This window comes from Medicago truncatula, chromosome 1 (assembly GCF_003473485.1).
Source record: "Medicago truncatula cultivar Jemalong A17 chromosome 1, MtrunA17r5.0-ANR, whole genome shotgun sequence".
Taxonomy (NCBI): Eukaryota; Viridiplantae; Streptophyta; class Magnoliopsida; order Fabales; family Fabaceae; genus Medicago; species Medicago truncatula.
The window spans coordinates 14,174,192-14,246,280 of NC_053042.1; the positions used below are offsets into that span (position 1 = coordinate 14,174,192).

The 72,089-nt window shown below is 32.0% G+C and overlaps 6 protein-coding genes, 1 non-coding gene and 1 pseudogene across 9 annotated transcripts; 5 read left to right on the top strand and 3 right to left on the bottom strand.

The window, feature by feature from the left end:
- Positions 1 to 7,111: 7,111 nt before the first annotated feature.
- LOC25482826 (F-box/kelch-repeat protein At3g06240) lies at positions 7,112 to 8,317 on the bottom strand. Its single transcript, XM_013611424.1, has one exon. It carries the CDS (start codon positions 8,315 to 8,317, stop codon positions 7,112 to 7,114), a length of 1,206 nt encoding a protein of 401 aa, XP_013466878.1.
- A 7,882-nt stretch (positions 8,318 to 16,199) lies between these two features.
- LOC25482827 (cytochrome P450 86B1) lies at positions 16,200 to 18,977 on the top strand. The gene is made up of 2 exons (XM_013611425.3): positions 16,200 to 17,668; positions 18,407 to 18,977. The coding sequence occupies exons 1-2, from the start codon at positions 16,394 to 16,396 to the stop codon at positions 18,809 to 18,811; spliced, it is 1,680 nt and encodes a 559-aa protein (XP_013466879.1). The 5' UTR covers positions 16,200 to 16,393; the 3' UTR covers positions 18,812 to 18,977.
- A 6,388-nt stretch (positions 18,978 to 25,365) lies between these two features.
- Positions 25,366 to 28,596, bottom strand: LOC25482828 (cytochrome P450 86B1). Its single transcript, XM_013611426.3, has 2 exons — positions 27,096 to 28,596; positions 25,366 to 25,844 (listed from the first exon to the last, which is right to left on the bottom strand). Exons 1-2 carry the CDS (start codon positions 28,356 to 28,358, stop codon positions 25,440 to 25,442), a joined length of 1,668 nt encoding a protein of 555 aa, XP_013466880.1. The 5' UTR covers positions 28,359 to 28,596; the 3' UTR covers positions 25,366 to 25,439.
- Positions 28,597 to 35,093: 6,497 nt separating this feature from the next.
- On the top strand, positions 35,094 to 38,196 carry LOC25482829 (uncharacterized; annotated as a pseudogene).
- Positions 38,197 to 38,783: 587 nt separating this feature from the next.
- Positions 38,784 to 45,754, top strand: LOC25482830 (abscisic acid 8'-hydroxylase 2). Its single transcript, XM_013611429.3, has 8 exons — positions 38,784 to 39,287; positions 39,567 to 39,885; positions 39,997 to 40,146; positions 40,586 to 40,837; positions 40,947 to 41,036; positions 41,325 to 41,510; positions 41,947 to 42,065; positions 45,395 to 45,754. Exons 1-8 carry the CDS (start codon positions 39,064 to 39,066, stop codon positions 45,489 to 45,491), a joined length of 1,437 nt encoding a protein of 478 aa, XP_013466883.1. The 5' UTR covers positions 38,784 to 39,063; the 3' UTR covers positions 45,492 to 45,754.
- A 4,426-nt stretch (positions 45,755 to 50,180) lies between these two features.
- LOC25482831 (pentatricopeptide repeat-containing protein At2g35030, mitochondrial) lies at positions 50,181 to 54,612 on the bottom strand. 3 transcript variants are annotated; one of them, XM_024778320.2, is made up of 3 exons: positions 52,397 to 54,612; positions 51,616 to 51,890; positions 50,181 to 50,466 (listed from the first exon to the last, which is right to left on the bottom strand). In XM_024778320.2, exon 1 carries the CDS (start codon positions 54,322 to 54,324, stop codon positions 52,465 to 52,467), a length of 1,860 nt encoding a protein of 619 aa, XP_024634088.2. In that variant the 5' UTR covers positions 54,325 to 54,612; the 3' UTR covers positions 50,181 to 50,466; positions 51,616 to 51,890; positions 52,397 to 52,464. The 3 variants fall into 3 exon arrangements, with proteins under 3 accessions (XP_024634088.2, XP_039690194.1, XP_024634094.2); XM_039834260.1 differs by having other exon boundaries at positions 52,378 to 54,612; XM_024778326.2 differs by having other exon boundaries at positions 52,626 to 54,609.
- Positions 54,613 to 62,208: 7,596 nt separating this feature from the next.
- LOC120575801 (putative disease resistance RPP13-like protein 1) lies at positions 62,209 to 66,291 on the top strand. The gene has a single exon (XM_039830147.1). The coding sequence runs from the start codon at positions 62,209 to 62,211 to the stop codon at positions 66,289 to 66,291; it is 4,083 nt and encodes a 1,360-aa protein (XP_039686081.1).
- A 104-nt stretch (positions 66,292 to 66,395) lies between these two features.
- LOC25482833 (uncharacterized) lies at positions 66,396 to 68,033 on the top strand. The gene is made up of 3 exons (XR_005645605.1): positions 66,396 to 66,590; positions 66,877 to 67,004; positions 67,444 to 68,033. It is a non-coding gene; the product is annotated as an uncharacterized protein (transcript).
- The last annotated feature ends 4,056 nt before the right edge of the window (positions 68,034 to 72,089 follow it).

Consider the following 72,089-nt stretch of genomic DNA (forward strand, 5'->3'; position numbering starts at 1 on the left):
ATCTTTAAACAAGATTGTTTAGTCTTAATAGATGAAGAAGTAAAAAAATTGAAAAAACCAAACTAATCTATCAAAATTGACATTAAGGAGAAGATTTTGAGAAGAAAATCCTGCAAAGTATCAAATCAACAATATCATACATACTAATCAAACGAGTTACGAAATAAAAAATTAAAAGACACTAAATGAATAAAGTTTGAACGATAAAGTATAATTATCCTCACATAATGAAGTATTTTCAAATACTCATAGTATTTGGTCAAAAGACTTTTAAGACCAAAAAATGCATCCCTTGTTGCCTTGTCCTGTGGCTGTGGCCCGGGTCAGAAGGCAAGATATACTGAAACTTCTTAATTTTAGTTAGTTAAATTAAATTATTATTCTAATTGCATCCAAAAAAAAACTATTAATCTAATTAAGAACATTTTTTTTTAATTTTATTTTGTTGCGATCTTATTTTCAAACTTGGAAAGCAATCAATCTAGGTTTTGCTTCCATGAAATTTAATATGATGATATCAGAGAATCGACAGAAAGAAAAAAGTATTATTTTCTTTTTTTTAACAAAATAAAAGATGAATAAAAACAAAATGAAGATTCCTTCAAAACAAATGAAGATATTTTTTTAAAATATGATTGTTGCTGATGTGTTCAAATATGTAATACCGTACCCAATCCGTTTGATTTGGCTTTATGTAAATGTAAATCTCTCTATTTTACAAAACGATTAGAACAGAAGACCCCACCTGCTTCCACCAAAAAGTCTGTACAAAGTTGACAATTGCATCGCATGAGATCAATTTGAATGGATTATTATTTTTCTTACTAATTCTCCCATCATTAAGGGGTAAGCAAGAATTCCATTTCGATCGTAAGTAAATAAAGTTTGATCAATGATTGTTTTTAGAGTTGGATAATTTGTATTCTAAGAGTTTAAATTATAAGAACAAAATAAAATTAAAATATAAGTTTTATATTGAAAATCATCTCAACAAATATTTGTATTGAAAATATAAATTTTAAGATTTTTTAGGTAAAATAACGAGTAGACTAAATTAAAAAGAGAGAAACAAATGACGAAGGATATAGATCTAACCCAATCAAAAGTCAAAAGTAAATTGCACATAAAGTGTTAGGAGAATCAACCCTAATTGGTATTGAAAACAATTAAATTTCAATCTCGTGTCTCTGATAATTACTATAAGAAAGAACCACATCAAAAAACAACTATCTGTAAAAGAAAACTACCCTGAGATCAATTTGAAGGTGAGAGCGGCGAAATCAAGCCTTCTTCAACCCAAAGAAGGGGTGATGTTCGTCAAAACCCTTTAGGGAGTACCTACATGTGGATATAAAACCCATCAACGTTCTCCGATCTCAGAACAATTGAATAGATCCGAACCAAAGAGAGATATGTTGAACTTGAGCTCCAATCTCAGTTCTGGTGAAGCACCGAAAAAACTCATACCCTATAAAATATTTGAAATTGACGGAAATCATGGACACCACCACCACAAACATGAAGTGAAGGGAAACCCTAACGGGTTGAATGTGACACAATTCATCATTTCAAACTCCAATTGGACCAGATCAAAAACATGAAGCACCGCCACAAAACGAAAAACAAAGTTAGACTCATGTAAGTCGACCATGGTGATAGCGACGACTACTTCAACTACCCTGTCTAGGGTTCACTGGTGGTGCAATAGAGAACGTGTGCACCACCGACAGCATGAGGCTACATCTTGAGGGAAAGAAAGGAGAAGAGGGGTCCTCTCTATTTTCATTTGGGATTATAAAAAAATAAAAAATAACACTTCAAATTAAAATGTAAGAGAAATCAATTTTTAAGATAATGAATAAACATTTTCTAAGAAAATACTTCTATATTTAGATTCTTAACTTATGTCTCAAGGACACAAGTTAATATTTTACTTTGTTTTAATCACGATTTAAATTTGTGCTCTTTCAAACAATTCATATTTATTTGAAATTTATTGACCATTTGAATTCAACTACTTATAATAATTTTTAGAAACAATTACTTATATAGTATTTGGTCTAATAGTAAATCTTGCATATTCAACTCCCTCCATATCATATTATGTATTGTATTAAAAAAATCATATATTATAAAATGTATCATTTTATATTTAAATAAATATGTTTAGTCCATGTAAACAGGGCTTACTTGAATTTGATCCATATACTTACTAATCCTTCCAATATTAGTTTGCAATTACTAATCAATTATGTTTTTGTCCTAATTATATTGTATTACTTATGTGGCACATGATTACTGATGTTGCACAATTTGACTGGGATAAAACCTTGACGACTCAACATTTTCCACCCAAAATAACCACTTCACCCTTAATGAATCCAACCACGCGAGAAAGACCAAAACATTCATTGAGGGTTGATGGAATGGATAGTTGAGAATGTATTTTAGGGGTTGAGGTGGCGGTAGGAGGCGAGATCTTGGAGGGAAGATGATATTTGAAGGGTGATTTTGCTGCCGGAGATTTTGCCGAAAACCATTTTTGGTGCGTGTGTGTGTGAGAGAGAGAGAGAGAGAGAGAGAGAGAGAGAGAGAGAGAGAGAGAGATTGTGATTGTGATTTGTGGTTATGTTGCATTTTGTTGCATTGTGATTGGTGTGAATTAAGGTTATGAAATGTGGAGATTGGAGGTGAATTGATTTGAGTTGATGTTGTTGATGGTGATTGTGTAATTTATGAGATATGGTGGGTGTGAAAACATAAACAAAGAAGAAGAACTGAATTTTTTTTTTCTGTAAAGAGAAGAAGAGAGGGGATAAGGAAAAAAGAAGTCAGGGGTATTATCATCTTTTCTCACATGTCTTGGTTCATTAAGGGAAAAATAGTCATTTTGGTTGGAAAATGCTAAGTCATCAAGGTTCTATCCCAGCTAGATTGTGCCACGTCAGTAATCACATGCCGCATAAGTAATTAGATGTAATTAGGATCAAAATTCGGATGATTATATTGCAGGGCAATTTTGGAAGGATTAGTAAGTATAGGAACAAAAATTCAAGTAAATCATATTTGCAGGGACTAAATACATATTTAAGCCTTTAATATAATATAGAATATTGAGTAAAAAAATATAATACAAATTAATATTTAGGTCTAATTTATGTATGCATATGATGCTAACATTTAAATATACTAACCGAATGACATGAATTAATTCTACGATATATCATCTTTTCTAATGTGACTAATTGTATATTGGTAGATACATTTTGATATATTCTACCGTAGTTAAATTGTACAAAGTATGTCTAAGTTCTCACCTCCACTTTTCGCATTTCAAAACAACTTTTCATTCTTTTGGGGTGAGGACTTCAGTACTTGTTTTCCTTTCTTTGTTGGTGATGTTGTTACCCTTTGTACTTGGTGCTACGTTTAGGTGATGCTTGTTTATATTTACTCTATCTCTATTTATAATACCATCTGAAAAAGAAAAAAAAATTTGTCCTAAATATAGGAAAATTTATAAATTTCTAGATGCATTCATTAATCTTTTTTCTAATTATACTCCTTATTGATTCTCCTTCCGAACTTGAATATAAGAAAATATTCATTTTTAAGCTTCATTCAATAAATGATGTATCTGATTATAATATAAATCAGATACATAATTTATTAAATGAACCTAATAAATGAATCTTTTTTTATGGTCAAAACTATAGGGAGTACTATCAATTGTCTTGAAATATGAAAAATCAACGTTAATGTATTTATACATAATGAGCAATCTAGTAATAGTAACACACTTTTCAAACAAATTTATTAATCCAACAACATTTTTTAATATCCGTAATTTTTGTAAAATACTATTTTTTTTATTTTTTTTGGTAGATAGACGAAATGACAAAATCATTATAAAACTCACACATACAAATGGAGGTACCGGAGTTCGCACACCGATCATATCATCCGACCTAACAATTTCAGCATTTTTATTAGTTGAGCTAGGAATTATGGATTGTAAAATAATACTACTACTATTCTACTAAAGGACGGATGGAGTATATAGTTCTTCTCTTTACCATTAAGACAACATAAATTTATTAAGAAAAAAGGCTCATTGTCGAATTATTACATTCATTGTAACGAAAAAAAAGAATTATTACATTCATTATTTGATAAGGAAAGGCGGCTGCTATTGGAGAAAGTGAAGCTCCTTTTGGTTAGTTATGACTAAACATTAAATTATCATAATTAAATTATTATAATTTTCAGTGTCAAATTTGGACAATGTTTAAACCAGGGACATCCTCCTTAATTAAGTCTTGATTACGATAGATAGAGACAGAAAAATTAAATGATTATTATAAAAATGGAAATGATATGGCAAGTTTCCTCATACCAAATACCAAATCCGAAACCAAAAAAATGTTTTAGTTGAGGGTCGAGAGAATTCACAATAGAGCTATTTATTTATTGTGTTTAAATGGATTTCGAATTTACACGTTATTTAATTTATAAAAGTTCTACTCAACAACGCTTAGATGTGATGACACATGTTTGTTATAACTTAATCAAGATTCTGAGTTCGAATTCAGTTTTGGACATAACAATGTTAAAAGTTGAAACTCTCAACGAAATTTTGCCGTCCATTTAGGTCGCACAACTCGAGGGATCAATCTGTTGTTACACACACGGATGATATCCGGTTTAAAAAAAAATATAGTAGTACTTAATAACCACTTATTTTCTCAAACCTAACACCCTAAACAAATTTATTAAATAGATTCGACAAATAATTTTATATTATTGTATTTCAACAAAAAGTTCATTTTGTCATGATTTACTAAAGACTTAATTATATAAATGGTCCCTCAACTTATTTGTTGTTTTCGATTTGATCCCTTAACTTTAAAATTTTCCAATTTGATCCCTCATGTACATCCCGTTAGTTAATTTGGTTCACTCCGTTAACTTTTTAATGCCTAATATCTTAGATATGATTTCAACCATTAGATGCAGGACTATTATATGTAACGGTAAACCACCAACACCAAATTTTTTTGTTTTTCTTCATCATCTTCATAAAAAACAACAACAATCCTTCAATCCATAAATTCATCAACAACAATAGCAACAACAAATCCAAAATTTAGAAGGGTTAATCTATCATGCTCGTCTTCCCCTTCTTCATCTTCATTCTATCATGCTCATTTTCACATTCAAAGCCATAAAAAATAAAACCCCTCAAAATAAAATAATCAAACCCAGTAACATAAACCCCTCAAAATAAAAGAATCAAAGTTTTAAAAAAATCCCAAAATCAAACTGAAATCAACAAGTTCACAACCACCGCCATAGCCACAATCGCCTCCACCATCTTGAGCGGTAAATAATCCAGTTTTTTACTCACACAATTTTCCCCCAATTCATTATACACCGAAGAAGAAAAACAAAATATTTCCCAAATTGATTAAACACAAACAAAATATATCCCAAATTTACCATTTATGGAATCAAGCTTTACGGAACGGCAACAACAAATGAAAAGAAGATTCAACACATCACATGCTTCAATTGAAGTTTGTAAAGAGGTAACGTAGATACAATGGTCCTTAAACTCATTGACAAAAATCAACACAACTCAAATTCGATAAAATCAGCACACTGTTCCCTCCTCCTTCGAGAATCAAATTAGCAATGAAATTCGAATTCGAGAAAAAAAAATCGACTCCCTCATCCTGTTTTTTTAAATTCCAATATGAGAAAAAAGTTTCAGTTTTTGAGACCCAAATTCAAAAAAAGCAATTGAAGTTGTTCTTGTTGTGTTGGATTTACAGTGAAGACTGGAAACGGGACAAAGATGATTGAGAAGCAGAGAGTAACGGCGGATCTGAGTGATTTTACGATTACCGACAGCGGCAAAAGTGGCGGAACGGAGAGCAGCGCAATTGGATCCGGTAAGAGAAACCATTATCGTTATGAAAGAGAAAATGGAAGAAGCCAGAGGAAATGAAATGAAGAGAATGGTTTTCAGTTTTTAAAATGTGGTGTTGGTTAGTGCTTTGGAAGCTCCAGATTGTGAGAAATTTTTATTGAGTGGGCGGTACGTGTGTGAGTGCTTTGGAATCATTTTAAATTTTGTTTGTTGATTTTTCTGGGTTTATTTGATGGAGGTGTATGAAGATAATGATGAAGAAAGGAGGGTAGAAGATGAAGAAAAGGAGAAAAAATTATGTGATGATGATTCATTGTAACATATGATATACTTATATGATTTAGCCGTCCCTTTTTGAAAAGAAAAGGTCAAAGGGCTGAAATTAAAAATTATGTGATGATGATTCTACCGTGCAGTTAGAATGACTTTTTTACAAAAGTTATTTTGTTTAGCGAACGGTATAACTGTCGATGTCATGTCAGCTAGTGTCATGCTGGTGGACCACTCTAAAACTAAACTTTACCTTATTACAAATCGGTACTCATACAAAATATTAAGGGGAATTTCAATATTAGTGCACAAATGGGAATCTATGTTTAATTTTGATTTAATCAAGGATACAATTGCAATAACTAAAAATATAATGACACACTTTATGGGCAAATGTGTAATACACCATATGATATGACGTGGCATTGATTAAATACACAAATACTCAATGATTGATCATTTAACTTCACCATAAAAGTCATTTTCATAACTTCACCATAGAATTTTCCTACTGAAATTCATACTATAAACTTCTGATCACTAAAGTAAAAATTAACATTTTAAATTTATTCATTAAATGATGTATATGATATATAATAAAGATCATATACATTATAGATTGAATAAATCTAAAATGTAAAATTTTACTTATAAGAGTGACCGGAGGGTGTATAAATCATCATAATGCCAATTGTCTAATTTAACTAAAAATCAATGTTTCACAAAAAATACTGGCTTAACGCAAAATGGAAATGGAAATGGATCCTCTTATTTTTTTCTCTCATGTCTATGAATTGTTATCTATCTCACTATTGAACGTAAATAACTTTAACTTTAACGATGAGATTGGTAACAATTAAGATATATGAGAGTTATTTGGCTTGATCCAGCATTACTCATAAAACAAAACTATGGTGACAAGGGAGCTATGCTTTTTACATACTCATGAACCAAGAAAGCGTCAAGTATACCATGTAGAACAATTTGAAACTGTTGAAGTGAGTTGCCATGATGGTCGTATAATGTCAGCAGTTGTCCTGGCTTTCCTCCGAGGAATTGAACACCATTCTTCTTCCCCTTGCAAATAGCATGTTTATGAATATAAGTCGAATCAAGCGAAACAAAATTGTATAATTTGGTCCATCCATTTAATTTATCCATGACCCAAATTCTCATTCTGATCATAGGATGGTAACACTGCACAACATAAGCAAGGGAACCGTTGATCTCAGTCACATTTTCTGCACCAATCTCCGAAGCAAAACGCGTGGTAGGACCCGTTAGTGTGTGAAACTTGTTGTTGCTGAAATCAAAGCAGAGAATGATGGAAAAACCTTTCACATTGTAGCCTGTAATCCAATGATAAATGCCATTAACAAGAATGTTGTATTTGTTAGGTCGTTTGGAATAATATCGCATGGTGGCTCGCATGGTGGCTTGATCCGGAGGAAGAGTAGGGTTATGGATAATTGTCCACGATTTATCTCTAAGATTGTAAATTTCCAGTGATGAAAGAGAAAAGACAAAGCGTTTTTCACGGTTGACATTGAGTTTGACAACTTTGAAATCGTTGGTGTTGTGTTTGGCACCGAAACCAATCAAGTATTCTGGATGAATATAGGAGGCTGGATGTGGGGGTACAAAATGGACCTCTCTAGTGGTAGGGTTCCAAAGAATTAAGCTTAGGGTATAATCATAATCATATTCCAAACATAAAATACCATTACAATGACCGTATATTTTGATTATTCGTATGGGGATGTTTTTCGGAAAGAGGGATTTGATGAGGTTGGGTGTTGGTGTTGGGTGTTGAGGTAAAGAGAGAAGCATTAGGTGGGTTTCTAGGCAAGTTGATTCAATGGGCTTGTCAAAGATCCTGTCATTGTGGTTATGGGTTTTAGGGCATGTTTCTTTTGTATACTGTTTAATGATAACGAAACGATGGTGGTCATCATCATCATTAGACATATGGATATGCATGTTCCTAATAACAAATTTAGGGTTCTTGAAAAGAATGTTCCAAGATCTTTGAACACATTTAAAACGCATAAGTGACTTTGCAGGCAATCTAACTAATATCTCTGCCTCCAAATCTCCCCCTAGAATTCCACTCATTATCTTTCTTCTTCTGCACAGAGAAACATTATTTCAGAAACAAATTAATCCTCCTCTCTCGGTGTTGATCTTTTCAAAGGGATCGTTTTTCCCTTATCTCTCGGTACCGACCTTTCAGACTTTCAGGAATTGTAGTTTTAAATAAGCAATATATTCACAACAATTTAACAGTTCCAGAGCATGCGGTCAACAAAAAATATTTAAAGAAGAACATAAATACTCAACATTGAATAAAGTTACCAGAAATTAGGTATCGACTCGATAAATTTGTTACGCCCATCATCATATTGTAATTTCAATAACTCATTGGCTCTTCTTCCCGAATTTACGGCTACACTCCTCAGTTAGCTAAAATCATAAAATCATATTAAATACTCCCTCGAGTCTTTTATACAAGAAACAAAAACATAAAACATCGAAAACCAAGGAAATACATAATAGTCATCTTCATTTAATACACTACTTCTACATTTAAAAAAAAAAATTCATGAATACCTTAAATTAATTACTCTTTCTTCCACCAACTTATTTACTATTAATATTCTATCTCATAATAAATAAGGGCACAAATGAAATTTAGCTTTAAACTTGATCAATCTTCTTGTAAAAAGGACCAAAAAAAATTTCACTTTTGTTTCTAATAAAAAGGATCGGAGGGAGTAAAATAAAAATAATACTAGCATATGATTTCAAGGTTTTAAATAACGGTCGCGGTCAAGATCGCATATTTCACAATTAAGGTTTGTGATACAGATTGCGGTTGTCGCGGTGTGAAAAGTAAGTATGTAAACTAGCAAAGTCAAATAATCTATAAAATTATTTGACTTTACTGAATTATTTTATGGATTAATCTAAAGGCAATATATCTTCAGCAACGTATGTAACGTCGGTGCTGATGATGACATTGAACCCTCTATTACTCAACTCCTTTATGCTTTCTATGTGATCTTTGTTTCCCATTCAAGTTTTTTTGTAGTTAGTTTAGTCAGCAATGGTTGTCCTTTTCACATGCAAGTTGTGACGCCCCACCATTGATAAGGATCTCCAATATTTTCAAATGGCCTTCCCTCACTGCTGCTGTTGTAGCATAGCCCCAGAACAATCTCACATTTACATTAGCTCCCACATTCTATTTAATCTTAACACTTAAATTTGTTTTGGCGACATGTCACACATATATGGTTTGAAATTGGTTAAATAGAGCACACCTAAAGGGAGCAATGATGAATGTCGCTATTTGGACAAATATCACAGTCATACATTGATTAAAAAATATTAAAAATTCATGCCTTCTTTTGTTAAGAATTAAATATACGCATGGTACTTTTACTAAATTTTTCATTATTACCCCTTTAAAAAAAAATCTCTTTCATTATTAATTATTAATCTTTTAATTTTGACGGTTCTTATTAGGAAAATGCGAAATAGCAAAAGTCAACTATCGAGGGAGGATCGCCAGAAAGTAAGGACAATATATGAAAGGAAAAGAAAACACATAATGGACAATGAGCAAACACAACAACGACTACTTCAAAGACGAGAAAATTATAAACGACGGAAAGAAAATGAAAAAGGAAATAAGGTTGAAATATCATGCAAAGTGTAACGCCCTCTTCGAATTATTTGATTTATTTGATTGTTTTAATAGGTTTAGAGTATATTTATATGATTTATGTGATTAAAATGATTATGTGGTCTGTGGTTATTTATTAAGTGACGTTATTTTATTTTAATATTTAATAGGATAAGATTTGAAGATAAAATAATATTGAGATGAGGGACTGTTTTGGAATTTAGAAGAGTTTAGTGGAATAAGTGGAAATAAGATAAAGAGTGTTGAGGAAATAAATAGGAGAAACATAGGTCAGAAAAACATTTCACGTGAAAACAAGCCTTTGGGGGAGAAAAAGGGAGAAGAGCCAAGTGAAGAACCGGAGAGATCGTAGAGCTTCGTTCGTCAGAATTAAGGTAAGGGTGGGACTAACATTCAATCTTCTTAAGCCTGTGATTCTGATAATTAGATTTAACATGTTGGAGGTTTAGTTTGAGAATTGGGAATTAGGTTTTTCATTGTTGAGTTTGATTAGAAAAGTGTAGAAACCAAGGTAATTGTGTTAAGAATTGATGTTCAGGTATAAAAATCATAAGTTAAGTTTCCTAACAAATTTGAGAGTTTGTGTTTGAGTCTAGTGAATTAAGAGTGATTCTTAAGTGAAAAACGCATTGTTAAACTGATCTTTGAACTGCTGTGAGGCTCAAAACCGGCCACCGAGTTTCCAAAATCGGCCACCGATTTCTGAGCTGATTTTCTAGCTTTATTTCGACGAAAATCGTCCACCGATTTGTCAAAATCGGCCACCGATTTTCTGGCAGGCAAATCTGGAAAATATTCGTAATTTTCACCCTTTTCTGTTTTGAATTTGCTTTCGGTGTAAACATGAAAGTTGTAGATAATTGAGTTAGCTTTCCAGTGGCTTTGGTTTGACTTGAAAATGATTTTTAGTTTTTGAGATATGATGGAAATAGTCCAAGGAGGTCTTAGTGAAATCTTAGGAAAATTCAGTATAACCTTTTATAAGTTAATCCAAAACTTATGGAATAATTCCAACCCTCAAAACTAGAAGTATTATGAGTTCAATTAAGGTGTTTAAGAGTATTTAACCCATGTTGTGAGTTGATCCTTGGGGTAGGAATGGATGTTGAATATAACATTACTGATGATCTGTGAAGCTGTTATAATATGATTTAATGTTGATAGTAATGTAATATATTTGTATATCCATTATGTGAATTATATAAGATGTTTAAGTTGATGTTGATTATCATTTGATGTTGTTATATCTCAAGATGTTTACGTGATGCCTATGTTGCTGTTGTTGGTTATGTGAAATATTTATATGCCTTATGTGTAAAATGTATGATGTTTAAGTTGTTGGTGTTTTTCATTAATATTGTTATGTTGTGAAAGAGCGAATGAACCAAAGTAGTTAAAGAACTTAAGATGAGTGTTAGACAGTAACATTTAAGGTGTAAAAAAATGAATAAAGAATATGATTGTAAACGATGAGAAGATCGTTAAGACGAAATGTAAGAGAAGGTAAGGAGTTGTATATTAAGAACTGAAAACATAACAGGAATGATGATAACGATGAATAAGAAGAGGATCGATTAGCAGGGAGCAAGATGCATAGGAAAGAGGATAAGAGGTAGAAGTTGTAATGAGTGACGAATATAATAACGACCGGTATCAAGAGAATGAAACCTCGAATTATAATGAAGTATTAGGTTAGATAATAACATTAAAATTAAAATGAAGTTAAGATTAGGGGACAGACGATGTATAAATGAAGACGAACGTGAGAACAAGTAATAAGATATAAAGTTGTTTTATTGAGGAGAATAAGTAGGAAAGAGTTAATAACAATTGTGAGGAAAAACCTAGATATATAGAGCGGAGACTTTGCATGTAATGATAGCGAATAAGAAAACAACTAGAGACCAAGAATGAGGAATAGGGTATGATATTAGGAATAAAGTTTATAGAGTCTAGAATAGATGAGAGAATAATGTATGTTCGTAAAATGAATACTAAAATAAAATATAGGGAAGTTGACGTAGAATTGAATTACGCGTAAGGGTTGGATTAGTGAAGAGACACAATGGTGATATAAACGGTTGATAGAGATGAATAATGATGAATCCATATTGTGACGAAGAGTGATGACGAAGATATTATATATATGTAATTAAATAAAGACGATGAGAAATGATAATGTTTATATGTTAGTGATGATGAGGATGACGATAACTATATCAGTATGATGATGAGAGTAATGATGTTTATCTATGATGATGAGGGTGGTGTGTAAATATATATATATATATATATATATATATATATATATATATATATATATATATAGACAATGAGAATGACGACGTATAATTATGATGATGACTTGAATGATGGTGTCTAATATACATTGATGATGAGAATGACGATGTTGACTTATGATGATGATGTGAATGATGATGATGTGTTTGTCTGAATGTTGTGCATAATAGAAAGAGTCCGAATTTATGATTCTGATTTGTTGATGATGTTATGATCTTTTAATACTTGAAGAGTCTGTCTCATGCATGCATATAGAGTCGTGTCTAGGAATCATGATGATGAAATGACGATGAAAGTCCAATAACATATCTCTAGAAAATTATGACGATGAAAGTCCAGTAACATACCTCTGGCAAATTATGACGATAGGTGTGGTACCACAATCATATAGGTCATTAGGAGAGTCCATATGCATATATATGATGATGTTGTATTGGGTGTTTGAGTGTGAATATGATGTGCTGCTGTGACTTGTAAAATGAAGAGATTATACATAGTAAATGTTGAGGCTGATGAGATAGTGGAGACTATATTCTTTTGATATTTATTTAATGTGCATGTTTTTCCCTATTATTTTTATTATGGTAGGATTTCTCACCCTGATTATGTTGTGTTGTTTATGTGATTATGAGGAGATGAGTATGTTGTGTTGTTTATATTATTATGAGAAGATGTTTATGATATGATGAATTATGATGTTATATGATGATTATGTTGTGTTGTTTATGTGATTATGAGGAGATGATTATGTTGTTGTTTATATTATTATGAGATAATGATTATGTTGTTGTTTATATTATTATAAGATGATGAATATGTTGTTGCTTATGTTATTATAAGATGATGATTATGTTGTGTTGTATATGATTATTATTATTATTAAGTGATGATTATATTGTGTTGTTTATGTTATTGTGAGATGATGATTATGTTGTGTGTTAAAAGATGATATTTAGGAAGTAATGATTTATGTTGGTTATGATTTGGTTATTATGTGTTATATGATGATGTTTATAATGTGATGAATATGAAGTTAATAATGATTAGAAGTTGGTTGAGTTATTAAGAAGTATTACATTAAGAATTAATTATTACTAATAGATGAAGTTTAAGTTGTTAAATGCATTTGATGAATTATATGCTTAATATTATTTTCTGTGAAATCTCACCCCTTCTGCTTGGAAATGTTGCTCTTCGTATGAGTAACTTGCAGGTGATCGAGTTTAAGTTGCTGTTAGATTGCTGTCATGAGTGGATTATCTCTCACGTGTGTCTTTAGGTGCTCTGATACGTAACAGGATTGGGAACTTTGTTATTGATTTTCTATTCCTTACGTATTACTTAATAAAGATTATGACTATGTTTTTAGATTGGACTTTTATGAGATGTTTTAAGTGAGACCTTCGTGGCAAAGACTATTTTTAGATGTTTGAATAAATTCCGCTGCGAAGTATTAAATATTATGTTATTGAATTTTGAAAGATAATTAGTTAATTAGTCCATTTATGATTTTAAGAAAAGAAGTGTGACATTCCGTTTGTGATGATTACTCGGATTATTTAAATGAAATTTTTATGTTGGGAAAACGGGATGTTACACAAAGAGGGGTGAAAATGATTCCAGTCCAGCATGCAACAAAGAATAAAAGAGAATTAGAACATGGGAAGATTATGTGTACTACTTGCTTGGAGCAAGAACATGTCTAAGGTTGAAAATAGGTCAGGCTGGCCTACAGGTGCCTATGGTCTGGTCTGTTTAAGTTTGGCTTGGTCTGACCTATTTATTAAAAAGGCTAGGCTTAGGCTTTTTAAAAAGTCTATTTAAGTAAATAGGTCAGGCTTAGGCTATTAAAAAAGCCTATGAAGCCTAATAGGCCGGCCTGTTTATGCATCTTAATAAATTTTATTTTTTATTTATAATAAAATATAATTTATATTCAACATAAAAATAAAGAAACAACTCAAATAGGGAACTTTTTAAATAGGCTTTAAAGCTTTATAGTGAAATAGGCTTTTAAGGCCTTATAGTAGTAATAGACAACTCTTACACTGAAATAGACTTTGAGACCTATTAAGCCAATTTAAAAGTAGATAAAATGGAATGTTCAGTGACTTTAATAATAAGTAGCATGTAAATAGGTCAGGCCAAGCCAAATAAATAGGCCTATGAAAGGTCATAAGCCAGGCTCAGACCTGCAAAAAAATTTCGTAGGCCAGGCTCAGACTTATCAAAGTCTGGCCTGACCTGATCTATTCCCAACCCTAAACATGTCAAATGAATGCTCTGTTTCTTTGTTGAATTAATAAATTGAACGACGTTGAATGAAACAAATGGTAGGGGAGGTCTGTGCTTGATAAGAAAATAGAGCCGGTGTATGTTACATTTAAGTAGATCTTAGGAGAGGTTAATGTATTTTTCCCTTTGGTTTATTAAATCCGAAATATTAAATTTGTATTCAACTTCTATTTGTTGAACTCTAATGACACATTATTATAGATTGGAATGACAAATACGCATTATTTTGGGTTGCGACCCTTTTCCGATTATATATAATCCAAAATATTATTTCCCTCAAAAATAAAATCCAAAATATTAATAAAATACTTTAGACTATATAATCCAAATAGGACAAGATTAGGAATGTGAAGGGCGCATGAGAAGAAAATATAGACGAAAAATAAATTCTCTTACTCAAATTCCATTGAAAGTGAAAAGTATAAAATTTGATTTTAAACGAAATGTTTAGAAAAAAGTTTGTTTTTCACTTTTAACTTATTTCTTTGGATCACTTCATCCTCGCCCTATAAATTTAAAATAACAATGATGCATAATATAGAAAATAAATTTTCAGCATAAAAAAGTTAATTCTTAATAGATTTTTTGGGAATAACAAATGTGTTGTATAATCAAATATATTAATATTACACAACACAAACACACTATTGTTTGATTGACATTGCAAATGCATAACCACATTTCTTGCCACATTTCCACATTTCTTGCCTTTAACGATCATTCATCTTGCTTTCTTTCCTTTCACTTTTTTTCTAATCCAATTAAAACATTAAACTCATCTTAACTTCCCCAATTTAATCTCTTTCTTTTTGTTCTCATCTACCAAATCAAAAGCATGGATTGAACTTTAATGTGATATGAGATTATCTTTTTGTGTCTCATGTGCCAATTATGTACCTTAGGTTAACTTCTGGGACTTATTAAGCGGCTTCTCTTACTTACCATGTGCACAAGAAGTGACACAAGTTAAGAAAGCATACTTTTTAGTATTATTTGAAGTTGAGAAAACTTTCCTTAAAATGAAGTAGTTCACAAAACTTCTTTGAATATATCCTCATGATAAATTTAGAGACTTTAACAAAGAGTTGTGAATGTGTGGAAGTCGTATTATTTTAATTTTTTTTTTTTACCTTTTTTGTTTGTTGGTAGTCAATTCAATCAACATAGTAAAAAACTGCTCTTACACACAATATTTTTATTATTATTATTATTATTTCTATTTTCGACAAATTTAGGTTTACGAGTTCAAATAGTTTATGAGTTGAACAAAATAAAAATTATTTAGGAAAAGTTGAGTTCAATTTCAGACTTTACTTATCTTTCGCAAACTTCAAATTACTAGTATTACCCATTTTTCTTGAAAATTGGAAAGTTAACACTCAAAAAAGGTAGGGATATCCTATTTAACATTCAATATATAATATATGAACAGAAGCCTAAACTAATTAGAAAATAGTGATGAACACAATCACATGAAAACTTAACTAATTAGGACATTAAAACTGTACAAATCATTGCTATTTAGGTAATCAACCTCACCCACCTCATATGCTCCTCTCTTAATCCCTATTCATCAATATGCCACAAATTATATGTAATCCCATTTATATAATCTTATTTCACACTCAAAAAAATATTCTCCCAACAACTCTATTCTTAAATCTCAACAAACCAAACATTCTCAAAGTCCCCAAAAACCATAATTCAAGGGAAAGAAATTACAATCACTTAGTCATTTCAAAAGTTAACCAATTTTCCACAAACATAAATTTTTCAGCTCATCAAATCAAACCAAAAGGTAGACGCAAAAAACACTTCAATATAACACAACATATTCAATTCATGCATTTCAGCATTCCCTATGATCAATTGATCATTCCATTGTCATGACCAAAACTAACACTTCCAATTTCAACCTCACATTTTCATGCTACACCTCCAACATGGTTGCAGCCACAGAAAACTTGTTTTCTCACATTCTCTTCCTCTTTCAACAAATCCAAATCATAGAAATTATTATTGCATCCATTGTCTTCATAATCATTCATGCCTTGCACTCCAAGAAACATCATGGCCTAACAAATTGGCCTATTCTTGGAATGCTACCTTCCTTAATGATAGGACTCAAAACCAACATGTATGAAGGCATAACCGAAACACTTAAACATCAAAATGGAACCTTTAGATTCAAAGGGCCATGGTTCACAAGTTTCAATTGCATCATAACCTCAGAACCTCAAAATTTAGAACATCTTCTCAAAACAAAGTTCAATATTTTCCCTAAAGGAAACTTCTTCAAAGACACAGTTTCTGATTTACTTGGAGACGGTATTTTCGCTGTAGATAACGAAACATGGCAGAAACAAAGGAAAACAGCGAGTATCGAGTTTCATTCAACAAAGTTTAGGAAATTAACAACTGATTCATTGTTTGAGCTTGTGAACAATAGGCTCATACCTGTCTTAGATTCATCGTTGAAGAAATCGGTTTCCATCGATCTTCAAGATATTTTGTTGAGACTAACTTTTGATAATGTTTGTATGATAGCTTTTGATGTTGATCCTTCTTGTTTGCAACTTCATTTACCTGAAATACCTTTTGCAAGAGCTTTTGAAGATGCAACCGAAGCAACTTTGCTTCGATTTGTCGCGCCAGTTTGTGTATGGAAGGCTATGAGGTTTCTTAACTTAGGTATGGAGAGAAAGTTGAAGGAATCAATACAAAAAGTTGATGAATTTGCTGAGAATGTTATAAGGGCAAGAAAGAAAGAACTTTCTTTGGAACATGATATGGAAGATGATAAGCGAAAATCAGATTTGTTAACTGTGTTTATGAAGCTTAAAGATGAGAATGGAAAGGCTTATTCAGATAAGTTCTTGAGGGATATATGTGTAAGTTTTATATTAGCTGGGAGAGACACTTCTTCAGTTGCTTTAAGCTGGTTTTTCTGGTTACTTAATCAGAATCATGAAGTGGAGGAGAAAATATTAGAAGAGATTTGCAGGGTTGTGAGTCAAAGGGAGGATATTAATATTAATAAGGAAGTGTTTAATGATTCTTTAAGATTCAAACCTGAGGAGATTAAGAAGATGGGTTATTTGCATGCTGCTCTTTCAGAAACTCTTAGATTGTATCCTTCTGTTCCTATGGATCATAAAGAGGTAATAAAAGTTTAATTTTAGCTATTTGGTTACTTTTTTATTCATTGATATTGATATATCTTTCATATTTGTCTTCATTTAATAAGTGATTAGGTGCAGCCAAAAAAAAATATTAATGCAAAGTAAACAGTTATTTTGGTTCTTAAACGTGTGAGGTGTCATTACAATAGTATCAAAATCACAAAACGTGTCTAAATGCAACTATTGTTAATCAATTTGATTGTTGAATGTGTTTTGTTAGTTAGTTCGGTTCACGAATGTCTTCTTTTAGTCATTTTTATTGATACACTTGAAGGTGTTTTTGTCATGTCAATACATTTAAAGATTGTAGTAATAACACCTCCTATATTTATGGACCAAAATGATTGTTTACTCGATTAATGTGCTTCGAGTGAGATTGTTTTTTTATTTTTAGGGAGAGTGGAATTGTTTTTTTAGAATTCAAGTTTAATCAATGACAACAATCTTCTCAATAAAATTATCTCTTTGGAATAAATTTCTTATATTAGGAGTTATATTAAAAAAAAATTACAAAATTCAAGGAAGTAAACTGCCAACCCCTACAATTTTAGGGGAGAATAGGTAATGTACTCATGATATTATTGTTAGAGAAGAGTGATTAACAGTTTGCAAGTATTCTATAAAAAAAAAAAAAGTTAGACAAGTCAATATTTCACACATGACAATGTGATCAGATAGATGAAGTTCATAGTGGAATTTTTTTTTTTTCTCCTTCAGGTGGTGGAAGATGACACATTTCCAGATGGAACAAAACTAAAAAAAGGAACAAAAATTATATATGCAATATATTCAATGGGAAGAATGGAAAGCATATGGGGAAAAGATTGCTTGGAGTTCAAGCCAGAAAGATGGTTAACTAAAGATGGTCATTTCATCGGTGAATCTGCGTACAAATTCACTGCTTTCAATGGAGGACCGAGGTTGTGTTTAGGCAAAGATTTTGCATACTATCAAATGAAATATGTCGCAGCTAGCATCATATTTCGTTACCATGTTAAGGTTGTTGAGAATCACCTTATTGTTCCTAAGCTTTCTTTGACACTTTACATGAAACATGGATTAAAAGTTAATCTTCATAGGCGTTGTGATGAAGAAATTCATAAATACTTGAAGATTAGTTAGAAGTGAATTGATATTAAATGTTGGTGTGATTAAGGATGATGATATATAGTTTGTTTAAAAATTAATTATCATTGTTCATTGTTAGGTTAATGATGTTCAATGCTCATTATATTTGAGATGTGTGTAAATGTAAAGAATGATAAAGAAATATATGGAGTTTAGGTTAATTGTGTTGAATATATTGGATCTTCTTTCATAAATGATAATAGTATCTAAGAGTTTCTCGCGCGTTTTCAAAAATACGTTGAAATATTAGAGAGAGTGTTCAAAAGAGAGTGTTGCTAGCATTCCTCTAAAATTAATTTTGTCACTATTACATGATATATAGGCTGCCCACTCGGTCTAATTTGCTCGATCGCGGTGTTGTTACAAATGGCGCGGTGGGTTGTCTCATGGGATGTGACCATCTTCAGACTTCTCAACATTTATTTTTATCTTGTGGTTTTTATGGCTCTTTATGGCAGGCGGTGCGGTCTTGGCTTGGGGTTTCGGGACCGGATTCTGACAGCATTTTAGATCACTTTTATCAGTTCAATCATTCGGCTGGAGGTTTACGCGCAAGGCGCTCATTTTTGCAACTAGTTTGGCTTTTTTGTGCTTGGACTATTTGGAATGATCGCAATAATAGATTGTTTAATAATGTAGAAAATTACATACATAAAGTAAATTTTTTTACAGTTTTAGTTCGTGGTGGTTAAGCCCCTTGCTTTGTTTGGGCATTGGCTAAGTGCTATTGTACTTGTGACGAATAGTAATTATTAGGAGTCCCCTTGCTACACCTTGTGCTTGGGAAATGTCCTAAATTGTTGATATATTCCATTTTTTATTGTTGACAAAAATTTGTCGCTAGACGCAAAAAAAAAAATTATTTCACGCCTAATTGTATTGCAAATACTTATCTTCATTTTAAATTTCTTTCTTGTAATGCAAAAGAAAAAACGTATCTTGTAATGCAAGAAATTTCTTTCTTGTAAAATAAAAAATTGATAGACCAGTCATGACTTTGCCACAAACAAGTCTAGAACTGTATTAAGTAATATTAGTATTACATTTTAAATTTGTAAAACTATACATTTTAGAACAAAAAAAGAACGAGTTCATTGTGAATTCCCATTAAAAAAAAAGTCCATTGTGAATTATTTATTGCAATTAAAAAGAACATATACACAAACAAACAGAGAAAAATGAACTACAGTGTTACATAAAAGAAACTATAGACCAATATATTACTACAACACAATGAACCAAAACCCTATTATTTATTTACCATTCTTTACGTATAAACACATCTCAAATGGTGAGCATTGAACATCATTCCGCTAACAATGAACAATAATAATTCATTTTAAAACAAACTATATATATATATATATATATATATATATATATATATATATATATATATATATATATATATTCATCATCCATAATCATCACAATATTTATTCTCAATTAACATCTAACTTAACTTCAAATATTTATGAGTTTCTTCATCACAACGCCTATGAAGGTTAACTTTTAATCCATACTTTATGTAAAATGTCAAAGTAAGCTTAGGAACAACAAGGTGATTTTCAACAACCTTAACATGATAGCCAAATAGGATGCTAGTTGCAATATTTCATTTGATAGTATGCAAAATCTTTGCCTAAGCACAACCTTTGTCTTCCATTAAAAGCAGTGAAATTGTAGACAGGCTCGCTCATGAAATACTCATCTTTAGTTAAACATCTGTTGTTTTTTAAATTAATACTGCCAAAAGAAAATACCGGGTTGAGTCACGACCAGGTCGCTCTCTTTAAGACGTTTTGCGGCACTACCCAAGTTGTGCAAGGTAGACTAACAACCACACCGTCTCCAGGATAAAACAGCCCAGATCACTGTTACGATTATATACTGCACAATACACAATCGCTCGTAGATATACACCTCAAATATAGTTTAATCGTTTGATTAAAACTATTCAATACGGTACGTAGCCGTTCTGTTCGAAACCGAAAGGGACAGAAGAGGAGGAAGAAAAGAATGACTCGTTAACACAAGTCGAAGGGAGAAGAGAGGAATCGCACAGGAATCATCAACTGCGTAATTCAATGTGAAGAATGAGGGGAGCGAGCTCTCCTTTTATAGGAGGAGTTCGTAACAAAAAACGAGTTACTTAGGGATTAAGTCTGCTTAATCCTTAAGCAAACGCGTTTTTGTTTCTTAATTAGATATATCGGGTCGGATCGTAACAACCTTACTTGTTACGCGTTCGGATAATGATATCATTTTCAAGTGACAAAAAAATATATTTCATTTTCCACCACGACCCGGTTCAGTCGGACAAACGGCAGCGTTGTCGCGTGCGTGATATATATGTTTTTGTAAGCATTCACCCGTTCACAAAAGTGGGTACCTCAAGGGCACATCCTTGGAGGTCACTCTTCCCTTATATAAACACTTTCTAGTTGGTGTGGCTCACCAATGTGGGACATTTTTAAGTCACACACTTACACTAGTTCTTATATTGTGTTTTTCTTATCCAATTTTCTCACTAGATTTAACTAGTGTTCCAACAACATCTTTCTGGCTTAAACTCCAAGCAATCTTTTCCACATATACATTCCATTCCTCCCACGGAATAAATTGCATATATCACTTTCGTTCCTTTCTTTAGTTTATTACATTCGGGAATGTGTAACTGCTTTCAATGGAGGACCAAGGTCGTGTTTAGGCAAAGGTTTTGCATACTATCAAATGAAATATGTTGCAGCTACCATCATATTTCGTTACCATGTTAAGGTTGTTGAGAAGCACCCTGTTGTTCCTAAGCTTTCTTTGACACTTTACATGAAACATGGATTGAAAGTTAATCTTCATCGACGTTGTGATGAAAAAATTCATAAATACTTAAACATTAGTTAGAAGTGAATTGATAATAAATATTGGTATGATTAAGGGGTATGATACATAGTTTGTTTAAAAATTAATTAATATTCTTCATTATATTTGAGATGTGTTTGAATGTAAAGAACGATAAAGAAATACATGGAGTTTAGGTTCATTATGTTTGACCATTGGATCTTATTTCATAATGGCATTGCCTATAGTTTCTTTTAAATCAGGTTTCTCATTCTTTTGAATGCTTTACTCCAAGAACCAATGTGGTTGGGTGGAAGCAAGACGGTTAAAAAAAAATTACTTTCTATCCCTTAATTTGTACTTTTAGCCACACAAATTACTCAAATTCTCAAGTTTGGGAGTTTTGGAATTTGGAGGCAATAAAATGAGTCGAATTAACTTTTAAAATTATGAAATTAATTTTTTCACTCATATTTTAGAATTGTCAAAATGTTATGCTAGTCGCCAAAATTTTGATTACAACACCTAATTGTATTGTAAGACTTATCTTTCTTTTTTTTTTTTTTGTTTAAGAATGTATCTTGTAATGCAAACAATTTCTTTCTTGTAAAATTAAAAATTGATAGATCGGTTTATGATTTTGCCACAAACAAGCTTGGAACTTTATTTGGTATAAAAATAGTATTACATTTTAAATTTTTAAAACTATACAATTTTGAACGAAAAAAAAAAAAAAAAAAGAACAAGTTCAATGTGAACTCTTCAACAACAAAAAAAGAGAGTTCATTGTGAATTCTTTATTCCAATTAAAAAAACAGATACACAAACAAACAGAGAAAAATGAACTAAAATTTGACATAAAAGAACTATAGACAATACAATTATGAAAGATCCAATTTATTAGTACAACCTTAACATCATAACAAAATAATATGATGCTAGCTGCAACATATTTCGTTTGATAGTATGCAAAATCTTTACCTAAACACAACCTCGATCCTCCATTAAAAATAGTGAATTTGTAGTAAGCTTCGCTCATGAAATAGATATCTTTAGTTAACCTTCGTTCTGGCTTGAACTCCGAGCAATCTTTTCTCCGTATACTTTCCATTCTTCCCATGGAAAAAATTGCATATATCACTTTTGTTTCTTTTATTAGTTTTATTCCATTGGGGAATGTGTCATCTTCCATCAAATTGCAAATATCATTTTTTCTGGTTTTGTTTCATCTGGTGGAAGATGACTCATTCTAAGATGGAACAAAACAAAAAAGGAACAAAAGTGATACATGCAATTTATTTAATGGGAAGAATGGAAAATATATGGGGAAAAAGATTGCTTGCAGTTCAGGCAAAAATGGTGGTTAACAAAAAATTGCCATTTCACGAGTAAATCTTCCTACAAATTTGCTGCTTTCAATCGAGGATCAAGGTTGTGTTTAGCCAAAGATTTTGCATACATTCAAATGAAATATGTTGCAACTAGCATCATATTTCGTTACCGTGTTAAGATTGTTGAGAATCACCCTGTTGGTTCTAAGCTTTCTTTGACACTTTACATGAAGCATAGATTGAAATCGTTACCATAATCACCCTGTTGGTTCTAAACTTTCTTTGACACTTTTCGTGAAGCATAGATTGAAAGTTAACCTTCATAGATGTTGTGAAGAAGAAATTCATGAATGTTTTAAGTTTAGTTAGAAGTGAATTGATAATAAATGTTGATATGATTAGGATGATGATATATAGTTTGTTTAAAAGTATAATATTTGTTGTTTTTCGAGTTTAGAAAAGTACCTTTAAATAAAATCGAAATCATCACAGCAAATATTACCGGGTTGAATCATGACCACCGTTCGATTAGGTGCTGCACTGTAAATAATCGTTCGAGAAATAACACCCTCAAATATGGTTTAATTGTTTGATTAAACCACTCTATATGTACGAAGACCACACAAGACCGAAGGGGGACAGAAGGAGTAGAAGAAAGGAAGAAGGACTCGTCAACACAAGTCAAAGGAGGGGAAAGAGAGGAAAAACACAGGAAGCATCAACTGTGATTTTCAGTGTGTAGAATGCATTGTGTGAACTCTCTATTTATAGAGAAAATTCACAACTAATAAGTGAGAAACTTTGGGAACAAGTAATTCACATATTAGATCTAGTACAAAAACATCTCAGTTAGTACCAAAATATATTATATTGAGTACAAAAATATATTATATTATGTACCAAAATATATTTCAGATCAAGCACTAAAATATAATAGATTGCCTACCAAAATATTTCAAATTGTGTTTCCAAAATATTTTAGATTGCGTTCCAAAATATTTTAGCAAAACTTGGGGACTAAAAAACATTTTCTAACAAAATATATATATTTTTTCTAGTGCTTACTTCGTTCACATAATTATGTACCCCGATTAATTAGAGATACGCCCCTACTATATAAACACTATTAATGTGTAGGATCCATCCGATGTGGAACTTTCACTTTTTTCATTTCACTCTACCCTAGTTTCTATCCATTATTGGAATTTATGTTCAGACAATTACTCAATTTCCATGCATGTTCCAACAATATTATTGTTCACCGTTAGGTAAATGATGTTCAATGCTCATTATTTGAGATGTGTTTAAATGTAAAGAATGATAAGGAAATATATGATGTTTAGGTTCATTTTGTTGTATATATTGGATCTTTTATAATGGTATTGCCTATAGTTTTTTTAGGCTTGTAATCAAATTCTTGATGACTAGCATAACATTTCCACACTTAATAAAATATATGAGTGAAAAATCAACGTTTCGGTCCCACTAGTTTTACTCTGTTAGTCAAAAAGGTCCTTGTTAACTTTAACCTCGCATATCTATGGTGACCAACCTAAAGAGTTGTCTACCATAGATCCTGTTAATTATTTTAATTTAAACCGTTTGATCTTTTTTTTAAATGAAAAACCATTGAATTACGCATGTGTATTTTATCTTACCGTGAATCAACAACAACAAATTAATTTTCCATTTCTTCATCTTCGAGTTGGATTTCCTGGTTTTTATTGCAGGGGTGGTGCATTCCTATCTGAATTTGGACCGGGAAGATGATTGGAGCAATTTTTTACTCGATGCCACCAATTATGGAGCAATTTTCAGCAGCGCATCAGGGTGATCGTTTATGGATTTTTTTTGTTATGAATGTTGGTGAAAATGAATTAAAAAGATGATGAATAAGATTTGAGGAAGAAGATTCCCTAAAAAAAGGATTGAGAAAGAAGATGAAGAAATGGAAAATTAATTTGTTGTTGTTGATTCACGTAACTAATTTTTTTCTTTTTATCTTATAGTTAGGATGACTTTTAACTTTACAGCCGAACTAACTCACACCGCAAACATCTTGGATAAAATTTTATCGGAAATTAACCTTGTCAACAAAGTAATATTCTCTTGGTGCCGGGTCTCGAACCGAGTTCCTCTAGATTGTAGAGGAACATTATGAATTATTACTTGCAATTAAAAAGAACAGATACATTAATAAACAGAAAAAAATGAACCACAATTTTACCTAAAAGAAACTATATGCAATACCATTATGAAAGATCATATATTAGTACCACTCAATATGAACCAAAATAAACTCCATTATTTCTTACCATTCTTTACATTCAAACACATCTCAAATAATGAGTATTGAACATCAATGGCCTAACAATGAACAATAATAATTCATTTTAAAACAAACTACATATTCATCATCCATAATCATAGCAACATTCATTCTCAATTCACATCTAACTTACCTTCAAATATTTATGAATTTCTTCATCACAACGCCTATGAAGGTTAACTTTTAATCCATGCTTCATGTAAAGTGTCAAAGCAAGCTTAGGAACAACAAGGTGATTTTCAACAACCTTAATATGGTAGCGAAATATGATGTTAGCTGCAACATATTTCATTTGATAGTATGCAAAATCTTTGCCTAAACACAACCTTGGTCCTCCATTAAAAGCTGTGAATTTGTAGGCAGATTCGCTCATGAAATGACCATCTTCGGTTAACCATCTTTCTGGCTTGAACTCCAAGCAATCTTTTCCCCATATGTTTTCCATTCTTCCCATTGAATATATTGCATATATAACTTTTGTTCCTTTCTTTAGTTTTATTCCATTTGGGAATGTGTCATCTTCCACCACCTAAAGAAAAATCATAATGCATTATGAAGTTCAATCAACAATTGATAGTGAATTCAATTATTCTTTATCTATTTGATCATATTAAGTGTTCTTTTTATAATATTGACTTATCTTGTCTCAAATTATTTATCTTTTTAGAATACTTAAAAAGTATCAATTTATCTTTTCCAATATATTTCTTTTTTTAGAAATGCTAATGTGACTCTTTAAAAATCTTAAATAGTAAATTTTTATGATAATTTATGTTACCAACGCATTGGAAATAAGTATTTGACTTTAAAAAAAATATACTCCTTTCGTCCCAAATTGTATGACGTTTTGGACATTTCACACATATTAAGAAATGCAATTAATATTGTGTGAAAAAGAGATATTATAAGTTGTTTTACAAAATTGTCCTTAATAAATAATATGAGAAAAATAAATGAAAGAATTGAAAGAAGAAAGAGTAATAACTAGTTAAGGTTATAATAGGAAAAATAACATTAATGTTGCAATGGTATTGTAAAACGACATATAATTTAGGACAAATATTTTTTCCTAAGGCGACATAAAATTTGGGACGCAGGGAGTATATTTTAATGCAAAGAGTGCGTTAGAGAACATTTAGCAAGACTTTTTTATTTTGTCTTAAGCTTCTAGTTTTCATGGGGAAGGAAGCATGCTTATCTAAAGCTTAAGTTTCACTTTATCAAATGAAATTATGATTAAGATGAATATGTTTAAGTCTTAACCTTAAGATTTCTAGAAAAAGTGTCCGGACTAATTTTGAGATGAAAACATGACAAAAAATTGTTTCAATCTTATGATAAAACATTTTTTTTCAATCAGAGAGATTAAACTTGAATACTACCAAAACATTGTGACCTTAATTGAAGCGCATTATTTAAGTAAACAATCATTTTAGTCTTGAAATGAAGTGTAGTCGCCGGAGTTCCTAAATGTATTGAAATTATAAAATTGATGTATTTTTTTGTCATACTAACAAATGAAAGACTCATTCGAGAATTAAACTGACTAACGAAAGTCATATCTAGATGTGTTTTTTTATAATTTTGATACATTCACCGACTATTGTGACTCTGCCTCAAACGCGTTTAAGAATCAAAATGATTGTTTACTCTGCATCAATCACTTGCGCCCGGCAGCGCCTAATCACTTGGCAAATCAAAATCAATAATACAATACAAAATACATGAATAATGTCAATGAATGCAAAAATAGAAATATCTAAAATTGAACAGTTATTACCTCCTTACAATCCACAGGAACAGAAGGATATAATCTAAGAGCTTCTGAAAGAGCTGCATGCAAATAATCCATCTTCTTAATCTCCTCAGGCTTGAATCTCAAAGAATCATTAAACACTTCCTTATTAATATCCTCCCTTTGACACACAACCCTGCAAATCTCTTCTAATATTTTCTCCTCAACTTCATGATTCTGATCAACCAACCAGAAAAACCAGCTTAAAGCAACTGAAGAAGTGTCTCTCCCAGCTAATATGAAATTTACACAAATATCCCTCAAAAACTTATCTGAATAAGACTTTCCATTCTCATCCTTAAGCCTCATGAACACAGTTAACAAATCCGATTTTTCCTTATTGTCTTCATTTTGCAAAGAAAGTTCTTTCTTTCTTGCCCTTATAACATTCTCAGCAAATTCATCAACTTTTTGTATTGATTTCTTGAGCTTTCTTTCCATACCTAAGTTAAGAAACCTCATAGCCTTCCATACACAAACCGGCATGACAAATCGAAACAAAGTAGCTTCTGTTGCATCCTCAAAAGCTGCAGCAAAGGGAATTTCAGGCAAATGAGGTTGTAAACAACCAGGATCAACACCAAAAGCTATCATACAAACATTATCAAAAGTTAGTCTCAACAAAATATCTTGAAGATCTATTGCAACATTTTTCTTCAATGATGATTCTAAGACAGGTATGAGCCTATTGTTCACAAGCTCAAAAATTGACTTAATTGTTAACTTCCTAAAATTTGTCGAATGAAACTCGATACTCGCTATTTTCCTTTGTTTCTGCCATGTTTCATTGTCAGCAGCGAAAGTACCGTCTCCGAGTAATTCAGATACTATGTCTCTGAAGTAGTTTCCTTTAGGGAAATTACTAAACTTTGTTTTGAGAAGATGTTCTAAATTTTGAGGTTCCGAGGTTACAACATAGTTGAGGCTAGTGAACCATGGCCCTCTGAATCTACATGTTCCATTATGATGTTTAAGAATGTCAGTGATCCATTCATACAGGTTGGTTTTGAGTCCTTTGATTAAATAAGGCAGCATTCCGAAAATAGGCCAATTGGGTAGGCCACGATGTTTTTTCGATCTTAAAGAACGAATGAATATGAAAACAATGGCTGCAATAATAATCTCAGTGATTTGGATATTTTTCAAGAGGAAGATGATGTGAGAAAACAAGATTTCTGTGGCTGCAGCCATGTTTGAAGTGTAGCATGAAGATGTGAGGTTGAAGTTGAAAGTGTTAGTTTTGGTCATGATTAAAGTACCTTGTAATTGAACTGTGGTTTTAGTTTTGTTTTTTGGGGACTTTGAGAATGTTTTGATTGTTGGGATTTGAGAATAGAATTCTTGGTACAATATTGGTTTCAGTGTGAAATAGGAAATATAAACGTGATGACATAATTTGTGGTATGATGATGAATAGGAGAGGAGGATGTGATTGTGACTTGACTAAGAAGCAACAAATTTGTACAATTTTTTGTATGATGATAAATAGGAGAGCAACAAATTTGTACAACTTTTTGTATGATGATGAATAGAAATTTGGACAATTTTTTTTCGACGTGGTATAGTGGCTAGATTTATGGAGATTCAAACTTTGATCATGCAGATGTTTATTTTACGATTTTAATAAACATTAATTATTATTTTTTACAAGAAACCACATAAGTCATTCAAAATGACAATAGTCACCGAACTTCGATCATGTTATTCAACCCAACGTATTCAGCATTTTTGTCAACTGAACTAGGATTTACGAACTTAATGTTTTTTTTTCTATCAATTATTTATTACCCTCTTCTTCCAATTCTATTAATTTTTTTCATTGATTAATGAAAAATAATTTTATAAAGTAACTCATAATTTCTCATTCTCTTTCCAATTTCCTTAAATTGACTCTAAACATTGACACCAATTTTGTTTGTGAACCATCTAAATTTGTCCATGAGAATATATACAGCAAAATTTTCTTAACTTGGTGTCACTTCTAGTGCACATTTAAGTCACAAGAGTGCTTAATAGCATGAGAAGTTATGAATGTGAGAGACATAATTTTCACCTTTACTTCTACGACAGTAAAATACATAAGTTGACCCCTACTTGAGGTTAATAGAAAGGATTTGAATTTTACGGCATGATGAATCAAGATTTAAATTTCTGTTGAAATTTGGGATCTAAATCGACTCTTAAGGTGAGAAGTTTTTTTTAAAAAAACTTTTATTAAGAGTTATATCTATCCGATGTGGGATATGTGTTTTTTCAATAATTTCAATTGGGAGAAGTATATATATTTGACGTCAAACGCAACTTAAATAAGATCATTGAAGTTGTTTGAAGTTTGTTTGGAATCTCATATTAATTGGGTTCACATATTGATGTATAAATATGTGTTTGGACACCCCCACTCTTTGAGCTAACTTTTATAATGAGTTTTAAACTTATTTAAAATGATATTATAGTCAAGTTAAGGATTGCAACGTGGGAGATGAACTTAGACTCAAGCTAGACGTGAGAGTGAATATTGAAGTCGTTTGTAGTTTGTTTGAAGTCTCACATTGCTCAGGTTTTTGGGTTGTTGGATGTATAAATGTTTTTGGCACTCTTATCATTTGAGCTATCTTTTAGGATAAGATTCAATCTCATTTAACATGATATCAAAGTCGAGATAACGATTACAATGTGAGAATTGGACTAAGCTACGCACGAGGCTGAGTAATGACTATTTTAAAAACCTACCTACCATTTTGTATAAGCATTTTAAAAATGGGGTACACTTCGGTACTCTGAAGTTTTTTTGGTTCAAGTGCTTAGTAATCACCTCTTAAGTTGAATAAATTAGAATTTTAGGGTTTGAACCCCAATCTATGCATAGTACGTTGTCTCTGTCAACTGAGTTATGATCACGATGACAATACAAATCTATTTATGTCGGATGTGTAATGGGACATGTAATATGATAATCATTATCCAATCATTCAATATTATGTCATATGCAGGGTCGGATATTGGGTTGTGCAAACCACTCAATGGAACTTAACCTCCCCAAGCCTTTGGATTCATAGGAACGGCCCTGGTCATATATTTATATTAAAATATTTGAAAATAAATTTTGCATATAGAGTACTAGATCAAACTTGAAGATATTCAAGAATTTACCTTTAAAAACATACCTACCATTGATTGTTTACCGTTGGTCCCCCATATGTGGTCACCATATTTCAGATCTAATAGTACTTTGATTTCAGTAAACAGAGAAAGGAACTCAATCATGTGTTGAAGTGGAGTTTTGAGTTTGTTATGGTGTGCCTAATTAGTCTAATTTTGGCCCTATTGTAATAGTCAAATTCATTTTAGTGATGGATTGTATTGTAATTAGGGTGTTTGGCTTTTGTCTTATGTATTTTGACCTGATTTGTAATCTTGGCTAGTACCTATCATCCAATTGAAAATACAACCAATGTAAAAATATAAATGTAAATGGTACCATAACCCACCATATATAGCATATCATTCTAATGAAGAAAAAAAACGTGCATCCCACACAAATAATTTGGCTCCATCTGTTCAGTGTGGCTTGTTGTATCACATGAAGAAAAAATTTATAACCCCCTACCCCACAATTATACCCCTAATTCAACAAAATCCAATTTTGCCTCTAGTGTATTTTTATTTTTATTTTTTAAAAAAAAGATAAAACTTCTCATACTCCAATTGATTTCAAATGTATTTTAGTAAACTTAATCTAATTTAACTGGAAAAAAAATGTGTTCTGATAAACTCAGCTTGAATTTTTCAGAACCCAAAATTATTACGAAAAACCTTAATTTTAAGTTTTTGAAGACACATTCATTCAGAGTTTTTTTTTTTTTTTTTTTTTAAGTTTAGCGGTACATTTTTTTAAAAAATTTAACTACCGAAAAACTTGTGATAAATGAATTTGCCAGTTTAAAATCTTTTCTGATTTTAACATTTTAAAAAATATTCAAATGGTGGTTTATGTAAAATGAGGAGATGAAGGTACAATTGTGGGGTCGGAATATTATAAAAAACAATAAAAAATGGTTTATTCTTTAAGAAAATTAAAAGTAAGAAAATAGAAGATGGCTTATTACCCGCCATGAAAAGTTCCCTTCTAAAACAAAATGACAAAAATTTGCTCTTAATGTGTGTACGATACTTTTGTCTTTTTGGGTCTTTTCTCTTTGTTTTACATATAAAAATATAATTTTTATGTCTAAATATGTAGATTATTTATTTTCTAATTTTTCTACTAACAAAAGGTTCCATAGAGCCTTCAAAAAAAAATCTAGAGATCACCGCCAAAAGAAGAGTCCTACATAGAGGTAAAGGACAAGTAAAGCTGAACAATGAAATTTGGGTTTGAAATTCCTAAAGTTTTACCGTCAATTATGATATTTTCTTTTTCACATTTTATGATTTGAATCATGTCAAAACTCAAAACACATATTATAATTGATAATTTGATATGAAAGTCTTTGTAGTCATTGTACTATCCCAATAAAAACCATACATATAGTTTTCGAGATGGTATGAATGATGAGTTGTGACCAATGATTTCATAATCAAATCCAAAAGATAAGTAAGAGAGAAAAGAGAAGAAGGAGTGAAGAGGGGAATTCAATGAAAATGGATATATATGCAGCCACAACACCATCCTAAATTGTAACTACAATTAAAAGTAACATTTTAAATGACCTAACATTTAAAAAAATGGTTAATAGGTCTTTACCACCTGTAATATAGGGCAGTTTTGGTTTTGCCCCCTGTAAGAAAAAATTGGATTCGATCCTTGTAAAAAAAAATGTTTTGGAAAACCCCCTAGACCAGCTGACTGTGCATCTTTGTTGATGTGGCATGCTGTGTCACAATTTTTGAATGACGTGGCGCGCTGATTCTATAATTATTTTAATTTTTTATGGGGTACACGTGCATTTATGATTTTTTTAAATTAAAAAAAAACTTTAAAAAAATGAAAAAATATTATAAAAAATGAAATAAATTTTGGAAAAATAAAAATATTAATAAAAATGATTAAAAAAACGAAAATAATTATGGAAAAATTGATAAAAATCTGGTAAATGAAAAATAATGAAAAAATCTAGAAAATTTAGTAAAAACAAATCTGGAAAATTAAAAAAATCTAGAAAATTTAATAAAATAAAATCTGGAAAAATTTAAAAAAATGAAAAAATTAATATATTTCAAAAAATTCATATTTTTTTTCGAAAGTAAGAAGTTTTATTTTATAAAAAATGAAAAATTTAGCAACTTAAAATATTTCGAAATTTATGAATATAATAAGAATTGAATTAAAAATGAAAGTTCAGATTTTTCTTTCGAAATTAAAAAGTTTGTTTTTTTTTTATTTTTTATACAGAAAATCAAAATATTGGAAAGTATATTCATAATTAAAAAAACCTAACATTAGATCATGAAGAATGGAATTAAGGGCTTGTTATTCAACAGTATAACATGACTTATATACCGGTGTCAATCAATATCCATTGTATCATGTTATTCATCTAGATTATATTTTCGAATAAAATAAAATTCTAGGGATTAATTTTCAAAATCGAAATAATTATATAATAAAATATTTTCGATTTTTTTATAATTTTAATTTTATTCAGATTTTTTTTATAATTTTTTTGAAAATTTCGATATATATTAATTTTTTTATTTTTTCCAGATTTTTTTATTAAAATTTCTAGATTTTACCAGAATTTTTAAATTTTTCCAGATTTTTTCCATTTTTATTTATTTTTCCATAATTATTTTTGTTTTTTAATCATTTTTATTAATATTTTATTTTCCAGAATTTAATTCATTTTTTCATAATATTTTTTCGTTTTTTTAAATTTAAAAAAAAAATTCATAAATGCCACATGTACCCCATAAAAAAATAAAAATTATTATACAGTCAACGCGCCACGTCATCCGAAAAAGGTGACGCAACATGCCACATCAGCAAAAATGCACAGTCAGCTGGCCTGGGGGGTTTTCCAAAAAAAAAATTATAGGAGGCAAAACCAAAAGTGACCTATATTACAGGGGGTAAAGATCTATTAACCCTTTAAAAAATGAATTAAATACATCATTAAGTATTCAAACATTGCTTGTATCGCAACCGTCCACATTCTAAAATGCTACATATTTGCTACATATTTTAGAATATAAAATCATGTCAGATTGATTTGGATGATATCGTTTGAAACGTCCCTAGAATGTATTAAAATTTGTCATTTTTAGCGTTTGACACATTTCATATTATATAATTGAATTGTGTCTATGACACAGAAAATAAAAAAATCCGCCATTAAATCAAAATCTACAACAACAACAAAAATTGAACTTAACAATGTCAACAACATAATTTAACAATGTAAAATAACATAAGTAAACACAAACAAGATCATGGATCAACAAACTAAATCCTTGATCAGGTATATCCATGCAAGCCCTGGGTTCTTTGTAGGTCCTCAGATGAATCAAACTTTCTCTAATATCATGAAAAGATATGACCAGGGAAGCGCCTAACTCGATCATCCTTTCTCACATCATCGTCATTTCATAAATTTATATAGGTGAACCGGATGTTTCCATCTAAGTCGATCGACGGACGACGATATTCAACACTGCCCACCCTTCTTGCATCTATGAGGTTGAGAAGACCGTTAATTTGGTCTAACCGATCCTTTAAAATAGACAATGTGACCTCAACATGAACCTTAAAAAGATTAGGCTTCCCCTCGTTGTACTAAACTACAACTAACTTAGTGTTCATATCTATTAGATAAGTGTTCATGGTTATGTGGTGTGGTGTGCTTTGCAAATGAACGAAAAAGTTTTTTCCCGAAAAAATAAAAAAGTTTTCGTACGTTATGGATCACAAAAAATTTCGATGCAATGTAGACCACAAAAAATCCTATATTTGATCGGATCATATTATATAATCTAGAACGTGTAAAACTCTCCAAAGCACACATTTTTACACGGTCTAAATACATTTCATATTATAGTATCCGAATCAATCTAGGAATGATTTTGGATTATATAATTTAAAATGTTCCAAACTGTGGACGGTTGCTTGATGAACAAGGTTGGTTGGTTCAAGCATGTGTTGGGTGCTTGGCCACATTCTTTTGATAGTTTGACTGAGGTTGAAGGATCATTCCTATAAATTTACACTAATTCTTTACAATTTCTCATTCCAACTCACATTCGCTTCTTTTCTTTCTTATTTGGGTTAATTGTTTAAATTGACCCTGTAATATACGTGAAATCAGGTTAATAACTCTGTAAAAATAAAGACACAAATTATAACCCTGTAATTTGAGATTGACTATCAACATAAATTTTCATATTGACAATGCTTCAAAATGATTTTCTTATCCATAACAACTACTTTTTTTTATCAAGTTTATAAAAGTTACTTTGAGAATATCTAAGATTTCATATATTAACCTAAAAAAAAAAGAATTTTTTTAAGAAAATATGGAGTAGAAGGAAACCCTTTGCAAGACACTCAATATATTTAAAAATAATAAAATAGAATACAAAATACTGAGGTTGATATGCTAAAACTGAGTTAAACCACAATAACAATCCAATTGGGTATACATACATTCGAACAACCCAACGAATCCGCTTCCAGACTCAAAACCAGATAGCAAAAAGAAAGTGTTGTGTGAGCCTTCGCAACTCAATGCGACGAATGAATCGAATCGGCTGCCAACACGACCAAATTTATGTTCCAACAACCCTCTGTAATCAATCACATCAGGCATCCGCGCTCTTTCAAACAAAGAAACTCACACACATAAGTGGAGACTCCGAGGTTCGAACCCCGGTCATAGCATTCGGCTTATAAGAAAATAAGTAGAATAATTTACCAAAAAGAAAGGAGAATAATGAATATCTTAAAATCAAAACCAAACCAGTGGTGTGTGTATAAGAAAATAAGTATGGTGCAAAAAGTAACAAAGCAAGAGCCCAAAAACCCCACAGACCGCTCTTGAGTGGGAATCAGCCGCTCTCTCCTCTCATAGTCTTCACCATCATCGAAATCACATTTTCATTCTTCAACTTCCATGGCATCTTTCTTCAGAAAATGTCGAGAGGTAATAATTTCTTTATTTCATTACTTAATCCTCTTATCCACATTTCGTTGCATTGTTTTTTTTTCAGTTCTGCGATAATAAAATTTGATTTTGAATGAATTGATATTGTAAAACTGATTTTAGTTGAATGCGAGTTGAATGTGAATTGGTTTATGTTTGGATAAAGTAGAAGTGAGTTGAACAATAAATTCGAATATAAAAATTGTGTTTAGTGGAAAGCTATAAATCTCAGTGTCACCTTAGAATCGATTCTACACCTCCAGAATCAATTTTGGTTCCATCAACATACACTATAGCTTATATGAAAACAATTTATAGCTTATATGAAAAAATATTACTTTATTTATCATTCATTTGTTATAGAAATAGATTGTACATAAACACTTATGCAATTAGCGTAAGCCTTTAATTAAGTTTTTTTTTTTATCAAAACACGGCCTTGGTGTTTCTTTATGAAACAAAACCAAAGATGGAGAAGACCAATTAGAAATTTTATTTGCTATATCAGTCAATGTAGTTTGTATGTTAGCTTCCAGCACATAGGGGTATGCTTCTCAATGGATAGAGCATAATGTTCATTCCATTGTTTCATATGGATTTTGGGAATATTAATGTTCTCAAATGAGGGACTCTATGTCTGATGGATTTTGTGATACACACTTCTAGGGATCTTAGAATGTTGTGCTGTGCTAAAATGAGTCACAAGTTGCTATGGATTTGTTTTGTAGGCTGTGCAAACCCTTGGAAGGCGCCCTTCTTTGACGAAGGATCCGAGACAACTGCAATTTGAAGCTGACGTTAACCGTTTGTTCCTTTATTCGAGGTTAGTGGTTTTCTGTTGTTTTGCGTTAACATTTACACAGGTGGAATTTGTTAAGTAAAATTTCCAAGTTTAATATGCTAGATCTTTAGTGTGAAGATTACATTGACGAGTTGTTGTTTGTTAATTTGATGCTTTTTTGGGTTCATGCTGTTTGGTTGCCAATTGTTTAAAATTTGTTGTGTATGTGGTGTTTTTGCTTTGTAACATCTCCAATTATTTTGCTCATGCCAAGACTTAAATATTCAGTTATAATCGATTGGGAAAGAGTGCGGATGAATCGGACGTTGAAAAGATTATTGAAGAAGCCAGTAAAACCTCTTTTACTGATCAAGTGACGCAAGTGCAAGAAAATGTTCATTCACAAATCAAGACGTTTAGTGCATCCATGGATGAAATTCTTCTACCGAATGACAAAATGGTGAATGATCCTCTTGGATTATCTCAACAAGAAAGCACTTTGCCTCGCCGAAGTGGGCTTAGTTTGGCTGTTGGTAGGACCGGTTCATCTCCTAATAATTCTGGTGAGTTTTCAGCCTTTTCTTTTCATAATCAAAATATCCTCATCGTTGGTGTGATTCATGTTAAGTACCATTCATATCCATGGTAGAGCCAACAAATGTGCTCTCTTTTTATTTAGATTAGACACTGTCTTCTAGATTCTAGGATCAAAAGTCCATATATAATTTCAACTTTATAAATGAGCATATGCAATTATTATGGTTCTTCACTTTCCAGATAAAATAGTCATGAATTTGACATATCAGCTTGTTTTTATCACAGTCTATCATTTATTAGCAGCTTAACTATGAAGCACTGACATAACCACAAACACCAAATACGACACTCATAGTGACACGTAGACACCAGTCGTAATTTGAGAAAATATAAGTGGTTGAACATAACCACATATGTCAATGTTGTGTCGGTGCTCCATGACAGCTTAGACATTTTTATAACATTTAACTTATTTATCCATTTAAAGTTTCATATTATTGGGAAATTTCCTCCTTATTTCCTGTTCACTGTAGCCTTTGTCATTGATATGCTTTTGGAGCAGCTGGCCCTCAGACAAGACCGTTAAGCCAAGCTGAAGTTTCTCAGAAATTAAAAGATCAACTTGGCTTCACACTTGATGTTAAACCTTCTCAAATATCTCACAAGGATGCCGGACGGGGTCTTTTCTTAGATGGTGTTGCGGATGTTGGTTCTGTGGTGGCATTTTATCCTGGTGTGGTCTACTCTCCAGCTTATTATCGTTATATTCCAGGGTATCCAAAGGTTGCAGCTCAGAACCCTTATTTGATTACAAGATATGATGCAAATGTAATCAATGCTCAACCTTGGGGATCTGGAGGCGACAAGAGAGAACTGTGGAACGGTAGATATATTGAAGAAGTCAAGCCAGATATGAAAGGAGCCGAAAAAGGTTCAGATAGGATCTGGAAAGCGTTGAGCAAGCCTTTGGAAGGAAAACAAGGAGACAGTGGTGAAGTGATCGAGCGAAGAAATCCATTAGCATTAGCTCATTTTGCGAATCACCCTTCAAAAGGGGTGCTACCAAATGTCATGATTTGCCCTTATGACTTCCCATTGACTGAAAACAACATTAGAGTTTATGTCCCAAATATAATGTTTGGAGATGCAGAAGTGAAAATGAGGAGATTTGGAAGCTTTTGGTTCAAATCTGGAGTGTCAAAGAATAACATGTCGGATGTTCCAACACTGAAATCTCTTGTTTTAGTAGCTACTAGGGCGATTCAAGACGAGGAACTTCTTCTGAACTACAGGCTGAGCAACACTAAGCGGAGGCCAGAATGGTATGCTCCAGTTGATGAAGAAGAGGATAGGAGAAGATGGAGCTAGCCAATCCACCACTGACTATAGAATTCCTTTGTTGTTTTCTTTCAGAGAAAGCTGATTTGCAATCCTTATTTGGAATTATTTCTTTTACTTAGATTTGGTTCCTTTTTAGACTTCAAAATCCAAGTCTAGATAATGTGCCTAAATCCAAATTTCAATTAAATTGAATAATGATTCATAACAATGAAAGGTATGTGTGAGAATATGTTAACATGCAAGGATTTGTTTGATTCAATAGTGGAAAACAACTTCCCTTTCCCATGCTAAACCTCACCTCAATGGCATTCTATTTATCTCTTTTTCCAATATTGGCTTTCATCCATCGTAAAATGAGCACAATGAAAAGAACTGTAAAGATGATACAATGGTGCTCAATCCCTGCATATATTAACTTGAGCAGTTCAACATTTCTAACCAACACGTTAATGGGTTCGTATGTGGGTGGTTAATTTCAAATCAATTATGAATGAATTAAATATTAGATATATAAACTACACGACTCATATTAAATGTGTTAACGTTTTTATAGAAATTTGGTGTTTCAATCTCTTGTCAGTAGTGAATCGTTAGTTTATTGTTGCTTTCAACTTTTCTAACTCTTCAACACACATAAGGACAACCCCAAATCCTCCACCTACCATTAGAAATGAATCTCATAATGACTTGACATAAGTGTCCTCCATCATTTTTTAACTTATCTAATAACTATATATAAATCATGACAATTTACTTGGTCAAATATTTCTATAATTTATTTTTTTCTTTCAAAACTTGTATATCATAAGCAAGCATGCTTAAGTTTTTTGTGGCATGAGAAGGAAGAAGTTTCTGTAAATTTAAGTTAAGGTTTATCCCATGACACTCATTACGCATGTCCCAACCCCCTTTTGCCACCTATAAAACATTTTCCTAAGCAGCACTTGCACACATGTATAGTACATATTTCTCAGTCCTCACACACCGACACACCTTAATTTTCACTATACAATATATACACATCACTATCTACTCAAATTCTACAACATATATTCATCACTATCTATTCCAATTCTCATTCCTTTTCCCTCTATAAATAGCTAAAACAACCGCCATCTCTCACCTTATTGTTTTGTGCACTCAACTATTATACCATACCATGCAACTATTCACTTCACTTACTAATTCTTGTTTAGATTTTTCTCACCCTTTCATTATATTGCTCCTCTTTTTTACTATCCTTCCTTTCCTTCAATGGTGGAAACACCATAGAGATAAAGACAAACGTTTACCTCCTGGTTCAATGGGTTGGCCTTACTTTGGAGAGACCCTCAAACTCTACACTCAAAATCCAAATTCCTTCTTCTCCACAAGGCAGAAAAGGTATACAAAAAAATACACATGCTCACGTCGATATAATACTAACATTTGTCATTTTAAAAAAGTATGTATCTCTCGTTTCATGGACCTAAAAATTGAACACAACAAAATTGTTGTTTACATGGTTCTAAGTTGCGGTTGCAGTTATACTACAAATATTTAAATTGTAGTAAAATATGGTCGATGTGGTCGAAATTGCAGTAGTGATTACGAAGAATTCAAAACCTTTTATATTGTGGCACACATACTCAAATTTGATGATTTTGAATTTAATGAACATAGGTATGGAGATATATTCAAGACACACATACTAGGTTGTCCTTGTGTGATGATATCAAGTCCTGAGGCAGCTAGAGCAGTGCTTGTTACACAAGCACATCTTTTTAAACCAACATACCCTCCAAGCAAAGAGAAGTTGATAGGACCAGAAGCTTTGTTCTTTCAACAAGGTGCTTATCACTCCATGCTCAAGAAGCTAGTTCAAGCCTCTTTTTTACCTTCCACACTTAAAAACTCTGTCTCTCATGTTGACCAAATTGTACAAAAATTGGTTCCAACTTGGGCTAATAGAACCATCAACACCTTGCAAGAGATGAAAAAGGTTCATTCATTATAATTACACATTCTTTATTACATTAATTAGTAAAATTTATGCACTCTTTGTTACATGAAATAGTTTAAAGGAATTTTCTTGTTTTGGTTTGTTATATAGTATGCTTTTGAAGTGGCTGCAAATTCAGCTTTTGGTGAAATAAATGAGATGGAAATGGAAGAAATAAGAGAATTGTATCATTGCTTGGAGAAGGGCTACAATTCTTATCCTTTAAATCTCCATGGAACTTCTTATTGGAAGGCATTGAAGGTAAATTATATTTTCTTCTTTTATATAGTTTGTAAAATCATAAGATGCATCATTATGTAATTCAAGTCTATTTTTTTATACTCAACTTTATATCAATATTTTTAAAATGGGACAACAAATTGAACCACTAAAACCTCCAATTCATGATTTAATTGATTCAGTCGATTTTAACTATAGTTGAACCGATGATAAATAAATAAGTAAGAAAATATTAAAAACGTAAAATAAAAAATGCAAAAAATTAAAACTAGTTGAACCAACCGCGGTGAGACCAGTTCAACTCGGTTCAATATTGTTTAAATATATTGTTGAACCAATTGTTGAACATGTCAATTCAACTAGTTGAGCCGGCCGATTCGATTTTTAAAACATTGTTATATATACTAATTTAGTAGAAAAATGCATAATTTATTAATTGTTTATTTATTTATTGATGAAGGCAAGGAAGGTTTTGAATGAGAGTATAAGGAGGATAATAGAAAGAAGGAAGGAGAGCAGGAATTATGGTGGAGGGTTGTTAGGAATTCTGTTGAGAGGCAGAGGTGATGAGAAGATGAACCAACTAACTGATTCTCAAGTGGCTGATAATATCATTGGTGTCATATTTGCTGCACATGATACCACAGCTAGTGTTCTAACATGGGTTCTTAAGTACTTGCATGACAATGTCAATCTCTTGGAAACTGTCACAGTAATACAAAATCCCTCTCTCTTTTTCTTTATATTTTGAATTAATACAATCTTGATTTTATTATTTTCTTAACTTGTATGACTGATTATTATTATTATTTTTTTGATAGAAAGAACAAGAAGAAATAAGAAGCAAAGTTTCTAGGGAAAGTCGTGGACTTTCATGGGAGGATACAAGGCAGATGCCCTTCACAAGCAGGGTAAAATAATAACATACTCCCTCCGTTTTAAAATATAAGTAAAATTGACTTTTTAGGTTCATTGATGTATGTGGTTCATAATATGGACCACATACATCATTAAATGAATGAACCTAAAAAGTGAATTTTGCTTATATTTTGAAACGGATGGAGTATTAGTGTATATATTACATAGATTCTTTATGTTTTATCTTATCCAAACCATCATTTAACATTTAATTTTTTTTTCTTTCTAATTAATTAATCAATATGTTAGTGCACTAACAAACCAAGGAAAATGGGAATCAGGTAATCCAAGAGACATTAAGAAGTGCAAGCATATTATCATTCACATTTAGAGAAGCAGTTAGAGATGTGAAGCTACAAGGTTACTCCATTCCAAAAGGTTGGAAAGTCCTTCCACTCTTTAGAACCATTCATCATTCACCTCATTTCTTCCCTCAACCACACATGTTTGACCCTTCAAGATTCGAGGTAAGAATATCCCCTTATGACTCATCTAATCTAATATAATAAACATTATATACAAATAAATAAAATAATAACAAGATTATTTTCATGTAGCTACTACCAAGAAGGGTTTATATTTTATCCTTTGTCAGAAACATATAAGGTTATAGATCAATGGTTAGATTATTCTGTCCTATTTTGTCCCTTTCATTTTCTATGATATGAATCTTCCCCTAGATAGGTGATTCAGTGTTTTGTTTTCAAAATCTTGCTAGTATCACGAGCACGTGATTTACATTTGTACCCTAGTACAAATATTCATTTCTCTATCAATATATAGTTATTTCTAATTAATATTTTAAAAAATACAAATATGTATATAGTTGCTATAGCTATATATATTGGTACCAATACCTTTAAGACATTAGGGTTGACTTAATTGGTTTATATGATGGTGCAGAATCCACCTCGACCAAACACATATATGCCATTTGGAAATGGAGTCCACTCTTGTCCTGGTAGTGAGCTTGCAAAGCTTGAGGTTCTTGTCCTCCTTCACCATCTCACTCTTTCATACAGGTAATTTTAAATTTATCCCTCACCAATTAATCACTATACCACTATTAGAAAAAAGTTAAAATAATTGTATCAAATGATCGTGTTTAATTTTTTCGTTAACTCAAGTTCGATTCGTTTTATTCATGATCCAAGTTTAACGAATCAATTACTAAATCGAGTTTTAAACTATTTTCGAGTTCATTCAGTTCATTCTCAGCTCTATTAGACACCAAAATGGATATAAGCAAGTGATTTGGTTCAAGCGTTTGTTTTAGAAGGATAAATTGTTCGAAGAAAGAACTCGTAATTAAATTTTGATTGAAACAATCATTCGTTAGATTTACCAAAAGATTTATTGTGACAAAAAAAAAAAACTAAAATTGATATATATTATTTTCATTTTTAACATCTCCAATTTTTGTGGATATCTCAACTTCTTTATTAGATGAAATTTAAGAGGCTAAGATTAATGAATATATAGTCACGAGCAAGAAAGTAAACAATGATGAAAACAAAATCTTATAACTTATCTCTCAAGCTTTTATTGGTAGTCATAGTTATATAACACCTCTATAGTTTAATAAATCCCTTTCATTACACCAATACAATTAGTACATATAGATCTAATGAGCCCCTAAAACGTATTGTTCGTGAAACTCTAGTTTGGTCAGACTTTCTTTTATCTCTCGATTGAACTCCACATTACTAAGACTCTTTCCTCTATAAGCCGTAGAGTTAAAAAAAAAAAAAAAAAAAGTTTGTCTTTGCTGGAGATCTGTCACTTGGCCATTAACCTATTTGTACATCTATTGACAATGGTGATCCTAATTAGTTACTTATTTATTATAGTATAGTGTTCCTTGAGATGTGGAAGTGGTCCTTGCTTGAAGTTGAAAGAATATAGGGCAGCTTTCTTGGATTGTATATTCCAATATATTTTAATTAGTTAAAGAAAATAGTGAGTAGAGTAGGGACCTCTCGTCTCAATGATCATGTATTTCATACGTGAACGTGGCATACATGCATGTTACTGTTCACCAAATGTCTCCTTAATTATTGCACATGTAATTTGCTAGTGACCAAAATATATAGGCGTATAAATATCCAAAGGTTTGGTGTAATCAAGGCCGTCCCTAAGAATTCGGAGGCTTGGCTCTGAGAATGAAAAGATGCCAGTGATAAAATCAAAATGTATTTTTTTTAAAAAAGCAATGATCTATTTATATTTTTTAAAAGATAAATATAAGTTGCCGGGTATATATGCGGTACACCTAAAAGTGAAAATGACTACCGTATACATGAGAAACCCCCACCTAACACCAAAAGCAAGATGACCTAATTCTAATAGGCCTAAAAGGCTAAAACAATGGGACAGAAAATGGTTGGGGGTATTAAAAAAAAAATTGAAGGGCAGTAGTACTAGTGGGTATTAAAAAAAAATTGAGGCCCATGACTGAGGGAGGCCCAGCTCTGTTGAGCTGTTTGCACCCCCTCAGGGACGGGCCTGGGTGTAATGTTAAAAACACGTCTTGAACTCGAGAGGTCCTAGGTTTGAGCCATGTTATTGATTTTAAAGAGAGGTAAATATAAATATTTTTGTAAAGTTTTGTCTTACTTTGAACTAGGGTTTCATCCTCTCAACCTAATTTTTTTTTCTAACAAACAAAATATAGCCATATAAATATGTATTCAAAATATTTAAGCAAAATTTTGCTTGGTTCAACTTGTTTGTATAACCATGTCTTTGCTTTAACTAATGAATCAATGGGACTTCACACTTATATTTTTTTTAGGCTTAAATGTGTATTTCATCCTTGCAATTAGGGGTCGTTTAAAAATTAGTCCATGTATTCGCTAATCCTTGCAAATTAGTCTTGCAATCATTAATCATTTAAAATTTCGTCCTTTGACCAACTTAATCACTACCACGTCACTAATTTGATGACGTGACAATCACTGTCACACATGAAATTCCAATTTTACCCTTAAGAAGAGGACAAAATATTGAAGAAAGAATTGGAAACCCAGGGGTAAAATTGGAATTTCATGTGTGACAGTGATTGCACGTCATCAAATTAGTGACGTGGCAGTGATTTAGTGGGGAGAGGGACGAAATTTTAAATGATTAAACAATACAAGGGTAAATTGCCAGGATTAGCGATTACATGGACCAATTTTTAAACAACCTCTAATTGCAAGGATGAAATACATATTTAAGCTTTTTTTATATATATATATATGTATATTGGCCTATCAATATTAATTGTCCTTTGAGTGCACAAGCAAACTTGGCCCAAAGAAACTCAAAACCTCACACTAGTAGGACCCTCTCAATGATAATTTTATTATGATTGGCTACGATGAAAATTTGATTCATTCACGCAGTCAAGACAATCGTAATCATTTGATTGATATCAAACAATCTAAATTTTAAGCTACATATTTCTATTGAAATTTGAATAATTTGACATTGATTCAATAACCACAGTTCCTATAAATGTGTAAGTGTGCTAAAAACTTGTAAGACGGGAATCCGATTTAGAAAGTTTTACTCCAACTTCACAATTTGCCCCAACATTTTTTTTTATAGATAAACGAAATGTCAATAGAACTATTATGTACACAAATTATTATTTTTCAATATGGTTCCATATGAAAATTTTCTCTCATTTTCAAGCTCTCAAGCCTCCAAATATTCAATTTTCTTTATTGTGATTCTAAAATTACAAATAGAATGGACTGCAATTTTCCTATCTCCATATGTATATGTAACAATTGAGACAGCCTTATCAAATTAATGAAAGGAATGCTTGTGGAACCAAAGCAAACTGCATGATGCTAGTGAGTGTATAGTCAAATTTTAAATCAACAAGTTTAACTCGACACCACACGTAGCTCTGCACAATCACACATCACAATACATTTCACCATGTTCTTACCACACATCTTTGTAACACAACAAGTTTAGCAAAAACATTATCTGATTTTATGTTTCAATATTTTACAATATCAACGGAAACTTAACTATTTTTTCTATTATACCCTTAATCATCCTTTTCAATTTTTATGAATAAGAATGGAGTAATTAGTAAAATGTAGTCCAAAAGAGTGTATAATATTTTTCACAAACCTATGGTATTAATTGTATTATTATTTTTTAATTTATGCTTCAAAATCTTAAAAGATTAGTATAATATGAGACATGAGAGGTATCATTTATCCATTCAAAAAAGAAGAGGCATCATTTAAAACATCAATTCAAATGATTTGAAAAACATATGTCTGAAATTGATGTGTTGCTAAAAGTGTGAAATTTTGTACTCATCCATGTTTTGATGGTGTTGCTTTAGGTGGCAAGTTGTGGGAAATGGAGATGGAATTCAATATGGTCCTTTTCCTGTGCCAAAACATGGATTACCAGTAAAGATAACTCTAAAGAATAGTTAGATATATTATTATTCAGGATAATCAGAAAATCACATGCAATTTGTAGAATATGTCAGGATAATCAAATTTATTTTCTTTCAAGCATTATTTTGTTGTAGAGATTCTTTTCCCATTTATAGGCCTAATGGGACAAAGCTAGTTCCCATTGGCTGCATTATGCATGGCCCATGTATGTATTAACATTATGTTTGTGCAGAAAATTTCTGTAAATAAATTTATATAAAAAAAAAAATGTGTATAAAAATTGTAAATATCACTCTCCATTTCATAATATTTATACCCCATTTGACTATTTCATACATATTAAAAAAATATGATAAATGAAAGAAAGAGAATGATGAATTTACCTAACTACTCATAAATTATTAAGGGTTAATAGGGCTTTACCCCCTTGTAATATATGACACTTTTGGTTTTCTCCTCTGTAATTTTTTTTTTAGATTCCGTCCTTGTAAAATAAAGATTCTTCAAGATTGCCCACTGAGCGCTGTGACTCAGCACAATCTATGATGTGACATTTTTTTTATTTTTCAATTTTTTTTTGGATGCCAAGTGTAAAAAATAATTTACATGTCATTTATAATTAAAAAAATAAAAAAGTCTATTTTTTTTTAAAACGAAAAATATTTTTTAAAAAGCTAAAATTATTTTAAAAATCAGAAAAAAAATACAAATTTTTTTCAAAAATTAAAAAAATCAAATTATTTTTTCAAAATTAAAAAAATTGAAATTTTTATTTTTAAAATGAAGTTCCGGATTTTTTTTTTAAAAATACTTCCTAATTTCAGAAAAAATTGATTTTTTTTTATTTTTTTAAATAAAAAAGAAATTCGTAAAAATTCAGGAATAAATTTTTTGAATTCTTTTCTAAATGCTAACTTAATATATTTCCCATCAATGACAGGAAAACCCATATGGTATACCATTTCCATTCTCAAACTTAATATATTTCCAAATTTTTCAAAAAAATTATACTAAATTTAAAAAAAAATTCGAATTAAATTAAAATTATAAAATTCGAAAAAAAAAGTATTATCTAATTTTTTTTGAATTTGTAAAAAAAATTTAATTTTTTTCTTCTAATTATTTAATTTCAAAAATAATTTATAAAATTTCTGGAATAAAGATTTTGAAATATCAAATTTTTTTTATTTTAAAAATTAAATTAAAAAAATCTGAATGTTTTTTCTGATTTAAAAAAAATCCGGAACTTAATTATTTTAAAAATATCTGAATTTTTTTCTATTTTTTAAAAAAAAAAATCTGGAACTTCATTTTAAAAATAAAAATTTCAATTTTTTAAATTTTTGAAAAAAAATTTGTATTTTTTTTCTGATTTTTAAAATATTTTTTGTTTTTAAAAAAAAAATTTGAGTTTTAAATTTTTTAATTATAAATGACATGTAAATTATTTTTTACACTTGGCATCCAAAAAAAAATTGAAAAATAAAAAACAATGCCACATCATGGATTCTGCTGAGTCACAGGGCTCAGGAGGCAATCTTGAAGAATCTTTATTTTACAAGGACGGAATCTAAAAATAAAAATTACAGGGGAGAAAACCAAAAGTGTCCTATATTACAGGGGATAAAACTCTATTAACCCAATTATTATTAATGTAGAACAATAACTCGATTAGAGGATACAATAGAAAAATAAGTAATTAAAGTTGATGTTAGAATATTATAAAACATCTTATAATATATTTTATTTTTATATTAATCTAAAGTATCTCTTAGGATTAGATTTATTTTGATTTGTTTTTTATTTAGTAATTGAGTCTATGGATCCCATAAATAAGCATTAGCATTGAGTCATGTGTATCGCACTACTATTAATCATTATCGATAGACGATAATATTCATAGCTCTTATTTTTTTAACTTCTTTTTATCTAAAATCTCACAAATTCCACATGATATCTAAAATATATTTTTGATTCTCCTTGAATACCATCGTCACTGTTTTGTTGTCGAGTTCCCAAAAGGTTAGGAATATAATAAAAGTTTTCTCCCTTGCTTTTTCACAAAGTTTTGGTCGTAACCCACCACGGCCACCGTTGTTGCAACCAGTTTTGACAATGTCACTCCACCAAAAGCCTCACCTCCCTAGATCTGGCACATCGTCTCCGGTCACCGTGAAGCCTCCTCTTTGGTCACTGTTTGGTCTCATGGTTCTATATGCGCCCTCACTATCGATGTTTTAGTCCTATTTTGCTTGAGCCATATAGGATCTTGGTATCCTATTTTAAGCATCCTAATCCCATTTTAAGCATCTTTTTCTTCAAGTTTGTTTGTTAGTATCATATTTGTCACTTATATGGTTATATGTCAAGTCTAGTTGTTCATTTTGATAACCAGTCTAAGCCACTCTTGTCACACGATAATTATCATCCTTATTTGTGGCCAAATTTACGAACATTGGGCTGACAAAAATCCCTCACAAATAATGTTAAATTTCAACTCAATTGCCATTTGTTATAAAAAAAACAAATAGCAAGTATATTGTGGCAAATTTTTGAAACTGTGAGGGTCAAACAGCCACAAATTTAAATAAATTTGGTATTTGTGAGTGTCAAATTTGCCACAAAATTTGGTATTTGTGATTGCGAAATACTCTGCAAAATGTTAATATTGTTTTAGTCTAGCACCATAAACAACATTTTTATCAATCTACAATTTTTGTGGTAGTTTATAACCACTGCAAATTGGTAATATTTTTTTTGGCTTAATTGCACTTTTTCCTCCTATAGTTTGCCAATTGTGCGATTTTGCACCCCATAGTTTTAAACGAGCGATTTTGCCCCCTATAGTTTTCCCCCTTTCTGATTTTATGGTCACTATGACATTTAGTGTTTATATGTCTGTTTTTTATCAATTAATGTGTACCACGTGTGTTTTAAAAAAATGGTATTTTTCAGATTTTGAGAAAAGGAAGCATGTGATATTTCTTCTTAAAATCTGAAAAATCATGTGCCCCTTTCTCTCAAAATCTAAAAAATACCATTTTTTTTATTTTTTAAAAAATGGAATTACACACGTGACACACATTAATTGATAAAAAAAAACAGCACTAAATGTCATGGGGACCATAAAATCAAAAGGGGGGAAAACTATAGGGGGCAAAATCGTTCGTTTAAAACTATGAGGTGCAAAATCGCACAATTGGCAAACTATAGGGAGGAAAAGTGCAATTAAGCTTTTTTTTTTATTTTTTTATTACTATTGGTGATTTGTGGCAGCCGAAACGGCCACAAATTTGTAGTGGCCAAATCAACCACAAATTTGTGGCCGATTGAACCCTCACAATCTATTTTGTTTTATAGAAGAATGTTAAATAGTGTGCCCCGAGCATCGGTTATGCAATTAAATCAAGATTTTTTTTAATAAAAGGTAATGTAATTATTATTTGGTCAAAACTTCTATTTATGGAGTCTTTAGTAGTGTGTTAGGGGCATTAGTTAGCAAGATCCTTATAAAAAAATAGGACATTTTGACAGATTTTTTGTCATAAGTGTTTGTGCATGGCCGATGTTTTAGTGCAACACGTTGACGACATATGGGAAGTCTGATAACAAGCTACTTAAATGGTTTCTCTCTCAAAAGAAGTTATTTAACATCATGTAATTTATTAGGCCACATATCAGATATTAAACTTAATCTGACATTAAACATAATCTATGTATCTCTATAATAGGGATTTGTATTTAGTCTTTGTATCATGATACTATTTAGTCATTGTTGATGATATTCGGAATTCATATTGATCTCTCTTCCTTTTACCTATGCCACTATTTAGTCATTGTTGATAATACTCAGAGCTCATATTGTTCTCTCTTCCTTTTACCTAAAATCTCACATATTCAATAATTGGAAACTAAAAGTAACAATCTTTTTGAGAAAATTTTCTTTTATAAATATGACAAATATTTTGGAACGAATGGAGTACCAAATAGCGATAGTTTTGTTTTGATACATTTTTTGGAACCCTAAAATATTATATTTTTGGTTGATACATATAAAAAAGAAAAACACCCCTAAATTAATTTTAAAAGAGACATTTTCAGATTTAAATTGGATGACATTTATGGATTCAAATGGAACAAGGAATACCCTAACAAGTAACAAGTAATAAGTGGTCATTGTTTCAAAACCCAAAAGAGCCTTCGTGGCTAACTTACAATGTCGTAAAAAGATTTGTTGAATTTGTAGTTCCAGGACAAAAGCTAACCTATTAAAATCTCTCTTCTTCCTTCATTTTCAATTAATTCTCCACAAACATATTGTCTGGACATAAATCATCTTCCAATTATTTTCTGACAAGATAGTATGTTTTGTCTCACATTAAAATTTACGATAAGCCATGTTAGATCTATGATTTTCAACTAATTTGTGGATATTCAAACAACTTGCTAAATTCAGGATTACTAGGGTCACTTTCTCATAGAAACCAATGAGCAAAAACAACTTAGTGTCACATTTAGTCAAACCAATTTGTTGTTATGTTACTAAGCACCATAAAAAGAATAATATTAATTATTGTTCAACATTCACACAGTCTATTAAAACAAAAAGTCCAGGTTGTACCTAGGCATTAGAGGGACAATATTTCTTCATTCTGGTACTAGTCTATTTTCAAAGCATTGTCAAATAGACATTAATGTTTAAACTAAAATATCATAATACCGAAACAAGGAAATACACCCGGTGTCAACGGATCTTGATTCATATATATGAACAGTTAATATATGTCCTTCCCCTAGTATCGAGAATATGACTTACCGACAACAAATGGTAGATTCATGTATCCCATGTCCTTGATTTTCATACTAAAATTGGCAGCTCTTTTCCACTATACATTTGTTGAGAGTAATAAATAAATGTTCTCACTCTTTACTTTAACTCTTAAAATCTTATTAGCTAAAAGTTTCCCTGTATCAGCATTTCCATACACATTACATCCTGCAAGAACTGCATCTGAAAAAACATCAAAGAGAGTTTTCAATTGATTATAAACCATAAAGGGGAAATCTGCAAACAAATCAGTATTAAATTTGAAATCCAAAGAAGCTTGGTAGTATTCTACTACATCTAAGTTTTAGAATAAAAAGGTTAAACGGTTAATGAAGTATCATACTCTTAATGTAAAACTTGTAAAGATGTAATTCATCATCCTCTGTTTTTCATATCTCTTCATATACCTTATTATATGTATCTATCCTATCTTTGCTATAGTAACCTTTTAAGCACATCTCTTTACGGTGATGACAACAAGTTCTATTATTGCAATTCTAAAATACACCAAGTAGATGTTGCTGCAACCAAGAGTTGTTAGCAACTACCAAAGCTAGATATCTACCATATGTTGTTTCAAGCCTTCTGTTCCAACATACGGAACAAATGTTTGCTAGATCATAGTTAAATCTGCAAGAATCTGAGCTCACCAAATATGATTGGGAAGCAGGAAATAACTATATCATAGAATTTCAGTACTATGCATGTCCTATAGTCTGCTGTTTCTTATTTAGGGTACATGGATAGGTTGTTAATAAGTGAAAACATTAAGATTGTACAATCAAGAGTATACAATTCCGATGAAAACAGAAAAATGACTATCAACAAATATCCTTCTTGAAACAAAATGAAAAATTATCAACAATCCGGTAAGAAATCAAGGATTGATAAGTATACTTAATAAAATGGATTTTGATAAGTATACTTTCATAATGAAACAGCTACTTCCTTATCTAATGTTTGACACTAAGTTCTAAATGAAAATTGCATAACCATGTCTTAGCAAAGGCAATATACTCGTCTAATTAAAAAAGCACATTTAGGGCAATATACATGTCTTAGCAAAGGCAATATATTCAGATAATAAATTGTCAACGCCTAAAAAATTGTAATCGAAGCCCTAATTCTATCGCAACCCCCCAACTAATTATATAACCCTCTTCCAATCTTTCCCTTTAGGATGAATCAATACATGTCAACCCTCAATTTTCACACAAGTTTTTTTCCAACTTAACAAATAGAAACATGACAGTAGCTCTTATAATTAGCAACATTTGCATTTAAGTGATTCCAATCATATGAAGCCAAAAGCAGAATGGTATATCGACTTACGGAATAGAATGGACATGACAAGATTGTGTTGCATTGAAGCGTCTTCAATTTTCTGTTTGTAATCAGGCCATTTAGCAACAACTTTTGCTTTCCATAAACTGATTCTATAGCAAAATCATTTCATCTAACAAAGCACATTTAGGGCAACCAGGCTGAGTATATGAGTCTGCCAATGCCAGTGAAGCCTTTGAATTCTGAACTCTTTGCTTGCTCTTACATCACATTATCTCATACAATCAATCAAAAAGTGGCAGATAATTTCACTTGAAATTATTCTGCAAACACATAAATTCTTAGATTCAGTATTATTTGATGATCAACATATTCTCAGTTGAAATGAAAAATCTCATAAGGAAGGTTCTTTTTTATTGTCTGATTAAACAAGCATCATACAGTATATGTATCAATCTCACAGTTAAAATACTATTTTGTAAACAAAGACTGAAAATTTGAGAAGCCAGCTATTATTTAGAAATATAGAGGATATAAGCTACTCTTATGTAATTTAAATAACAGTTTACAGTCCTCGAAGGAGTAGCTCGGTGGTTTGAGTCAGGACACCGAATGAGTTATATCCAGGAGGTACATGGTTCAACCTCTACTACTAACATTTTCTCCTCCCCCTAACAAACTAACTTCTTACATTTGCCTATCAAAAACTATAATAACAGCGTACATGTTAATGAGTTTGTTTGGGAGGTGAAAGACACCAAAGTACACTTAATAATCAACAATTTGCATCAGAGTAAATGTGTTATGTACCAGGGGCAGTAAATCTCACCACAAGTCAACTCCACTGTATAAGCCGAGCTATAACCAACAAGGATTTGTAGTTTAGTACTACAAAATTTAGACATCAACTAACAAATCATTGTCTGGTATTTCCCTATTCTTCTTCAATTTTATATGTAAATCAAAAAGTAAATACTTTAGCATTTCAAATTGAGAATGTGATTTATCATTGACTACAAATACTTGCACAGTATTTCCAACATCAATCCAACTACAACCTGGCTGTTTCTTTAACCCTTTGTCTTTCATTTTCATCCTAACATTGGCAGCTTCTTCCCTCATCCCAACAGAAGCATACATATTTGAAGCTAATAAATAGGTGTCTGCATTTTCTGGTTCCATTTTCAAGACTTTATCAGCCACGAGCCTCCCAATATCAGCATTCCCGTGCACGCTACATCCAGCTAGGAGTGCACCCCAAACAGACAGTGACACCTCTTTTCCGAGTCCCTCAATGATATTTAAAGCTTCATCCAGCCTTCCGGCACGACCACAAAGATCAATCAAACAAGTATAGTGATCTTCTCTTACTTGCATATATCGGTTTTTTAAAAGCTCATCAAAGTATTTAAACCCCTCATCAAATAAACCAGCATGACTACAAGCTGTGAGAAGTCCAACATAAGTGACATCATTGGCTTGGAAACCTAATTCTTGCATTTTATTAAATAGGATTATTGCTTCATTGCCATATCCATGGTGTGCATATGCGGCAATCATACCATTCCAAGCTATCAAATCCATGTGCCCGGACAGTCCATCATCAAACATCTTCTTTGCAACATGAAAATCGCCACATTTTGAGTACATGTTTATCAGCGCTGATACCACGTATGTGCTCTCCTGAAAAACTGTTTTACTAATCATTTGATGGATTTGTTGTCCTTCAGGAAGACCTGCCAAATCACTACAAGCACCCAAAACTGTCACGAAAGTTCCAGTGGTTGGTTTTAACCCATCATTAGCTTGCATTTTGTTAAATAATTTCAACGCTTCTTCACTTAGACCATGTTGTACATATCCTGTCATCATAGCAGTCCAAGTAATGACATTCTTTTCTGGCATTGCATGAAATAACTTCTCTGCCCTATTCAAATCCCCATTTTGAATAAAACCTGTGACCATTGTATTCCACGAAGGCATATCTCTCTCTGGCATTCTCTCAAACAACTTCAAAGCCTCATCAAACCTTCCATTCTGCGCATAACCTGCAATCATCGCATTCCAAGAAACCACATTACGAATCGGCATCCTATCAAAAACATCTCTCGCGTCATCAACTCTCCCGTTTTTCGACAAACCCGCAACCATAGTAGTCCACGAAACCACATCCCTTTCCCGCATCTCATTAAAAAGCCTCTCCGCATCATCAATTCTCCCACAATGCGCCAAAGCCGTCATAACCGTATTCCAAGAAACCACATTCCTCTCCGGCATTCTACCAAACAAATCCATAGCCTCCTGCGTCCTTCCATTCCTCGCATACCCATCAATCATCGTATTCCACGACACAACATTCCTAACTGGCATCTCATTAAACAATCTCTCAGCTTCCTCAATTCTATTTATCTTAATATATCCACTAACCATCGCAGTCCAAACAATGACACTTTTCTCCGCATCCAGTCTATCAAACAACTTCCTAGCTTCATTAATCAAACCACATTTGATATACCCACTTATCATTGTAGTCCATAAACAACTATCTCTTTCAGACATTTCATCGAACACCTTGCGTGCTTCGTTGATTTGACCTTCTCTGCATAGCTTTGAAATGAAGTAATTGCAGCGTTTCATTTCTGAAGTAAGGGTGGCAGTGGATGATGACCTGATTTGAAATGGGTAGTAGCTATGAGTAATTTTGAGTTTGGGAAGATTGATGAAAATGTGAGATAAATGATAATAAAGCTTGTTCATATTCGAAGATTATGATTGATGCATATTCTAGAGTGTTGGTGTTGTTGATAGAACTATCCCGACATATTGTTCACATGTTAAATTCTCATGAATATATTTACTTCATAGCATTATTAGTGCATGTTTCATGTTCGGTTTCAGGTGTAGATAGGGGTGGACAAAAACCCGCGGCCCAAAATAACCCGCCCAAACCGAGCAAAAAATGAGTGAAATGGGCGGTTTTATACGGGTCATTGGGTCTAGCAGAGTAAAATAGAGTTAAGAACGAGTTAGCACGGGTGGGTCTGCGTGAAACAATTGGACCCGTTGGTATCCGAACCCGCCTGCGTTATAAGACAAATAATTAATTAATTGTTTTTAATTAAATATTAATGTGTGATGAATCTGAGTGGACAGGAGACGCCTATTTTATGGTGAGTGATTCCGACTATTCAATGTCTATTGTTACATCTATGCTAGCTTTATTATTATTACTAGGGTCTTGCTAACCGATGAGAAGTTCTCAGGGCAATGATTATGGAAACTAAAAACAATAGTTTTGTATTGGAAATTACAACTTTTTGACTTTTAGATAGTTGAATTAACACTTTTCACTATTTTTCAACAAATTATTTCTATTTATGTTCTCTTAACCAAATTATCAATCTATTAAATTCAATTGTTATAGTCAACACACAAACAACACACGTGACCTTCTCTTTCATTTTGCGTTTTTATAGAATGGTACGCAACCATTGATATACATGCCAGAAGCTTTTTTTTTTAGTCTCTGCAAAATATTTTATGTTGAATTCAAAACCGAGCTAACTGACCCGCTAAACCGTGACCCGCACGAACCCAACCCTTAAAAACCGAATCTGGAAATTGGGCAGCAATGGGTCTCATTCCTTCACCCACTGGTTGGCTTGGGTCGAGCTTTTGAGCCTGAACCCGCCCGATGCCCACCCCTAGTTGTAGAGGAATTACAATTGATTGCTTTTGAGTAAAGTTGATTTGCATTTAGAAGAGATTATACTTTAAGTTAAGATCTCTAACTTTTATTTTTAAAGAAATTGAAACATTTAATTCTAAAATTGATTCTTACACATATTTTATAATTCAACTCAATTTTACTTATATTCAAACACCCCGTTTTATCTCCAACTCAATTTTAGTTAAAATCAAGTTTATAGAACCAATTCTCTCAAAGTGAATTCTTGCCACCGTGAATCAAATATACACTTAATGATAATTACATGATTAAAAAGGCACGTGGAGACATCCTGTTATACTAGTAACATACGTAATGTCAATGCACCTTAAAATGAATAATATACTAATATATGTGTTCTCTATCATCAAATATGCATTTCCAAACTGTCCCTTTTTTACGTTTCCTCGTATTATTTGATAAACTCAAAACAGATTGATGCACATGACAACGAGAATGTTGTGAACAAATGTACGCAAAACAACATGTGGATTATTTATTTATCTATTACTAGACCATTGATCCGTGCTAACACACGTGTCATTTAAAAAATATAATATTCACTGAAAAAATAAGACACTGTAGTTCGCGTGAATCTAAAAATTGTCGTGAATTAAAGCAAAATGTCAATACCAAAGACTTTGTTATTGTTCCATAATTCTAATACGTAGTTCCTGTTACTTTGAAATAACATATAATTTTGAAAGGGAAATTGAAGTTCGTTGACATGCAAATAGTTTCAATAAATAAGAAAATGAATAGTACACAAAAAAGTCCTACACATTACGGAAAACTTCTTTGTAGACCACATTTGATGCAACATCGGTATCATCACCGTCGTCGTCATTAATCAATATTTTTAAACCACCCCTCGAAGTAACCCGTGATATTGCGACGTACAACTGTGCATGTGAAAAATAGGAGACGGTAGATAGACACCATGTTCTAGCGACTGACCCTGACTCTTGTTAATAGTCATTGCAAATGAGACAGATGTCGGAAACTGCCTTCGTTTAAATTTGAAAGGAATTCTATTATCACATGATGTTAGTGATAACCTTGGAATAAACACCTTCTCACCGATATTAGAACCAGATATTACCCGTCCTTCGAGCACAAATTTTCCCATCTTTGTAATGATCAATCTCCTACCATTACATAAGCCCAAACTTTGATCCATGTTCCTGAGTAACATGACAGGTGCTCCTACTTTCAGTCGCAACCGATGATTTGGCAATCCGGACGCCACAATGGTGTTGAGGAATTCAGGAGTGTGGATGTCATCTACTGCGTCACCATCTATGTTTTTATGATAAGGTGTATCGTAACTCAAATAGATATTTTCTTCACCAGGAAAATTGCTCTACTTTGGTTTCAACAATGGTATTCTTTGGTGCCAATATTGCTCTACTTTGAAAATATTCTGCTTTACCAATGTTTACCATTATTTATAGGAAAAAGGTGCAATACGTGTTAGTAGGATATGTCGGTTGAGCAATAAAGAGTATTAGTTATCAGGATAAGCACAAAATAGTGGAACAAAATTAGGAAGTGGCCAACATTTTAGGATAAAGATTAATATGAATAAAATGAAATTAATATTGTTGATGGGGCACTTTGTTTTACTTAAGAATTGGCATGTAAATAGGGAGGGGGCGCAAAACAAAGGGATGTAGTTGAAGTTGAATAAAATTATGCCCAACATTTTTTGATAAAGATTAATATGAATAAAATGAAATTAATATTGTTGATGGGGCATTTTTTTTGACTTAAGAATTACCATAGTTGACTCGCCAAAACATATTTTAGAGATGTGGATGAAATGTGTAGTAGTTACTTGAATGAGAGGAATTAGGATTTTTAGTTTGTTTCCACCCAAAACATATTTTAGAGATGTGAATGAAATCTTTAGTAGTTACTTGAATGAGAGGAATAAGGATTTTTAGTTTGTTTCCACCCAAAACATATTTTAGAGATGTGGATGAAATCCCGTAATTATTTGAATGAGAGAAATAAGGATTTTAGTTTGTTTCCACCAAAAAGTTACTTTAGAGATGTGGATGAAATCTCTTAGTTACTTGAATGAGAGAAATTAGGATTAGGATTTTAGTTTGTTTCCACCCAAAACATATTTTAGAGATTAGGATTAGTAATCGTTAGTAATAATGTTACTAAAAGTGTCACCAAAAGGTAGTAATTGTTACTAATAATGTTACTAAAAGCTATGCTACTAAAATGCTTTAGTAACACAGCTATGCTACTAAATTGATTCAGCAACACAAAAACATACACACACATATAAGTTTCCCTTGTTATCAAAATTCACGTTACTAAATTGTTTGAGCAGCACAAACACAAATATATAAATCAAAAACCAAAGCAAGTAAGGCTAAATTATTTATGAAATTCAAGGGACATTTGCTAAATTCAAAGACAAAATAATAGATGCTTCCAAAACTCTAACCATGGACTAATTGTAAATAATATCAAGGTAGATGGTATCATGTGACCCAACCATCAGAGCACCCCCTGATCTTCACACCTTCATGGAGCCTGCGAGCTTCCACAAATCTATTCCAACACCGTCCTATCTTGAAGTGTTCATAAGGAAAATTTGCAAAAGTTAGCTCACGAACCCATTTGTTACCGCAATCATCGATAATATTCACAGTTGTTAAGAGTGTATCAAGCATCTGCGGAACATTGCCGGTGTAAAGTAGAATCTGCAAAATTAGAAATCCATGTAACTTATATCAACTAAACGGAAAAAGAACAAAAGAAGTTAAGGTGAACACGAAAAGTGTATCATACCATGCAAATTTTAGTAACATCATACTTAGTTAATTTCTTTTCGAAATCAAGAACCATGTCAGTGATATTGTGATGATAAGCAAGAAGAGATGTTATTGGGGGGAGATAGTCATCGAAAGTTGCTTGCAAATTCATCTTGTCAAGAATTCATAGGGGGGTCAAAATCGGGTAGGGGATACTCTTGTGAAACCTATCAGTCAACTGTATATCAAACTGTCCGTCACCCACAGAAAAAAACAAACAAAAACATCATAAACGTTGATAAAATAGAATGCAAATAATTAAGAATAGGTATATTTCGCAAAAAACACACACAACATCAATGTCATATTCAACAATATATGATCTGTATTTCAGTCTCAGCTTGTTGATTGCTTTGTCAAGATCGGAAAGAGGGTTTTTCATCAACGGACCTACAAAAGATTGAAAGGGATTGAAAGAATGATTTATACTTTAAAACAGCGAGGAATAAGAGCAAAAGTCTATATATTTAGTTTAAACCAGAGTGGAATGAAGATATGGTTACCAGTGAGGCAGTGGTATGACAGCAAAGTCTGAATGTTTCTGGAAGCCATGTTGATTAAGAAATTTCGGTTTAAGAGAAAGGTATGGTTTTAAAAAGAGATTTCGGTTTAGGAGAAATGATTAAAATATATTGGTGAGGGTTTGGAGGAGGGGAGTTAGGAAATATGGTTTATGGAAATCAATTAGATAGGTTTTAGGATGAGTGAAGTTAGGAAATCATGGTTAGGGTTTGGAGGAGGGGAATTGGGAAATATGGTTAGGTTTTGAAGGAGGGAAAAGTTGCTAAAATATTAGGTTAAAATATTAGGTTAAAATTAGGGCAACAAAGCTTTGTTTAGGAATAAGAGATCTATTGACTTAATACATCATTTGGTCCCTTAACTTATTTTTGGTTTTCAATTTGGTCCCTTAACTATAAAGTGTCTCAATTTGGTCCCGTAAATCTTCTTCCGTTTATCATCTTGGTCCTGTCCGTTTATTTTTTAATGTCTAATATTTTTGATATTGTTTTGACCATTCGATGGCAGGTCCATTGTATACCACATTGAGCCACCAACACCTAATTTTTTTTCCCTTTCTTCATCTTCTTCCTCCCACCACAACCTCATATTCATATGAACTTCATCAACATTTATACAATATATCAGGAAAAAAAAAAAATCCCATAAAAAATTCAACATTTAACCACAAATAAAACCCAAATTCAACATCATGAATTCATGGCTTCCACAAATTCAACACAAAAAATAAAACATAGATTCAATTGTAATAACCTAGCTTAATTCTTCACTTTGATTCTAGCATAAATTAAATATGTTTACGATTCCGATTCTATAAACAAAAAAGTGAAAATAGAAGGAATAATTCACAGAAGAAGCATCTTAGATGAAACAACAATTCACCATCGTGGTCTTCAAGTTTTCTTTCTTTCTCTCACTTTTTTTTTTTTTTTTTCAGTTCTAAGATTTCTATTGTGCCAGATCTCAAATTTTTTATATCATTGATCTTGATATCATTGTCAGTTTAGGTTAATCAGCATGGGTGTTAATTTTTGAGACTGTTTTTGTCTGAGTGTGTAAAATTAGAATAGTTAATTTTTGGAATTGAAATGCTTTCAACAGAAGATCATCACCAGTGCGTTCATTGTTGTTACTGCCTGATGTTCTTCTCACTCTTCTTGTTAATCGGAATTTGATTCTATTGCTTCTTCAATTGTTGAGTTTTTACAACTTGTTGGGTACTCTTTATTAAAGCTTTAATTTATATCATGGTGATGGTGGTGAAGGGGTAGTTATGAGATGGTGAAAAATCTATAAACTTTTTGTGATTAAAATAGGAGTTGTTGATGGTGAAAAATCTATAAACCTGAAAATTAGATCTGAAAAAATGAGTTTGTGTCATGGGAAGATAATGAAGGTTAAATGAAGAAGATGAAGATTGATAAGTTTTTTTGGTTTGAGAGTTTTATATTTTTGATTTTCTGATTTTTTTTTTCTTTTCAAGATGATGAATATAGATGAATGAGAGTTTTATTTGGGGATGAAGAAGAATGATAGGGAAGAAGATGGAGGGAAAAAATTAGGTGTTTGTGGTTCAATATAAGCTACAATAGACCCCTCCATGATCCAACGGTTTTCATTTTAAGAAATGATCAAACGGTTAAAAATATATGATTTAATAAGGTCTATGGTAGACCACATATAAAGTTGTTTCACAATAGACATTTAAGGTTAAAAACAAACGGAAAGGACCAAAATGGTAAACGACATAAGACTTATGGGACCAAATTGAGACACTTTATAGTTAGAGGACCAAATTGAAAACCAAAAATAAGTTAAGGGACCAAATGATGTATTTTTAAAGAACTTTTGTTGGCTTTGTTAAAACTTTACATCAATTTCATACTTTACCCTTGCAAAAAATATTTCTTTTGAAACGGTCAAACCTTTGATAAAAAATTTAAAACCTTGTATTCAAAAAAAGATGAATTTTAGTTGGTATTACAAGATGCACTCAAGGTTATAGATAGTAGAGATGACAAAACTTATTAGCATGTTCCCCTATAAAAAATATCCACTACTCAACCTGCCCCTAAATATATCTAATGCATACTCCATTTATGACGTTGCCAAGAAAGAATCATTTTTGTTAATAGTAATTGTTTAAGGAGACGGATTAGTCTTTTAAGAACAATCCATGCAAGGTAGCTGTCTAATAACAACATTGATAAAATGAGACAGGCGGATTTTCTAAGAATAAATACATTAATTAATCTAATATTCCATCCACTCCTAGCTAATAGATTAATTAATTCTCCACTAGTCATTGAAAGAATCACTTTTGTTAAGTATTTAAGGAGACTAATAAGTCTTTTACGAACAATCCAAGTAAAGCTAGCTGTAGTCTTATTTCATTGCTTTTTGAATAATATACATCTGTCATTATTAGTAACTCAAAAATTCAAAGTGGAGAATAGTACCATCAGCTAATAATTACAACCCATTTTAGTAATATTTTAAAATTAATTTTAAATTGTTACCTCAAATGATAAAAATATATTAATTATAACTCTTATAATTATTTTAAAATTGAATTTTTGAAACAATAATAATCCAGTTATGACAATTAAGAGAATGCTCTAAAAAAAATCAATTACAAGGGTAACTAGATCATTACATATTCAAAATCAATTTTGATTCAAACTATCCAAACAACATCAACTTGTAAGAATCATGTTTAAGTGAGTATATCCAAACATAATCAATTCACATCAAACTCATTTTTAAACAAAATCAATTTTTGGAAACTCAATTCTATCAAAATCAATCCCACCACCGCCATACCAAACACACACTAACTTGAAAAAATGATTAACTCAACGCTGAAAAGAATATATATATATAGTATGTTTGAAACTTTAAATTAAGTTAAAAAAAATTGCACCTCTAAGGTGTGTTTGTTTGAAGTTATATTTGTAGATTCCTAGGAATAAAATCATAAAAATACATATGCCTATGTTTGTTACAAGTTTACTAAATTTTATTTCCGGGTATAAAATGTTCCTGGAATAGAAATGTTTTCCTAAAGAAAAGGGTGGGAATAAATTTCCCATGAAAATAAAATTATGTGTAATTACCTATTATAATCCTATTTTTAAGGTTCCATACTATAAAATTAACCAAACATATTTTTTTTCTGAATACCTTGAAATAAAGTTTCCATCTTTATATTTCAATGAATGTTATTCCTTGAAATAAATTTGATAAACTTGAAACAAACACACATATTTTTTTAAATAGACGAAATGACAATAATCATTGAAAACTCAGACACATATTTTACACATACCAAATGACGAAATGACAATAAGCATTTTTATATTGTTTTACAAGATATAAATGAAAAAAATATATAAGAATTAAAACTAAAATGACACAAACAATCCACCACTCAATAAACTTTTGTGGCAATTATAGAATTTATTACAACTTATAGTCTACTCGCGTTGCATTTTCTTCTACGCTGCATTTATCTTCAAACTGATTTCTGCAGCTATTCTTACTTTGGAGAACTAAGTTATGGCGACTATTGTGGTAGAAGCACTTCTTTCAGCTTCTTTGGAGCTGTTGTTGAAAAAAATTGTTGCTGAAGATTTCGTGGATTTCATTCGGAGTACCAAACTTGATGTTGCACTGTTGGAAAAGCTGAACGTAACACTGCTGAGTCTACAAGCTGTACTTCATGATGCTGAGGAGAAGCAGATCACCAACCCTGCTGTTAAGCAATGGCTGGATCTGTTGCGAGATGCTGTCTTTGAAGCTGATGATTTGTTTGATGAAATCAACACCGAGGCTTTGCGGCGCAAAGTGGAAGGTGAGGATGAAACCCAAACTGCTTCTACTAAGGTGCTCAAAAAACTCTCTTATCATTTCAAAATGTTTAATAGAAAGATCAACTCTAAACTACAAAAGCTAGTTGATAGATTAGAAAATTTGAGCAACCAAAATCTTGGTTTCAAAGGTGCTTCCAGCAGTGTTTGGCATGGAACTCCTACAAGCTCCGTTATGGGGGATGAATATGCTATTTATGGTAGAGAGGAAGACAAAAAGAAACTGAAAGAGTTTCTACTTGCAGAGGATGTTAGTGACGGTCGAAGTAAAATAGGAGTGATTTCCATTGTGGGGATGGGAGGGCTAGGAAAAACAACACTAGCTAAACTCCTCTACAACGACCGTGAAGTGAAGGAGAAATTTGAGGTGAGAGGGTGGGCACATATCTCAAAAGATTTTGATGTTGTCACCGTCACTAAAACCATCCTTGAATCTGTCACTTCAAAGAGAAATGACACTGATGCCTTGAATATTTTACAAGTGCAATTGCAACAAAGTTTAAGAAGTAAAAAGTTTTTGCTTGTACTCGATGACATATGGCATGGAAAATATGTTGACTGCTGGAATAGTTTGATTGACATATTTAATGTTGGGTTAAGGGAGAGTAAGGTCATCATCACAACAAGAAATGAAAGAGTTGCAGCAACCATGCAAACCTTTCTTCCAATCTACAAACTCGAACCTCTGCAAAGAGATGATTGTTGGTCTTTGCTTGCCAAATATGCATTTCCAACAAGTAACTACCAACAACGATCCAATCTAAAAAAAATTGGCAGAGAAATTGCCAAAAAATGTGATGGCTTGCCATTAGCTGCAATAGCAATAGGGGGTCTTCTTCGCACCAAATTCTCACAAGATTATTGGAATGATGTATTAAAAAGTAATATTTGGGAATTGACAAATGATGAGGTGCAACCATCTCTGCTATTGAGTTATCGTTATCTTCCTGCTCCTTTAAAAGGATGCTTTGCTTACTGTTCAATTTTTCCGAAGAACTCAATCTTAGAGAAAAATATGGTAGTTCAGTTGTGGATTGCAGAAGGTTTAGTACCTCAGCCCAAAAATGAGAAAAGTTGGGAAAAAGTAGCCGAAGAATACTTTGATGAACTAGTGTCAAGGTGTCTGATACGTAAAAGGTCCATTGATGATCTGGAAGTAAGCTTTGAAATGCATGATCTCGTCAATGATTTGGCTATGATAGTTTCATCTCCGTATTGTATTAGGTTGGACGAACAGAAGCCACATGAAAGAGTACGCCATTTGTCATACAATATAGGTGAATATGACTCATACGATAAATTTGACCATTTGCAAGGGTTAAAAAGTCTACGAACAATCCTACCATTGCCATTGCATCTACCAAGGTTCTCGTCTGACAATTTTGTGTCGAGGAAGTTAGTTTATGACTTGCTGCCACAAATGAAACAGTTACATGTGTTGTCTCTATCAAATTACAAGAATATCACTAAGTTGCCCAACTCTATTGGAAATTTAATATACCTGCGATACTTAAATCTCTCTCGCACTGGGATTAGAAGGTTGCCTTCTGAAACATGCAAGCTTTACAATCTACAGACCTTATTGTTGTCATGCTGCGATAGTCTCATTGAATTACCGAAAGACATGGGGAAATTAGTGAATTTACGGCACCTTGACATCAGAGGCACTCCATTGTATGAAATTCCTGCACAAATATTAAAACTAGAAAATCTACAAACCTTGTCTGACTTTGTTGTCAACTCTGAGGACGTCGGGTTGAAGATTGCAGATATGGGAAAATATTCCCATCTACAGGGGAGCCTTTTCATCTCAAAGCTTCAAAATGTAACTGACCCATCCCATGCTTTTCAAGCAAATTTGATGATGAAAAAACAAATTGACGAGTTGCAACTACAATGGTCTTACACTACAAGTTCACAATTACAACAATGGTCTTGCACTACAAGTTCACAATTACAAAGTGTTGTATTAGAACAGTTGCGTCCATCGACAAATTTGAAGAATCTCACCATCACTGGCTATGGTGGAAACAACTTTCCAAGTTGGTTGGGTGGTTCTTTATTTTGCAACATGGTGTGTTTGAAGATTTCACACTGTGATAATTGTCCAAGGTTGCCACCCTTGGGGCAATTAGGTAATCTTAGGAAGCTCTTTATTGACAAGATGAAATCAGTCAAGAGTATTGGTATTGAACTCTATGGAAGTGGTTCTCCTTTGTTTCAACCATTTCCTTTATTGGAGACTCTTGAATTTGATACGATGCTAGAGTGGAAAGAATGGAAGTTGACAGGAGGTACATCTACAGAGTTTCCTCGTCTAACATGTCTGTCACTGCGAAATTGTCCGAAACTCAAAGGAAACATACCCCTTGGACAATTAAGTAATCTAAAAGAACTCCGTATTGAAGGGATGAACTCAGTAAAGACATTTGGTAGTGAGTTCTATGGAAGTAGTAATTCTCCTTTGTTTCAACCATTTCTCTCCTTGGAGACTCTACAGTTTAGGGATATGCAAGAGTGGGAGGAATGGAAGCTAATTGGAGGTACATCTACAGAGTTTCCTAGTCTTTCACATTTGTCACTATATGGATGTCCGAAACTCAAAGGAAACATACCCGGCAACCATCCTAGTCTTACAAGTCTGTCACTTGAATATTGTCTCAAACTCAAAGGGATGTCACCCAAGAACCTTCCTTCCCTAAGAGAACTTGACTTAAGAGAATGCCCTCTATTAATGGAGTCAAGTCATTCAGATGATAAAAGAAACATTACAATTACAAGCCCGTCATCAGATGTATTCAGTGAATTGATGATCAGTCTCAATTCTCTTCGAAAGATTACCTTAAAAGACATTCCATCTCTAACATCCCTCCCGAGAGACAGTCTGCCAAAAACCTTACAATCTCTCATAATATGGAATTGTGGTAATTTGGAGTTCATTCCTTATGAATTCTCTGACAGTTACAAATCACTCGAGAATTTGGAAATATCCAACAGTTGTAATTCGATGATATCGTTTACCTTGGGCTTTCTCCCTTTCCTCCAAACTCTACATATTTGTAACTGTAAAAGCCTAAAATCCATATTAATTGCAGAAGACACATCACAGCATAATCTCTTGTTTCTTAGAACGGTCGAAATAAGGAAATGCGATGAACTGGAGTCCGTTTCCCTGGGTGGATTTCCCATTCCTAGCCTCGTTCATTTAACTGTGTGTGAGTGTAAGAAGCTTCGTTCGCTGCCAGAACCAACAAACACTCTTGGTATCCTTCAAAATGTGGAAATTCGAGACCTTCCAAATCTGCAATATTTTGCCATAGATGATTTGCCTATCAGTTTACGGGAACTCAGTGTATACAAAGTTGGAGGAATTTTGTGGAATGCAACTTGGGAACGTCTTACATCTCTTTCAGTGTTGAATATTACGGGGGATGATCATGTGAAGGCGATGATGAAAATGGAAGTTCCGTTGCTACCCACTTCTCTCGTTTCCTTAACGATCTCTTTTGAAGATATAGAATGCTTGGATGGGAAGTGGCTTCAACATCTCACCTCTCTCCAGGAACTTAAGATTTCTGGTTCTCCCAAGCTCAAGTCATTGCCAGAAAAGGGGAAGTTGCCTTCCTCTCTTAAAGTATTGCGTATCATTGACTGCCCATTGTTGGAAGAAATTTGCCGATGGAAAAGTGGGAAAGAGTGGCGTAAGATTTCTCACATTCCCTTCATATTTTTCGGCAGCATTCCCTTCATGGACAGTATCATATCCTGGTGAGTCACCAAATAGTAATTTCATGTTTCTTGTTATAAATATGCCATCAATAAATATTTTTAATTTCTCACCTTGATGGATAACATTTGCTTCCCTTTTCAGATTATGGCCCATCGGGTGTTGAAACTGGTATAAAATGCTTCCCCTTTTATTCTTCATTTTTCTTCTTGCTGCTGACCATGGTCACTGAAAAGGTTTGAAAATTCAACTAGCAGACAAGTCACATTCTCAAAGGGATCAGAAATGGGTTGCTCAACAAGGCTAATGATCATTACTTTCTGTGATGCGGGGGTTTCTTGCATGTGAGTCTTTATGGTACCCTTTGCCAATGTGTTAAGATATACAGTGAGGGCATGTGTTAAAAAAGAAGATATGTCTTCTTTTATAGAATCATGAGGGCATGGTGGTTTCTACTTTTTTATGAGAAAAAAAAAAGAGAGAATTAAATAAATGAACCAAAGGTAATTAGCTAAATTTTTATTTTTGGTCTACTATCCTATAAGAAACCAATCCTATAAGTCTTGCCACTCTGTCTGTGTTTAATTGCATGATTATGTGTCTTGTGAATTACTTTTTCATTTCCCTCAGGTTTCAACTATGGGAAAGGCTATAAACGTGGAAATCGAGCCATCAGAACTGGAAACCAGACCAGATCACCCTCCCCTAATGGTGCATGCTTCTTATACCGACCAGAACTTGCTCAATCTCGAATCAATGTAAATATCATGCATAAATTTCGTGGTTTCTAGGTCTTACATGAAGAATAGTATTATAGTATTCTTTGCTGTAACCATTGTTTGCTTATCAGTTTATATGGCTGGCAAGGAAACATAAATAGTAGTTTGGCACTTGTACCTTTTGACCTCTAGAAGTCCAATGATTTTTTTCTTAAAATGATTGATTAATAATATTTTATAGGTGATTTTAGATTAATTCTCGACATTCCTGTTTTTTGTCATGTCAATATCATTTATTATCTGGAAGCTAGTTAATATTTATGCTGCATTAAATCCATTAAGCAACTTTTAGATTGATGTAACTTTAAATTTATGAGATAGTTTGGTTATCTTAGTTGCAAGCTTTTTCATGAGTTGTCTCTGCTTTAGTTTATATGTTACTGTTATTTACGCTAGTGTATCTTCTTGTTTATTGCAGATACAGAAAAGGAGTTGCAAATTTTCTGAAAATATGTTTTGATTTTCGCGCGACTTGTGTTGGTAAGAAGCTTGTTGAAGATGGACCAAATTGGCATTGTTTTGAAGCATTTTTGTTGATTCCAGCACTGCATCATACAACTTGCGCATTCCCGCACACGCAAGGCATGCTACAGCACACAGTACATACGCAAGGCAGACAGGCAGGGGCGCCTTGCGCATGCTACAAGACAGGTTCTGTACAAACAGCGTTTTTCACTCTTTTTTGGAAGATCTTATGAAACCAAAGGGGGAGGAAACTCTTAGGAAACTTAGAGGCTAAGATTTGAGTTTTTGGATGAGATTAATGGGGTGGGAAACATTGTAAACACCTTGAATTCTCTTGTTCGTGGGAAGAGATTGGGAAATGGGTAGAAATTAGGTTGTTCTTGGAGAACTTGTAAAATATAATTTCTTGTAACCTTTTTTGTATCTCTTTGTAAGAAACTCATTGATAGTGGATTGGAGAGATCTCTCTCCCCCAGATGTAGGTCATTGTTGGGCTGAACTGGGTAACCAAATCTTGGTGTATTTGTTTCTCCATTCTCTTCATCTCTGCTCTTGCTTTGACTGTGGTTTTTCTTTACACTTTGTTGTTTATTATTACTTGTTGGTTGTCATTGATTCTTGCTCCACACATCTAAGTTTATTGTTGTGATTTGTTTTACAAATACAACACTATTTATTGTGGTACTTTGATGCTTTGTTTTGCTTACTTGAAGTCTTAAACTGCAAAATATTTCTTGCAATCGTTCATTTATGTTAATCTTTCATTGTATGTTTGTGTCACTGTCGCAGTTTTATGGATCAATTCATAAAGTTATATGCATGATATTAATAATTAAATTTCCGGGAAGCAATAATCTTAAGCCTTAGAGAAATGTTAATCTCCCAGGTTTTACTCATGATCTTATACAGCAAAAATTCAGTTATTTGTTTCCCTTTTGAAATTATGCTATGGTTTGTTTTGGCAGTTGATTTTGATCAACCAAGAAAGTATGGTGCTTTGCAAAGTTTTTCAAGTATGAGACAATGTGTAATATGTGACAGATCATAAAATGCGAGTAATTTCCTACAAATTCTATATGCTTTGTATCTTACAATTCCTTCTTAAAGTAGGAGAAATCATATTAATTGAACAGATGCCTTGCTTGCACAGATGCTTCTGCGATAGAATATAAGACACAGGTATTTTTTGTACTCAGTTTGTCCTATCAAGTTTAGTTGCTTTGAAAATTGTAACATGTTGCCGGAAAATGCATCATCAATTCTTTCAAGTTTCAACTTCCTGGTACTGATAATTTCCTTTTTCTTATAATCCTTCTACTGATCAGTTCCTTTTTCTCCTTAAATGCGACTATGTGACCTCTAGAGGAAGTAATAGATGCGGTTCATAAAGTGGCTGACCGATAATAAAACTGTTTCATAAATAGTAGTTTGAGACTTTTAGCTTTTGTGCTCCATCAATTCGAAGGCCGGAGAACTTGGTTCTATTTGTAAGAAATTTATGAAAGAAAATTGAAATGCATGTCAATTTGATGATTTAATATAATTTTGTTGCTTCTAGTTACTTCTTTCTTCTACTATAAATAAACTTGACACGGTATCTCCATTTATATTTATGCTAGGTTTGTGTTTGCTCATCTAGAGGTAGATTCATCCAATGATTTTCCCTGCAAATCCAAATGATGTTCGAGGAATTTCCATGCCTCTGTAGAGAGAGATCCTTCACAGAAACCAAGACAAATTCATCCTATATTTGACACATTCAGAAAGGAACACAGAAGAGCGATAATGGCAACACTTGACAATTTAGTTGAGCATAGCAAAAGTCTGCCTAGTTCTGTTGGAGACACTACAGTGCCATCTTTTTGTAGATTTTTGTTGAGTATGACTCATAGTTTATTGATAAGTGGGCAAGTCGCTCGAGTTGAGCCGCTCTGATAAATTGTACTCTACAAACCCTAAGTTTTATAAATACAAAGGTACTGTAGTCGCTCTACAGTCGGAGAGGTATGCACAATCCACTGAAGTTTGATTCATTTTCTTGACCTGTATCTGTTTTCTTTCGAACCGGAGTTACTAGTCTAACAATTTCAAATACATTGAAGTTTGATTCCTTTTCTTGACCTGTAAAGATGTCACGAGTTCAACAAGTAGCATTAGCAACAATACAATATATCACAACAAAATGATTGCTAATCAAATTTCTGAAAACATGGATGAAGAAATAGCCATCATGTGTTTACTAATGCAGGTCTCTTGTTAACACTAATCTTTAAAAGCAAGGGGTTACCCACATGAAGTTGAACCTTTTCACAAGAAATTTCTTCTAGAATATAATTACTTTGTCATTGGTACACTCCTAGTCCTCTTAATTCATCAAGGGTCATATTGTGAGTCTTCTTTAAACTTATAATATCCCACAAGAAAGAAATGTTTGCATAATATAAGATTAAGCCTAATTAGTTAAAAAAAAATAGATTTAGGCAGTTGCCCCCAATCCACAAGGAGTACATCCGTCTCTGCTTGGAATTCATGAGATTTCTAAGATGGTATCATAGCGTATTTTAGTTCATCACCACTATATGGGCACTCAGATCATGTTGGAGGCCGTGGATGATGGCTGTATTAAGAGTCACATATTAAATAAGATTCGATCTAGATATAACTTTATAAATAGCTTCAATTCAATACAAATCAATATTGTAGGATTCAGTTGGCCACAACCCAAATTCTAAAAATCTATAATTCATGAAGAAAAAAAAATTTGAAAGTGAAATGAACAAATCAACCCTTAAAAATAATCAGATTTGTTATTAAACTTCACTAATTATAAGATTTGAATTCTGTTATTAAAATTCATAGCCTACAAAACAAGTTTACCACTTGTCTACTTAGTGGGGATCTATGTGTGGTTGTCTCGGATTCTTGAATTTTTCATGATGCCGACCCGACACAATTAGTTTTTGGAATAAACTCATCACAATTATATGAGTTAGGTCCCATTTATGAGGTCCTACACTAGAAACAATACACTATTGTGTATGTATAAGTACTAATTTTTAATTAAACCAAAGTAATGATACTGAGAAATATTTACACTTTCTTGAACAAATCTTTTTGTGGTCTAATCATTTCTGCACTAATACTTGAGATTTAGGAATGCTTTTTGAACATAAAAAATTTCATATCAATTCCTTCTCGAAAATATCCTTAAATTAAATGTACTTTATAATGGATTCAATTTGCAATTTGGGGGACATGGTGCTAAAGCTTTATTTTGTAAATTAAAAAATCGTATCTTATCTTATAATAAAGATTAGTATAAAGATCCTATCAGACTCAGTCATGACCTTATGACCCTTCCAGAGCATGTGTCATGTCGGTCAGAAAATATTTGTACAATAAAAAAAAACCTTTGTCGATGCATAATGAAAGTTATGACTTTGTAATAATTAAAATTATATTTTTTATTTTTATTATTTGGTCATGTAATGTAATGGTTAGAAATTCAATTTTTTTTGTTCTTGTGAGTATAGTTCAGTTGGCAAGGACATGCATTGTTATATGCAGGGTTCGAGGTTCGAACTTCGGACACCCCACTTATTCATCTTGAAAAAAGTGAATTCTAACCACTAAACTACTTGACAAAAAAATTATCTTTTATTAAAATGAATAAATGGGTAACATTGTTGAAGGGTAACATTGAATGTCTATGTTAATCCGAGTTTGTTTTATGATTTGTGACATTGATTGAACTGATGAAGCAACCCCACCTGTGATAAGGTAAATCCAAGAATAGAATGAAAGGGGACAAAGAGCAACTCAACTGAAATCACGGTCTCTGGTTTCCAGCTATAACATTGCTTTGTCTTCCAGGAAGGAATTGCTTGACTTCTTCAATTTATGAATTATATATGATCTTTATTTTCCTTATACATCATGAAAACCTGGCAAATATTTATACATACACAGACTTAGATTACATATGAGAGAAAAAATTAGAGACAATCTTCTACCCCATGTAACCTACTTAGGTTGGTCTGTATATAACCCATTTAAGTTGGTCTATTGATGTTGACTTTAATCTTTGAAGTATTTTTCTTTTCAAAGTCTCTGATTCTATTTTCCGAATATTAATTTTGATGGGTTAGCTTATCTTCTTAAAAAAATAAAAATATAAACCAAGTCTTTTAAATAAACTCTCCAACCACAATTAATGTGTTATGTATTACAATCCGAATTTTTTTAATAAACAAATGGAAGTGGTTTTGTTAGTTTTTTAAATATTGAATCTCAAATTTACTATTTCTTAGAATTTATTCGATATTCCTTAACTCACCAATCGAATTAGAGTTTTTCTACTTGCACCCTATTTAATCATGGTTGCACCCCAAAATGACAAGATTATCCTTTCATAAAATTTGATTTTCAAAAAGCCTATTCCTTCTTTTTTGGTTACACCCCAAAACTCTTCTTCCAAAACCATAATTCTCCAATCGATCGATTGTGTTCTACGAAGATTTTCAAAACCATACTTTCTCACGTCCATTCATGATTTCAAAGAAAATTTAAAGCAAATCAGGTTAGCAAGTGTTGTTCTTC

Excerpts from the sequence above, each read along its gene's own strand:
- LOC25482828 (XM_013611426.3), bottom strand. The coding sequence starts at position 28,358 with ATGACCAAAACTAACACTTTCAACTTCAACCTCACATCTTCATGCTAC. Across the intron at positions 25,845-27,095 it reads TTCCTGTGGATTGTAAGGAG|GTGGTGGAAGATGACACATT; the intron begins GTAATAACTGTT and ends ATTTTTCTTTAG.
- LOC25482831 (XM_024778320.2), bottom strand. The coding sequence starts at position 54,324 with ATGAACAAGCTTTATTATCATTTATCTCACATTTTCATCAATCTTCCC.
- LOC120575801 (XM_039830147.1), top strand. The coding sequence starts at position 62,209 with ATGGCGACTATTGTGGTAGAAGCACTTCTTTCAGCTTCTTTGGAGCTG.
- LOC25482826 (XM_013611424.1), bottom strand. The coding sequence starts at position 8,317 with ATGAGTGGAATTCTAGGGGGAGATTTGGAGGCAGAGATATTAGTTAGA.
- LOC25482830 (XM_013611429.3), top strand. The coding sequence starts at position 39,064 with ATGCAACTATTCACTTCACTTACTAATTCTTGTTTAGATTTTTCTCAC. Across the intron at positions 39,288-39,566 it reads TTCTCCACAAGGCAGAAAAG|GTATGGAGATATATTCAAGA; the intron begins GTATACAAAAAA and ends TAATGAACATAG. Across the intron at positions 40,147-40,585 it reads CTTATTGGAAGGCATTGAAG|GCAAGGAAGGTTTTGAATGA; the intron begins GTAAATTATATT and ends TTATTGATGAAG.
- LOC25482827 (XM_013611425.3), top strand. The coding sequence starts at position 16,394 with ATGACCAAAACTAACACTTCCAATTTCAACCTCACATTTTCATGCTAC. Across the intron at positions 17,669-18,406 it reads TTCCTATGGATCATAAAGAG|GTGGTGGAAGATGACACATT; the intron begins GTAATAAAAGTT and ends TTTCTCCTTCAG.